This window comes from Solanum stenotomum, chromosome 8, assembly GCF_019186545.1.
Source record: "Solanum stenotomum isolate F172 chromosome 8, ASM1918654v1, whole genome shotgun sequence".
Classification (NCBI taxonomy): Eukaryota; Viridiplantae; Streptophyta; class Magnoliopsida; order Solanales; family Solanaceae; genus Solanum; species Solanum stenotomum.
This window is the reverse complement of record NC_064289.1, coordinates 13,161,989-13,234,077: the sequence shown is the minus strand read 5'-3', so window position 1 is coordinate 13,234,077 and position 72,089 is coordinate 13,161,989. Positions and strand designations below refer to the sequence as shown.

Below are 72,089 nucleotides of genomic sequence, written 5' to 3'. Positions count from 1 at the left end.
ATACAAGAAAACAAAGTTATAAAAAAAACAAGAATTACATGGACAAAGCTTTAGTGCCTTTACGACATTATTCCCCAGAAAGCTCAGAACATTAAAGTTTCGGCAAATAAATGTGTCCAGGTACCAGGGTAAGAAGATAACCAGTGCCTGATCGGTCTACGACATGCCATCATGTGAACTAATGAGATTTAAGAAGATTTTTGTCAAAAATCAAGCAACTATTATTAACTGGTATAGTAACTTGAACTTGGAGCCTTCTTAGTCAGTTAAATATACGCAAGTTATGCCAGTTTGAGCTACTAATATCTAAGCGGAAAGTAACTTCTACAAACAGAAAGTTAGCATAACCAACACTATTGATGCAACCTTTAATTCATAATATTACTTCAATTATAACATTCACTTATGAATAAACTGAAATAGCAAAGAGAAGAAGTAAAGAACAAGTTGGAAGTTTAGGAGTTTATGTTAACTTATATTATGAAAGTCAATCATACCAAAGAACAAAATTATGTAATAAACTACAATTGAAAAAGTCGATCACATGTAGTTTTTCTTTTCCTCAGCTGTGGTCATTATATTTTCTCATTGTGCTGTCTTTGCTAATTTCTTTTGTAGGTTTTCCCATGACTACCTAGCAGACAAGGACACACTTTTTTCATAGAGATATCTTTATACATTTCAAACTCTTCCATGAAAGAGGGTCTTAAATATCAGAGAACCACCAGCATCCACTAGCAAGCTACTGAAGTAGACTAAAAATAAAGAGTTTCAAGCCTGTGAATGAGCTGAAACACAAATCTGTATCTTCAAATGCAGCAGGCACAAGAGACTGTTTTTCTCATTTGATCAACCAAGGGTCAATAAACAAACATGGATACAATCATATATTCTAATTCAAAGCAGAAAGAAATTGTGTGGAGAGAAGCAATGACAAAAAAGTGTTACAAATTTGATAACAAAAATATATTTATGTTCACATCTAACATTTGATGAGATCTTATCTAAGGCTCTATTCCACAACGAACTGCCAAGACCATATGATTTTTGTGTTCCCGTCTTGTGGTGTGAGTTTGTCATGTGTTCTTAACTTGTATTATCCCAAAAAAATGACATCATATGTAGGACATAAGTCTATATTTTAAAGAGTGATATTCACCTGCATTGTGTTCCACCACAATTCTAGAGCTTTATAGAAATAAAGAGCAACTGTCACTGTACTCTTGAATCAGGGACGAGCCTGCATCAAACATTCATTGAATTTACTTACTTAAGCTTTAAGGTGTAAAAGGGAAAGATAGCACATACCATTTGCATGGAGAGTTCTACAAATGCAAAAAAGAAAGCACCTACTCATACATTGTTGCTGGAAATTAAGTCATGTATACAATTCAATTTCAAAGTTTAGTACCAATCTATTCAAAGGTAGATACAGTATATAATAGAAGATTTAAAGAACTTTAATCCATAAACAAATAAATCAAAAGATACCAGCCATCTCGGTCAATGTTTTGTAATTTAATTACCTTTTGAATGTAACTGAAAAATTGTAGGAATTCTTAAAAATCTCTCAGTTTGATCTAGCTAAAGATCTTCTACAAATCCACAAAAAAAAAAATACTTAAAATAAAAAACTACACTAAGATTTCTGAGAATAGCATGATAGATCCATCAATTGTTCTTCAATTGGAAATTCAAGTCCATTGTAAAATCAATTTCCTCCTAACTTCTAAATCCACAAGCAAAGCAACAACAACAACATACCCAGTGAAAATCCATAAGCAAAGCAAAAGTATTAATTCAAATTATTTTTTTCAAAACCAACCTGGAAAAGTAAAACTAAATAGCTTTAAGACTCAAAGAATCAACCAAAACACATCAAAATTTAATTTGCTTAATCACAACTAAGTATAAGAAATAGAAAATGGCAATTAACAAATCCAAACAATTTCATTTCTCAAAAGATACTAGAGAGAAAAAATTAAAAAATAGCTTTCAGACCTCAAAATTCAACCAAAATGTACTATAAAATTTTAAAAAGTAAAAACAACTAAGAACAAAAATAGAAATTGAAAATAAATAATCCAAATCAAATTTTCATAAGTAACCAGAAAATGAAAATCAAATACCTCAAAATCCAACAACAATGAACCATAAAAAAAATTCAAAAAATAAAATAAATACAACCAGCAACAACAACAACAACAAAAATTAAACAAATCAGGACTCCAGATATTAAGGAAAAATGGAAGAAAAACTCTAAGCTCACAGATCCATAAGCAAATCCTCAAGGATTACTCAAAATAGAGCTAAAAATTTTCAAATTTTCAAAATAAATTCCTTATTCATCTAGAAAAACTACACGGCAATGGTACATTGCAGCTAATCTACAAATATAATATCCATATCGATATGTACACATAACAAGTACATATCAAACATGTATGTATAGGTCTGAGCTGAGCTTACTATGCATTATTCACAGCTCCTGAGCTGCCTGCAACACCGTTGAACGGCGATGCCTCGATTGCAGAGCTAGGGTTTCTACCTTCTCCGATCGGTCATACAATCAATGTAGCTCGTCTGTGTGGTTCCAGAGGGGTGGGTGGGGGTGCGGGGTGAGAGAGTGAAGAGCGTAGAGTGGTGATAGATATATAACACTGTAGATGTGGAAAGGGGTAGCGTGAGTGGGGGTGGGTGGGTAGAGTGGGGTGGGTGGGGAGTGAGAGCGGGATGGTCCATAGTTCAAACTTCTGATGCTGCAAAGCTCCCAAAAAAAAGAAAAAAAGGAAAAAGAAAAAGAAAAGAGTTTTTTCAAATTTTACACTCTTTTTTCTACTGCATTTTTTCAGGGCATTTAATTGTTTAATCCTTCTTTCTACATCAATGGGTCCATTTTTTCCATTAGTACTTATTAGATATTTGGCAAAGAAATATTGTCACGAAATTCCCACTCTTTGAGTAAATGAAAGTGTTTACTTTACTAATTTGTTTTATAAAAAACTAAAACTTATTTGAAGAGTCAAAGAGTTTAATCAAGAATTTATTATTATATTTGAAAAAGAGTCCAGGAAATAATGTCATGAAATTCTCGTTGTCGTAGTATCCTAGACATCAAAAAATATATCTTACAATGTGCTTGACTAATATAGATCATAACCTGACACAAACAAAATAAATAAATAGAATGTTTACTTTATTAATATTTAAAAATTTAAAACGTAGTCTAAGAATATAAAAGTTTAACCGAAATCTAGAGAAATAAGTGATTTTAAGCGGAAATAAATTAGAACTAAAACAAATAAACAAAAAAAAAATAGAAATTTGAAATTTATTCTTCAAAGTAGAGGAAAAGCAAGTGATAAATTATTTCATGATAAAATATATTTTTATCATAAATTTGTGTTTACTAAAATTATTCCTCTTCAATTGAAGTGTTTAAAAGTACATAATTAAAGTAGGGATAAGAGTCTGAAAAATATCCCAACTTTGGTAGGATTTGCTGTTGCGATACTAAACTTTCATAAGGACCTATTACCTCCCTAGACTATTTAATACCGTATTTTTTACCCCTGAACTATTTAATAGTGTATCTTAAAGGTATATATGTGTCCACGTGGACACATTACTATTTATAATTTTACATTATTTTTTATGTCCACGTGGGCAAATATATATGTTTAAAATACGGTATTAAATAGTCTAGGGAGGTAATAGGTCCTCATGAAAGTTTAGTATCGCAACAGCAAATTCGACCAAAGTTGAGATATTTTTCAGACCCCTATCCCATTAAAGTATCATAATGATAAATATTTAAACTTGTTTAAATAGGAGTAATATTTATCATTAAATCTTTTATTATAATTTTAAGTTCAAAAATAACTTTTAAAAGAGTTGACCAAACACAAATTATAGATGAAATTAAAAATTTATTCGAATTAAACTAATTTTAAAAATTTATTACTTTGTGCGCGATTTATACAGATCGTGAGCCAACACAAAACAAAAAACAAAATGAAAATGTTTACTTTACTTATTTTTAAAAAAAAACACTAAAACTAATTCAGAGAGTTAAAAGAGTTTAATAAAGAATTATTTATTATTATTATTATTAGATTTGAATTTTTTTTAGAAATAATGTCACGAAATTCCCCCTTTCGGAGTATTAGACATTGAAGAATATGCAGGGGCGACTCAATGTCTTCAAAAACAAGGGATACACCTTAGGCCCCAAATTTGAGGACCCTATTTTTCAGTAATAATAAAATAATTATAAGTTTTTTTTTTAAAAAAAAAGTATATTGTATCTTTTTATTGATTTGTCTTACTTTTTTAGTTCATTTTGAAGTATTAAAAGATGTTTTTTTTTAAATTTAACTTTCCACATGACATGTTTAAGACTATAAGATTAAAAGACATTTTGATATATATATATCTTCTTTATTTTGTAAAAATACATGTCAAGTCAAAATTAGACAAAATATTAAAATAATTGGGGTATTATTTACCTCAAAAGTAACTTTTTTAATCAAGAGATAGAAATAATTTTGCATATCAAAAATGATCTTAAGTATACTTACAATTTTGCTTCTTAAAAAACTAGAAAACTAAATTTCAAATAATTTTAAAAAAAAAAACTTAAAAATTCAAAGTCTCCAAAAAAAAATTTTAACTTTAGGCCAGTGATTAACTTGAGCTGCCCTGAAAATATGTATTATCATGTGAGTGCCTACTGCCTTGTATAGATTATGAGCTCGCACAAATAAAAGAATAAATAAAAGTGTTTACTTTACTAATTTTAAGAAATTAAAACTTAGTCACAGATGGGCAAACAAAGAAATTCATTTATTTAACACTTCATATTATTTTACTAAATATTGAACTTTTTTGCTACGTTTTGCTTGAGAATATGTGTTCTTAATATAATCTTAAATGATTTATTCCATCTAATAATTATATCAATGCACAAAAAAAGTTCAAAGGAAAGAGTAAAACCAAGAAGAATATGACTTTTTAAAAAATAAAATAAAATCAAATGTTCTATATATAAGTATTTAGTGGCTAGGAAAATAATTATCTCATCACAGAAACAAAATTATTATTATTTTCAATTTTTTATTTATTTCTTTATTTGGGGATTAAGGTTCTTTGAATGGGGTCGGTGACTTGTAAAGATTGAAAATTGGATCCTATTAAATTGGTAGATAGGAAAATATATTACAATCAAGAAAATAGTCCTAAAATGAGCTAGTTTTCACATTTGTATTGACAAGAAATTAGTTTCAAAATTAATCAAAAGTCTTTTCGGATTTGATTTTTGACAATATATAAAAAAAAATATTTGGACGATGCTTCAAAAATGGACTTATAGTGTTTAAGTCTAAATTAGTCAAATTTAAATATAACTATTATATTATATATAGAGGGAGAAAAAGGAAACTCTAAACTTATCTCTTGTGATTATTATTTTAAGTTTCAAGTTATAAGTATTTCATATGACTATTATAATTTGATCGACTATGACATGTCACCTATCTTTGTTTGGATTATCTCTTGTACTTATAAACATTTAAATTGTTAGTAGACATTTAAACTCAATTTTTACTGTAATCTGCAAAAATTCTTATAGTTGGTAATTGCTTGCTTGTAATGTAATTTAAATTGTATCATATTAGTTGTCATTTTTAAAAAGTTAAAGATAACATTACTTATTTTATTTTTCTATTGTACCTTTAATAATAATTGTACTTAAAGACTATGCACATTTCAATTATAAGAAAAATGATACATAAATAGAGTAGTTGTTCAATGAAGAGAGATTATAACTCAAGACATAATAAAGATAAAATTAGTCAATAATTCTTTATAACTAATATATATTTTTTAAACGTATAAAACAAATACGACAGATAATTTGAGACGAAAAATAACTAACATCCATCTAAAAAAATGGCCTCTTTTGAGTAAGTTAGACAAAGTCAATTCCATATCATCAATGTCTAGTTCAAAATTTAAAGGTTTAAAAAACATAAACAAAAAGGTTAAAAGCTTGAATTTCTCCTAGTATGTTACAACTTACAAGTGTTTTTTGAATCACTTTTCTCAACAAAATTATTAATTTGTTACGTAATTATCGAAATTGAAAATCAGCACATGATTATCCAAAATACAGGGGCAAAAATAATCCTCCTAAATATATGTTAATGCATAATCATAAATTCTATAAACAATTAACTTTTAAATGTTTTACTTGCATTCATAATATTAATGTTAATATGTTATCACTTTTAAATGTATGTCCAGGTCTAATATTAGGTTTTCAAATGCGATTTGGGGCGAGTGTACCAACAATGTATTGAGGCGCAAATAAAAAGTGTAGATTTGTAGGATGTTAAATTTGATTTTCGTTGTTTTAAAGTGTATTTGTTATAGTGCATGTTTTCTATTATTGGTATAATGATATTTATATATACCATATGCTATCATGTTTTCATTTTGTATTGATTTTCTTTAAATATATAAATTATAAATAAAGAAAGCAATCCTCATAAAAAATGACAATGTCATATTTAGATAGGAAGCTCACAGTCATAAATCTGATAGTTCATATATCGAACTCAATAAATTGTAACATTTTAGATATAGTTTTAACTATTAACTCGAAAAAAAAATATATTTGAAAACTTGAATTGCATAGTAAAGTCAATTTGGAGCGTTAGGTAGACTTTTATACCAATGCGACACAAGAACCAAAGTTCGATGGATGGATACATTGGTAAGGGCAATGGGTTCGAGACATTGGCACGCTGACTTGTTAAATAGGAAGAGACCTTTTGTCCGGGGTAATTTTTTCTTTTTTCTCAATTTATGTCGTAATATTTTGAGGAAATGAGATTTTTTGCGCTCTTATAATTTGAAAAGAAAAAGTAATGTTTTCAGATTCTTACATGTAAAAATGAAAATCTCTTATAAAACAGATATAAAACTTAAGTTTGTATATGATTAGAGAGCTATTTCTCCCCGTCATTTTTATTTCGCTATTTATTACTCATTTGTGTGGATTGAATTTTTTTAATCACTTAAAAAATGAATAGAAGAAAATGACATTTTCAAATCTCTTAGGTATAAAAATGAAGATCTCTTTTTAAAAGATATAAAATTTAAAAAATAAAAATAAAATCTAAGTGGCTTAAAAGGATAATTTTCCAATTTGTGTATCTCTAATATTATATTATTTGACTGTCTCAACCTTCTAAGTTGACACATTTTTTCTGGCAGAATTCAAAATGAATTTTCATATATGGTTCGCAATGACGTGATAATTACGGGGTTGTTATTATTAATCTTTGTTTCGTATTTTTTTTTTTTCCTTTGACCATCATAATAAATCTTTAGTAAAACGTCCAAAATATTAATTATTCTCAATGAAATTTTAGTTTTAATTTGAGAAGCTTGGAGTTATTTTACAGTTCAGAATTCATCTAAAAATAACTATTTAAAAGAGTACATGTTATAATCATATTAATCGAATATCGTTTTTTATACTTAAAAAATATATGCAATAATTCAACTTATTTTTAGTAACTGATTTAAGATCAGAAAGGTTTATTATCTTATTCAAAATGTAAAGAGGGTATTATTTCTCAAATTAAAAATGTTTAGGGGTAAAGTGATATTTAAAAAAAAAAAAAAAAAAAAAAAAGAAAGAAGAAAAGAAAACAAGAGTTATTTTATATGTTACAAGTGGCAATTATAAAATAGATTTTGATGCATAGAAAGATTCATATCTATCTAAGGTCATTAAATATGGAAATCAAACCAATATTCAGTATAAAAATCTTGCATTCTGATCACTCCTAAAGTTTATTATTTTGATTGTGCGGTTTATTAAGTAATTTATTTTTATTTGACTAGTTAATCAATTCACTAAGAAAAAAGAAAAAAAAAGGAATAATAATAATAATTGTTCATCAGGCCATCAAAGTATTATTTCAAAAGCTGATGATTCAAATTCAATATTTGAAATATGGGCAAAATGTACAATTATCCGATTTCAAGACACTTATTTAATAATACTCAAAGTTTCTAAATTTTTGCCAGATTGATCACTTTTAAATCAATTTTTTGGCATGAGAGTCTAAAGTTCAGATATATACATACAAAATATTCACTTATTAAAGTCTAAAGAAGTTCAAACTATATATGATTGAACTTCATACGTACTTTTGCATTAAGTTTAGGTCATATATGACCAAACATTAGTTATTTCTCCATAAAGTTCAGGCCATATCTGATTGAATTTTAGATATTTATGTATCAAGTTTAAATAATGTATGATTGAACTTATGCATGAGGTTTTGACATTTCATATCGCTTAAATATTTTTCTTCATCTAATATGAAATATCAAAGATTTTAAGAATATACTAACAAAACGATAATAGATTGTATATATAGTCAATCTTCATCACTTATGTGTTTCCCAACTTATCAAACGCGACCAATTGACTTTTAACTCACTATATCTTGATGTTAAACTTTTTATTAATATGTGATTATTTCTATCTCATTGTAATATTTTTTGTGAGAAACATTGTAACTCAAAAGAAACCTTAAAAAAAAAAAGACCATTTAAAATTTCAAAACGAGAACTAAGGAAGAAAGGGAGAGTAATTCTTAATTGGCTATACATTAAAATAAAATAAAAAATAATTAACAAATGGTTGCGCCTTAAATGATGTCGTGTTAATAGCTTATCAAATAAATTACAACTTGAAATATTTTGAAAATATTTCTATTGAAATAGTAATAATTTTCACCTTCTAAATTTTAACTTTCACGTGATCGGACGTTTATCCCTAACTAAATAATTAACTTTAAGAATTAACAAATCAAAGTGAAAATGCTTATCACTTAATTATAGTTAAACATTAAAAGGTATATACGCAAGATATATATCTTATATCTATTATTTTTTTATATAAATATTCGATGTAGGTAAATTTTTACCATCCATGTTATATCCAATATAATTTTGGTCAACTTTCAAATACGTACTCTATTTCAATTTTAAATTCAAAATAAGTTTTTTAAACATCAACTAAATATTATCCAAATGCTTGGGTGTTTATGTTTTTTTTTTCCTAAAAAAGTGCATCTAATAAAGGATTGCAGTAGTTTATATAGCAAAAAATCATTTAAGTGAAAAAGAGGCTATTGTTCTAAAAGAAAAAGGTTTTAAATGCAAACTAATTTGCCAAAAAAAGAAGTGATAAACTTCTTTTTCTTTTATTTTTCAACTTTCACTCCTAAAACGTTTTCACTTTTCCCCCCTCTATTATTTCAATTTAAGTCAACAAGATCTGAAATTACTATAACAACATTACAACAATAGCACAATTTTCAACTTTTGAAAACACTGTATCATTATTTTCGAATGTAAAATTGTTAATGCATATATCTACTAATTAATTGTATAAAATTTATGTAGTACATGACATTTGGACATAAATTGATGTGAAATTTGAATTTTTTTTCAAGTATTTGGAAAAAAAAAATTAAAAAAGAAGAAGACGGCATTTGTAAACTAAAAATGTGTTTTGACATGAATACAATTTGAAAAAATATTATTTTTTTGCAATTGATTTAATTAATTAACATTTTATCATAAGATTTGACAGCCTGATTTCAAATCAACATTTGTTTATGAAACTCAACAATGCATATATTCATCCCCTACTAATTTTACAAATACCGAAGTTTAGTGTTAAAAAAAGCAATTTACATATTTAGTCAGTCAAACAATAATAATTATATTCGCTAGTTAAATATAAAAAAAAGTATACATCATTTTGTAGTATAATATACATATGAATATATGTTGCTGACTATTATTTAAATGAACGACTATTTATGTTATATTTTTATTTAAAATAATGCTTAGATTTTATTTTTTCTTATTAGTTACTGTGGAAGATAATTTTTTTTTTTAATTTCCTCTAAGTTAAAAAAGAAAAAGAACCGTGCAATACTTTGGGATAAAAGCCCTTTAAGTTAAGAAAAAAGAAAAGAAAAGGGTATCCCAGTATAATTTATCGAAAGTAAAAGGTAAAATAATTGTATGAATTTCTTTTAAGTCAACAAGATCTAAAAACGTCAATAACAATATTATTGTGACAAATTTCAAATTTTTGAAAATGTTAGGGGGTCCATTGGCGCGGACCGCACTTCTCGTAACGATGTTGACTAAAAAGGGTGAAAGAAAAAGAATAAAACAATAAACAAAGTCGGTGTATCAAAAAATATTAATAATTTAATTAATTGACTATCTGATCTTTCATCTTATTGAGTCGATTCCCGCTTCCTCCGTCTCCAATCTTTATTTCTAATGGAAAAAAAAAAAGTAAGTCTGTCAGGCTAGGCTGTTAATTCAATAAACAAAGTAATCCTTCGAATTCCTTTCTGCAGTGAAGGTTTGTTAGCTTATTGGAGTTTGAATTAAAACAGAATAGAATATACTACTATAAATTATAATAATAATAATACTAAATACTTTATTATATACTCCTTAATTAACCAGTGAGACCACACTATATTCTAGGCTTAAAGCAAGACTAGGGTTTTGACCATCTCACATGTTTACCCCTAGTCTTCTTATTCTAAACATATGTTTAAATTAAGAGCGTTGGGATTCTACATTTTATAAAATATAATAATAATATATTATTAGTTTAATCTTATAAGTAGAATACAGGGAGGATAAATACGCAAAGTTTATTTATTTTGTATGAGGTAAAAATTAACTAAAGATTGTTTTCGATAAATTTTTGTTTTAAAAAAAAGTTATTCAAAGTAAGATCGCAAGAAAAAAAGAGATCGTTATTTTATATATATTTACATAATTCATCGATCATACTGTATCAAATTCTAAGCTAGTGAGAGTTCAAATTATTATTTAAACCCATGTGTATGATTTTATATTTGAAAACGATCAAAAAGATATATATTGGATTGGACCAATGAGAATATAGCAAGTGGCCAATAAGTATAATTGGATAATTTGATTTATCATATGTTATATGTGGCCATGTGGAGGTTGAATTGGCTCCTTTGTTTTTTTTTTTTTTTTTTTAATTATTCATTATAAAGTCACGGGGAAGAAGGTAGGAAACATGAGCATGGGCGGTTATATATGTTAGGACAAATTAAAATAACTCATCGATGGATCGAGTTGATTGAACATATAGTCTTTTAATAAGAGGTTTTGTGTCGAAAACTCCATGCATGTTTTTTTTTATTGAATCGTTTTATATAGCTTATTTAGTACGATTAAATTGTGGTTCATATCTTGACAATTATAATTTACTTGTGGTTTAACCTCTACAAATTACACTTAAATGACAATTTAATATTTTTTTCATTATATTTTTAGTTTGTTTAATAAATTTTAGATTACGATCTAAATGATTCATGTATTATAAAAGCAATAAACACAGGGTAATTTACTAAATGGTCATCCCATAAAGGGACAATTGGCACAGATTTCTTCTTAATTGTGATTTGTGAGCTATTGATCGATCTATTTGTATAATATAATAATTTTAATGATTTTATTTTGAAAGATTTTACTGGAGTCTGACATTTCCAACCTTACCCTCTATTTTACTCTCCAAATATAGAATTCTCTAAAAAAAAAATTCAAAATACCAACTTCAACCCAATCATCTATTTTACTATCTTAAAAAAATATTTTTCTCTCTCCTTAATATTATATTACTATTTTTATTTAATTTTTATTTTCTTATTTTATAATATAAATCGTTTCTTCTTTTTGCAATATTATCACTATATACTCTATATAATCCTTATGTAATATAAAATTTTATTCTTTTTTAAATTCTTCATTTAATATAAAATTATATTTTATTCTAAATTTCTAAATAACATAAATTACAATAATATTATATATAATACATATTAACGAACAATTCAAATAAAAGTGAAATCATTGATGAAATAAAATTACATAATATATATTGTATCATCGTAAAATTTATTTTAAAATTTACATAAATACTCAACTTTCAAGACTATTACATTGCTCTCATAAATGTTCTATTAATGTATAACGGAGTTCAAAATGAGCAACTTTTTGTCCTTATTTTTTTATGCGTATCTAAAAATTGTTTAAATTAATAATTTCATCTTGTATCCAATTATTTCGTGTACTAGTTTACTTCCCCCTATTTCATTTTAAATTATTGCATCAAATATTTTCATGCTTATTAAAAAGTGTAGTTTAATAATTTGTCACTATAACATAAAAGTAGATTGTTTGAATTATCATGTAAATTTTGTGCATTTTTCATAATGAAAAATAATTATAATTTAAACTACATATTTAAAATGACAAAAAAAATTTAAAAATTTAATTAGAAAATTGTTAATTCGGGATGGAAGTAGTATACTTATCAATAATATGTTTTAGATGTTATATTACTTAGAAAATAATTACAACTATTAGAGACTTAATTAATAGTCTTAAATGATATAAATAATATTAAAATAACTTTAAATTACATATTTAAAGTGACAAATTTTAAAAATAAAAATAAAATAGAAATATTATTAATTTGGGTGGAAGTGGTAACTTGTTAATAATATATTTTTAGATGTTATATTACATTAGAAAATAATTACAAATACTAAAGACTTATTTAGTAATATAATAGAAATAATATTAAAATAATCAAAAAGTAAAATAGAGAAGTGAATAGTAGTTCTCACCTCTCTATAATTGAAGAATAGAGAGTGAAATAGTGAGCGCTTGGAGAATTCATTCTTTATTTTACTCTCCAAATATAGAGAATGCAGAGTAAAATAGAGATGGATTGAAGATGGTCTTAGGTTCGTGTTTGTATTTTTTCCCTCTTCTTTTCCTTTGCCAAATAGTTATGGAGTGTTTGACCTAAAAATTATGAGTATCTAAAAAAAAATAATTTATTTTTAAAGTGAAAAATAATATTTAGTAATTGGAGTTATGTTTGATTATAAATACAATTGAAAATGTTTTTGGAATTCTTTGAGTAATTTTAAAGTAAAAAAAAAAAAAAAAAGTAAAAACTGGTTTTTGATATTTTTTAAATTCCAGAAAATTGTAAAATTTTACAATCAAACATATTTTTTGAGTTCAACTAAATCATGATCAAACACAAATTACATATTTGCAATATTTACATAACCCCAATTCGTGCAATCACATGCTATATTAGCCACATAGTCACATTTCGTTGTAATAAGGGAATTTAACGAGGGCTGATTTTATAATTAAATAACAAAGATATTGAACTTAATAAGCTTCTTTAGTTACAATTTGCCTAATTACGCTCTATAGTTATAGTTTCGTTTGCTATGGATATTTTCATTTGTGTATTTCGCTTGCCAATATACAAACAAGGTAAGTATATACAAAATGTACATTTAATACATTTATAAATTTTTCAGAATTCTGTTTGTATATTTTGCTTACCAATATACAAAAAAGGTAATGTATTATGATTTTTTTCATAACTTATACAAATCAAATGTATCACCAATCATATACAAATAGCTTGAGTAAGCATATACAAATTCAAAATTTATACAATCATGAACCTAATTATACAAATTTATAACAAAATTTAAGAAATTATAGCCGCAAATCATAAATATCCAAAACTATAGTTAAATTAAATAATACACTATAAATATTTGTCATTTTGCATAATTTTTCCATTTAACAAAGAGTACTAAAATGTTACAGTTGAGAATCAAAACAATAACTTAAAAATATTCTTCATTTCGAATTTGGCTCTCCTTTAAAAAATAATAATGTATATAAAATTTTTATTTTAATATTCAGTACTTAATACTAAGAATAAATCATGAAAAATAATAGTTATTTTTTAAATATATTAAATTAAAATAATAACTGAAAATGACAAATTTATATTTAAAATAATGAATTAATAAAAATGAACGGACAAATAGAGTATATTTGACATTCTTTAACCACCGTTTGTCAATGAATGTCATGGAAGCTTTTAATATACATGTTGATAAGATTCAAATATAAATATAATTAAAATATCTTTTTGACATTCTTGAACCACCCTTTGTCAATTTATTGGAAGCTTTTACTATGTCAATGAGATTCAAATAATATTTTTGGGGAATTAATTGCCCTTAGGCCCCATATGACTCTGGCAGTGAAAACAACATATGATGTGAAGATGAGACCTACCCCTCGTGAAAACAAAAATAACAATACTAATGACAAATTCTACATATTTCCCAATCATGTCTGGGATCGTTTGATATGATGGATAAGAAAATATAATTTTGGGATAAGTTTTTAATACTCTTCAATTCTTTCTTAAATATTGATCACGGTTGAATTACATATTTTTAATAAAATAATCTTTTAATAAATTTAAGATGAATTTTTTTATTTTTAAGCTAAATACATTTGTTATAAATATATAAAAAATAATTTTAATAGTATATAAATAATGTCGATAGAATTTAAATGAATCTCCTTTATTCTACCTAACGCTGCCGTTGCTCATGCGTCGTCTTTTTTCAAGGTTGCCGTTTTCTTCTTTTTAAAATCTCATATATTTTTATTACTATTATATTTCTCCTTTTGTTAAACAACAAATAATACAATATATACTTTGATTAATTTCTTCTTAGATTCAATAATTCAACTTCAATTAGTTGATACATATTGAAGTGCAATATTTTTTAGTAGAAATGTCACCAAGAACCCCACTTATAGGACCCCTATTTAATTTTTGTTAAGACCTTCTAAATTATTTAATATTTTTAACCATAACTTAGAAAAGGGACAAGTGTTGCTTCTTCCTCTTTTCCTCCACTTCCTTAAACTTTAAGATAATGCAATATGTATAATGAAATTTATTTTTTCAATTCAACTTGTTAATTTTAAACTTCGTGACATTGTGAGTATTTTTTGAAGTTGAGTTTTTCATTTAAAAATATCATGACACTGTGCGAAGTTGAATTTTTCGGTTCAAAACTTTAAGACAATTGTGTTTTTAAGTTCAAATTTTTGAATTTTCAATTGTTATGATTCTAACTTCAAATCACTGAAGAATAAAATAGAATAAATAAAATAAGAAAACATCCATACTCAATAGTATTAGTGGTCAATTTAGTATAGTAGTTTCTTTTTTTAATGATTTGGTGATTAAAATGATGCATAAGTAAGCTTGACTTCCATAGTTCAATATTTAGGACTCTTTTGTCCATAAATTTGAATTGTGCAATTCAAGATTCAATTTTTTAAAATGATGGCTAAATCTTAAATAATTTGCAAATATGATTAAATCTTAAAGAAAGGCTATTAAGCAGTGCAGCCCAAATCTCCTAAAATATGGGCTTTTTTTCTTTCATTTCTGTATCTTCGGCCCAATTTAATTTTCGCACTAGTTTAAACATACAAAATTTATACATTGATATATATGTTATTTAAATATATTAAATATATATATTTATTGATTATTTTATAAACTAGATCATATAAAAATACTGGATTATAAATGTTCTTTCTTTCTTAATATTCCATACAAGTTCATTATTGTTCCCATTTCTCACCTATATATGTAGGACTGCTATAGCAAGAAGGTTCAACTTGGATTATAATAATATTTACTAAGACATTTAATTTCACTCAAATTTCCTCCTTATATCATTGATAAATTACTAATTAAGATTTTCAAATTTAATGAAAAAATAATTTTCATCGCGCGATACAATTCTTTCACCAAATGCTCTTTCCATTCAGACATATCATCGACTTAAACATACTATCAAGAAAATAATTCTTCAAGTTCACAAATAAGAGTATGAAGACTCACTTTCCTAAAAAAGAGGACTTTGTCTAACCAACAAACTATTCATTTCGAAAAGGTGTCTATCTCGACTCTTTTTTTAAACACATAAATTTACAATCAGTAGATCATTTAAAGTTATGACCTAGCGGTTAATAAAATGTGGAAATCCCCTATCAATATTTGGTCCCATTAGAGTTCTAGCTGACTTTTATATACAGTAGAGCTGCTAAGTTATGATCCACTATTAGATAGCTTCCACAATAGATGAACATGCTATGATAAATAAAGAGAAGAAAAGTATGGTCTTAAATTTGACAAAATTAAATATGCACACAAGTCTATGTCCAATATTGCATTAAATTTCCTAGTTGCAATTTAAATGTCTTGCTGCCAAATGTTTTCATCTTTTGAAATGTACCCTCTTGGTCCATTTTTGCTGATTAGACTTATTCATTACAAAATATAATATAGAATAATAATGTTACTATATTACCTATGGAATATAATAAGTTCAATGTATTAAAAATGATTATAGTTAGTAATAAGGTAAATTAAAAATTAAATAGATTGTATAAGAGTAACGTTGAACATGGCGTTTAGTTATATATAAATTGAAAAAGTGTATCAAACAATGTACTATAATAATGTACAAAGTTAATATATGCGTTATATTTTCTAATGCACTCTATCAAACGATACCTAAGTGAGAAATTATCTCTTATTTTTTTTTTACTTTTAGTATTGTGAACAAATAAAAAATGGAAGGAGAGAATAGTTATAATTGTCTTTTATTTTCTTGATTACTGACATTGGAGCCCGATTAAATCCGAATTCGTACTAGAAAGTCCTACACTGAAGTAAAGTGCTCCCTACCTAAGGCAACTTCGTACCTAGGAAGTCTCGAACCCGAGATTACTGATTAAGAATGAAAGAATATTGCAGTTATAATTGCCTTTACTACTCCCTCCACTCCATATTAAGTTAATTTTTGAGGCATTTTTTATTTTTCAAATTAACTTAATTGTTCATTTCAAGACTACTTTTAGAGTATTCTTCCAATTTTACCCTTCATTAGTTAGTATTGGATTAGTGATTAATTAATATTTAGTTTTTTTAATCATAAATTTGACAATAATTAATAAGGGTAAAAATGGAAAACTAGGTTCAATTTATGTCTTAATCTACTTTTCTTAAAGGGTGTGAAACATCTCAAAAATTAAGTTAATATGGAATGGAGGGGTATAACATTTCACAGGACACACATGCAGACCGAGAAAAAACCCAAAATAATCCCTTAAAGTTTGGGTATGAACTCAAAGTCATCCCTATAATATACATGATATACAAATAATTCTTGATCCTAGTGGAAGGAATTTGTTACCTCTTAAAATTAATCCTTAAAATTCTTGGAAGTTGCGTTCATCAAATTTTGTGATTCCATGATATTGTTAAATCAACAAAATACAATTTATGCAGAAACTTTAACAGATGAGGTTTCATAATCAATTGAGTTTAATTTATTAGTGACAAGAAAATTGCAAAGAATTAGTTTGAAATGAACTTAACATCATGTATAAAGATAATCATCATATTAGAAAACATGGAATTAATTAGCCACGGAATTTATCTAATTCATTACTAAATAGCTCCAATCTAATTAGATTTTCATATAATCTGTCGCTAATTCGTACGTAGCTAAATGAGAATATCATAGCTATAAATTTTCTCCATCGTTATTGTCTTATTGATCGGTTACATGTATACATTAGTCTTCACTTCAAATTAAATGATCCATATTACGTACATACGTACTGTGAATAAATGAAAAACATATAACCAACTCTAATTGGACTAATCAAAACATATATACAAAATAGTCTTCACTTCCCACATGTAAACGTTGAAGTTTGTGCATCTATGGAAACGTCTCATATGTATACAACACTTGTGGTTAAGTACAAGCTTGTAAAAAATTGACTAATAAAAAAATTAAAATTTAGATATTTAAAAACTGTACCAAAAATACTAGTATAAGTTATATTAATTTCATGTTAATATGATAAAAATAGAATTTTAATTGGAGTTCACATAGTTTGAATCTCGAAAAGTGGAAAACCAATATATAATCTGTGAATGAGTGGTGTTTTCTTACCCCTTCAAAAGGTAATATTAATCTAACACATCTATTCAAATAATTAATAAAATTTAATTTGGAATATAGAGTATACAAGAGTATTTACATTATGACATTGCGTACGTATTGTGGAATAACTTTTGTTTTTGTTCCTTTTTACACTATAAACTCACTTATTTTTCATATTATTATAAATATATTTATTTGTTTGGTTAAAATAGTCTAACTACTAGAGTAGTAAACACCAAATCTTCCTCTAAAATCAATAGTCCTTAACCATGCAAATCTAACTTAAACTATGTAAGCAAATGGTTTTCTTTTCAATTTGAACAATAAGTACGTACTAATTACTTTCATATACTAATAAATTAAAATGCCACATTAACTTAATATGAGGTAGTAGATACATTTGGAAATTATTATGGTTTTTTATTTAGAAAAAAATGATACAGGTAGTGAAATGATATAACAATATATCTTCAAAATGAATTAAAAAGACGTTAAAACCACCCTCCTAGTTTTTCATTTCGAATCAGAGTGAAAAAAACCTAAATTTTAGTGTATCGTGATAACATTATAGTAAGACTAAATAGTCAACTGCAATATCTTAGTATTTATTTAAATTGTATGTAAAATATTTAATTTGTCACTTAATGAAAATTATACTTCAAGAAAGACATCACGACTCTTTCTCCATGACGACTTAGTGAAATATGATAAAAACCTAAATTTTAGTGTATCGTAATAGCATTATAGTAAGACTAAATAGTCACTTGCAATATCTTATTATATATTTAAATCATATGTAAAATATTTAATTTGTCACTTAATGAAAATTATACTTCAAAAAAGACATCACGACTCTTTCTCCATGTCGACTTACTGAAATATAATTTAATGATTGTTCAGGTACGCAATCACCAAAATTTATTGATTATAATTGCAGTTGAAACCTTTTTAACTCAAGTCCTATCGAATTTAATGCACCCTTTAGTTAGGTGGTTCAATGTATAAAAGTAGAAGTTTCAATAAGTTTTCTTGTAAAAATAATACTCCATAATAAAGCAAGTGGGGCAATGAAATAATAATATAGTTTATATACATATATAAATAAAAATATTTGCACGACTATCTCATTTTTGTTGAGAATTAAATCTTTATTAAAACTAAAAATATTTCTTCTTTTCCACACTCATTTTCTATGTACATTTTTATTTTTTAGGGTTTAAGGGTTTCTTAGGAAAAAAATGTGTTTACAGCCCTTAAAATATTGACAAATTCTAAGTTAATCTTGTGATATCTAATTAAAATATATTTTAGTTGTCAGTTAATTAAAATATGTAATTACTTTATCTCGTATCCTGTGAATCTTTACAAACTAAAAGAATTAAATTGTTAAATCATATAATTATCCATATGTTTTTTTTGTTTCCCGCCTAGTATTCAAAGTCTACACTGGAGCCCCGACCAAATATGTATCGTGTATTGCAAGGCCCATTTGGGGGTGACGCTTTCAACAAGATTTTCTCCATACTCAAGTTCGAACTCAAGATTTTTGATTAAGAGTGAAGCTGTCCCCCATATTATCAATGAATTATGTTAATTGTTAAATCTCTATGCTCAATCCATTCTTGAAGGTATAACATATTCCCATTCAACTAATTTTAAAAGAATAGAAGGGAAAATAAAAGAGAAAAGAGTGAGCAAAATGAATTACTCCACCAAGTACCACATCATAGAGTTTTTTTTAGTTTCTCATCGAGTGTTTAGTATATCCAATGGAGTTCGATTAATTTAAATTCACACTATATAAGGCTTTATTTGGAGAAAGCATTCCGTTACTTCAAAATGGAATTTATATATGCGAAACTCCAATTCAAAACATCTAAATAGGGAAAAGGGTATGATATACCCCTCAATTCTTCTATTTAGAGCTGGTATACCTCTCGTTATGAAAGTGACTCATATATACCCTTATCGTTATACAGATGGCTCACATATACCCTTATCGTTATGAAAAGGGTACATGTGAGCCATTTGTATAACGATAAGAGTATATATGAACTATTTTCATAACGAGAGATATATCAGCTCGAAATAACAAAGTTAAAGGGTATATCAGACGTTTTTCCTATTAAAAAATAATAATTTTTCAATGGTAAGCATCATAGAGTTTTAATGCCAAATGTGACAATGAGAAAATATATACTTCAGAATTTAATGAGGGATGGTCCAATGGTTAGACAAAATAACGTAAAAACAGGTTGTCTTCAGTTGTCACATTTATGATCTTTCAAAAAATTATTTAATATGACAGACAATCTATAACTCTGACAAGTCTAACAAATAAATATATTAATTGAACAAACAAAAAAACCACACAGTACACTTGAAAACAAATTTACGATAAACGATAATAAATAAACTTCCAAGTACATATAGAGAGTTATATACAATAAAAAATTATGATTAATGGATAAGTATTTCTCGATTCTATTATTAAAGTTTTTGTGTTCGAGTCCTAAGTTATGAAGTTATTGATTTTTCTGGGTGAATCTGGACATCAGGTGAAAAATTAAAGAAAAAAAATATATATCAAGAGTTTTAAATTTTAAAATTCAAGAAAGACGTTCCTGTTAAAATTTGAGATTAATATAAGCATGTTGACATCTAATCCTGACCTTGATTCAATTTAAGAGGGAACAAATAAATCAAAATCTTCCTTCAATTTAAGCCACAAATATTCTTTCCCACTTATCTTGAATAAATTTTATATAATGCATGTTTTGCTCTATATGATTAGAGTCTCTTGGATTTTGTAATTTTCAGTATCATAATATTTTTTTCCTCAATTTTTAGTATATGTAATTGGACTCATAAGTAGATAACATATTGAGAACTTCATTTCTTCAATTAAAAAAAATAGCATAGTGTCCCATAGTGTTAAGAGCTAATATATTTTATCCCTTTTCTTTTTCAAATTACAAAAATCCCTTAAATTTAAGGATTTCAGATATATCACTCAACTTTCGATACATCGTGTCCCGATACATTACCTTTGATGATACAAGACACATCTATCCCAATACATTACCTTTGTTGATACAATACATCTGTCTCGATATATCGCATCCCGATATATCACATAAGAGTGATGTATTTGAGATTAGAAGAGAGTAGAGATTTTTATAATTTTTTCAAATGGTAAGAAATTTTTGGTAAAATAAATTGTATATTTAGATAATTTTTTCATGAAGATTTTAGTTAGTATCTTTGAATAGTGGAAGAATTTCAAGTAACAAAAGAAAATGTTCTAGAAAAAATGAAAAGTGCTCATATTAGTTATTGCGTTTATGACAATCAAAATTCAACTTCTACGAAACTAAAAGAGAGTAGTGGATGACAACTTAAATACTTAGAATGGTCAAACATTGAGATTTCTCACCACTATAATTAGATTAAAATTAAGACTATAACTTAAATAATACCTTTTATGTGGTATAAGTTATATCAATTTTAGCTAATGCCTTAACCAAACATAGAATGCAATTAATTCGAAACTAAAAGAGATTAACTCAGTAGTTGATAACTTAAATACTTAGGATGGTTTAAAATTGGGATTTCTCACTACTATAATTAGATTAAAATCAGGATTTTAACTCAAATAACGCCTTTTATATGGTATAAGTTATATCGATTTTAGCTAATACCTTAACCAAATATAGAATAAAATTAATTCAAAATATAAATTGGGATAATCCACCTAATTCCGTGACCCTAACAACCCCTAAATGCACACGCATTATCAAGTAACAGTTATAAAAATAACTCTAGTTTTTGTCCTTTCTTTCAAAATCACATTAAAAATAAGATATGATGTATGAACTATAAGTAAAGCATCTGAAGTGATATATTAAACTTATCATTTTATTAATTATAGGGGTGTGTCAAGTTAAATATGAACAAGTAAAAATGGATGAAGAGAGTATTTATTAAGATTTCAATGGATTTTTACACAGAAATTTATGTTCTACAATGAAAAATATTAGATTCAGATGAACTTAGTGCCGCAGCATCCGCCTCAGAGGCAATATCTATTGTTTAAAGTTGAACGTCACGTGTTTTTCCATTGTCTAGAAAGAATTTACTTCTCCTTCCAATTTATTTTTTTAAAATAATAAACATAAAAAATTCTCAATAGGAATACGAGCTAGACAACACTAGATATTCTATGATCATCATAAAGTTTATAATACACTCTATGATAATATTACAAGTGAGGATTCTTAAGTAATAAAAAATCATAAAAGCCAAGGAGAAAGTTGAGTTATCAACCTCAAACTGTCGTTTACAAATGTATGAACTAAAAAAAGATAGATTGGGCCTTCTAAAGGAACTTGAAGTATGTTTCTTGTCTTCTTCTTCAAATTTGTCCAATAACACTTGATAGTTCAAAATTAACATATCACTTTAGCTTAAAAAAATAAAGCATTCCCAAATAATTATCACTCCAAAAATTCAAGACTAAAGTAGACATTTATTTCCAACTATATATATATATATACACCCTTAATATAAAAAAAGAGAAAATAATCATTCTACTTTAATTAAAGGGAATAACTTGGTAAAATTAAAGTACCTTGTATTTATGATTTTTTTTTAATGGACGTTCAAAAAACCCTAAAACATAGATAAAATGAGATAGAGGATGTATGTTCAAGGGCGGAGCTAGTAACCAACAACTGGATCGGTTGAATTAATCTAATAGATTTTGCTCAAACGGCTTATTTATGTTAATAAATTTATTGAATATTTAGAACTCGGTTACTATCACTTAAAATCACCGTCATAAAATTCAAAACTCATAAAATTGAAATTCTAGCTTTGCCTCAGTTTATGTTATTTTTGGTTGTGAGTGGGGGAAAATGTTGAAGGTACCTTACCTTTTTCCTAACTGTTTTAACTACTTTTGTGTATTCCAACAAAAGTCTTTATACTAATGAAAAAATTGAAAATAGTATTTTGTAACCAAAGTCTTAACTTACACTTTATCTGCCTCTGAAAATGTCACTTTCTCATGCATGTTTTTAGATAGAGATTTGTAAAGATTGGTTGGGAGTAGAGAGGAAAAAACTACTAACACTTAACACATCAAATTAATGCAAAAGGTTTCAAGCCTACAAAAGTTGTTGGAATATTGACACATCTAACATTAACCACCTCATATATCATTTTCCCCTATACTTTCTTGTTGTAATCATATATCATAGATTTCTCCTCAAAAAAATTAAAAAATTTCTAGTTGTGGCTTAGTTAACTATGTCAACAAGAGGTGAAAATGGAGCTAGAAAAAATGAAGAGGATCTTGTGTTGGCAGCTTTGCAAAGTTCTCCTACTTATATACGAGCACGGACATCGATCTTTCGAGGCATTGGTGGAGAGGTTGCTTTAGTTGATGTTGGAAAAATGAAAGGTGAAGAACAGAAGCAAGTTTTGGATGTGTTGATTAATGCTATTAATGAAGATACAGAGATGTTCTTCAAAAGAGTTAAGGAAAGATTTGAGAAGTAAGTGTTTTTTTTTAATTTCATTTTCAAACATAGGTTTATAAGTTGTATTAGTGTATTTTGTGCTTAGTAAGTGTTACTAATTTCTTTGGTGTTTTTCATTTGCATAAATATTAATGTTTGTGTTTTGATGGAATGGACATTGAAGTTGTAATTTCCTCCTATCCCTCATTTATCAAGAAATAAAATAATAATTATGGTAAAGAAAGAAAGAAAGGAAAAAGGATAACTTATATAGTGTAGAAGAGTTCATGCCATTCGGAAACAACCTTTCTACCTCCACGAGATAGTGGTAAGGTCTGCGTACACTCAACCCTCCCCAGACCCAACTTAGTGGTATTTCACTAGGTATGTTGTTGTTGTTGAAGAGTTCATGCCATTAGTGTATTTTAACTTATTGTTGCAGGGTTAACTACCTTATTTTCCGGTTTACTTAGCCCTTTAATATGGACATTTATCGATAGTTATCTTTAAGGTGATCTGATAGTGTAAAACTCCTTTACATTGTCAGTGTATAGAAGTTAAACTCGAAAGAAAAGGACCATTTCAGTCTTCATGTTGCTTATGTTGATGGTTAACATTATAAATATATCCTGTATGAAAGGCAAGAACTTAGCTTTTTGAAAAATTGATTCTTGATGGTAACCAGGCCTCATTTAGGAGTGAGTTTCAGATAGTATAAACTTGAAAACATCTCAACGTGCTCACATCGAGCTATAAACGACATAATGGTGTTTAAATATGAGTTCCATTAGGACAACAAGAAGCTGAAAGAGCTATGTGAAGTGTTAAGAGTCTTAAACCTCTTTCATCCATATGATCTTCAACATTATTCATTGTATTGGTTCATATTAAACATATCAAACTAATCTTACTTTCAGGGTGGATTTGGAATTCCCAAAAGTTAAGGTTTGCTTTCAGCATCTTAAAGTTGATGCAATGGTCCATGTAGGAAGCAGAGCATTGCCTACTATTCCCAACTTTATATTCAACATGACTGAGGTAAGCCTGCACCTCTCATGTGTTTGCTAAATTATGATTTCATAGTGACTAGAGTCTGACAATGTTTCTGTTGTTAAAAAATTAAAATGAAACAGACTTCCTTGAGACAGTTGAGGATTTTCCCAAGTCGGAGAAAGAAATTATCTATCCTAAACAACATAAGTGGTTTTCTACGGCCATCAAGGTACGATTTGAGCTCCAATGAAGTGTGTCTCGTGTCCATGAGTTATATTTGGAATCTCCTGAGGTGGTCTTGTCTTTCAGGTTGACACTGCTTTTGGGTCCGCCTAGCTCTGGAAAAACAACATTGCTTTTGGCACTTGCTGGCCGCCTTGATAAGAATTTGATGGTACAAACCTTTACTTGTTCCATCACAATGCTTATCAGTATACACTGGAAATGAAATGATTTTTAACAACTTTTTGCACTATAAACCTGTAATTACTTTATAACCGAACTAATTATGTAATTATATTTACACTGTCAGTGCATATAACTTAACAACATAAAAGCTTCAAATGCACTACTAATGAATTGGTTTTAAGTGGTAGTATGAGAATGACATGCATCATTCTATAACGACTGATTTTCCGTACTGGAAGCTGAAAACAAGTGTACATGCTATTCGTCCTTTGATATCAATACTAGAATATCCATGAGATAATACTTCAAATATTTTTAATCAATTCATCATAAACATATTTGTTTGGTGCAAATATTGCTGAAAACTTGATTTTTTTGGTTCAAGATGACATTGTAGCTACCTTTTGTTTCGAAAAGATTGTATTTGTCCCTCATTAATGCAGTTAACTTACTATGAAGATGTCAGGAAGAGTTACCTACAATGGACATGATCTGACGGAGTTTGTTCCTCAAAGGACGGCTGCCTATGTCAGCCAGAGGGATTCACACATTGCAGAAATGACAGTAAGGGAGACACTTGAGTTCTCTGGACGTTGCCAGGGTGTCGGATTTAAGCATGGTATTTTCTAGACCTGCTACAATCAGCCATGCACTTTATGGTACTTTTTCTAGTTGAATTTGATATAGAACCATCAAAATCTGGGCAGATTTGCTTATGGAACTTCTAAGAAGAGAGAAAAATGCTGGAATAATTCCTGATCAAGATATTGATATTTTTATTAAGGTATGGCTTCTGCGTGAAGTTTGTTTTCTAGGTTATATGTGTAGAGAAACCACTTCATCAATCTCATGTTGATGTAATTGTTTTCTATCAGGCAGTAGCATTGGGAGAACAGACAAGTATAGTTGTAGATTACATTCTAAAGGTATGTTAGCAGTGAGGCTTTATTAAATTCATTGTTTTTTCTACATTCATACCACATGCTGCATGTGGACCTATAATTTTCTTTATGTTAGTTTTACATGTCGAAATGCTACTAATTACTATGAACCTTATATTTCTTTACTGAATGCATGACTTTTCACCGGACATGCTCAACGTGATAGATACATATAAGTTGATTATAAGGAAGAGTTATGGTCCAATTTCTTGAAATCATTGTTGTTTTATCTTCTGTACTATGCTTCAATAATCAATAGCATCATGTTCTGGGTATAAGATATTAGCTTTATAGACTTCATTGTGCTTTGCGGACTATTGCTTGGGCATTTTTTTTATATCCTTCTGAAATATCTGCAAAGATTTTAGGATTGGATATTTGTGCGAATACATTAGTAGGAGATGAAATGATCAAAGGGATTTCAGGGGGACAGAAGAAGCGCCTCACTACTGGTACTTGCCTTCATTCTGCTAGCTGACATCTGCTTGTTTAAAATTATCGAAAAAAGTAAAAAAGTCATTGCTTGGATTATTGAAGTTGTGAGACATGTATGCAGGTGAGTTACTAATGGGTGCACCAAGGGTACTCTTAATGGATGAAATCTCAACCGGGCTAGATAGTTCAACTACCTTTCAAATCATCAAGTACTTAAAGTACACGACTCGCGCATTTGATGGGACTACCCTGGTTTCTTTATTGCAACCTGACCCTGAAACTTACTCTCTCTTTGATGATATAATTCTATTAAGTGAGGGCCAAATCATTTATCAAGGTCCCCGCGAAACTGCTCTTGAGTTCTTTGAATTTATGGGTTTCAAGTGCCCCTCCAGGAAAAATGTTGCTGATTTTCTTCAAGAGGTAATTGTCTGAGTTCAAGCATTTGACTGATGCTATATTGATAGTGCTCTTATTTGGTTTGTCATCTTGTTATCTCTGCACAGTTAACATCTGAAAAAGATCAAGGGCAGTATTGGTTTCTCAATAGTCAGTACAGCTATGTATCAGTAACAAAGTTTGCTGAGGGGTTTCAATCCTTTCATGTTGGTAATGCATTGGCGCAAGAACTGGCTATTCCATTCGACAAACGTGACGGTCATCCAGCAGCTCTGTCCTCTAGTACTTATGGTGTGAAAAAGTCTGAGCTTCTCAAGATCAGTTTTGACTGGCAGTTGCTATTATTAAAGCGAAACTCAGCTGTGCTCGTTTTCAAAGTCACACAGGTCATATTTCTTAACAGTTTCTTTGCAAAAGAAAATCACCTTGCTTCTTTAGATCCCTTGTAGAATTATACTGTTAGTTGTTGAGGTGGACATATTGTTTTCCATTTTGCAGCTCTTTCTGATTGTCTTGATAATGATGAGTGTGTTCTTCCGTTCAACAATGCATCATGATACACTTGAAGATGGAGCTGTTTACCTCGGTGCTCTCTACTTTGCAATTCTTATGGTTCTTTTCAATGGTTTCTTGGAGGTGCCTATGCTGATAGCCAAGCTTCCCGTTCTTTACAAGCAGAGAGATTTACATTTCTACCCATGTTGGATATATACTCTTCCGTCTTGGCTTTTGAGTATTCCCATATCACTTTTAGAGTCCATTATTTGGGTTGCAGCTACATACTATGTGGTTGGCTTTGATCCTCAAATAACCAGGTATCTTTTTAACTTTTTTGACAAGTGGTTCTATTCGTTTCATCTTGTTTTATATTCTGTATTAGCTTTTCACCATATTTGATAGAGGTAAGATAACTCATTTTGTTTAATAACTACAGGTGCTTCCGTCAGTTTCTGTTGTATTTCTCATTGCATCAGATGTCAATAGGACTTTTCCGTGTGATGGCATCACTAGGCAGAAATATGATAGTTGCTAATACCTTTGGATCTTTTGCAATGTTGGTAGTCATGGCTCTCGGAGGATTTGTTATTTCAAGAGGTCATTTACACTCTCAATTTGGCTCGTCAATGAATTAGTTACTTCACGCTGAGAGAAAATGGCTTTTATTCAATTAGTTTGTAGTTGAACTTTTCATTTTGTTACAGATAGCATCCCAAGTTGGTGGATTTGGGGTTACTGGTTTTCCCCTTTGATGTATGCCCAGAATTCAGCTTCAGTAAATGAGTTCCGTGGCCATTCTTGGGATAAGGTAATTTGGTATTCTGGTATCTGTTTGTGTCTGTTTCATATCAAATTACAGTCCAAGACTTGCTAATAATCTACACTTTAATACATCCAAACATAAGGGATCACCAACTTAGCAATGAAAAACTCAGGTGGAGTTAGTCAAACTCAGTGTCTATTCATGAAAATGAGATATATCTATTAGCATGTATTCTTCCTTTTTTTTACGAATTTCTATCTTCCGAGGAAAAACAACTGTTCTCTTCACATGGTGTCGAAGGCCTTCTATCTTGTATAATTCTTTTAAACACTAAGAAATGACTACTATAAAGTGTTGATGCTTCAGATAAAAATATGTTTGGACTACTATTTACTAATGTTGCTCATTTGTTAATCAGTACTACTGTTGGATATAAATTTATCTTTTCACTTTAAACTGGCAGAGATTTAGGGACAACATATCTCTGGGTCAGATGTTATTGAAGGTTCGCAGCTTGTTTCCAGAGAACTACTGGTATTGGATCGGTGTTGGTGCATTGATTGGGTATATAATAGTGTTCAACGCCCTCTTCACGTTGTTTCTGACTTACCTCAACCGTAAGTTTCTTCTTCTAAAATCCTATATACTATCATCTTAAATAGCCAATATTCTGGTTCTACAAGTCTTTATTGTGACGCGTTTAGAGAGGAAGTTTAGCTGTCGCAAAGAATTGTGCAAAAGAAAGATGTTTGGATGCTCTAGTATTACTAGTTAACATGACTTGCTCTTAATGCCAATTGTTCTAGTTTCTTTTCATACCTATTGTTTTAATACAAGGAAACAAGATGCAAGTTCTTTGGGAATTTATCATGTTCTTACAACTTTCTGCAGCATTAGGGAGCCAGCAAGCAGTTGTTTCAAAGAAAAACACCCAGAACAAGGACAAGGAACCAGAGAGTGAAGATAACATTGTTCCATTTAGAGAGTTTTTGAACCATTCACACTCATTCACTGGTTTGTTAAAGCATTTTCACTTTTGAGGGTTAGCTTTTAGTTGCAATGAGTAGATATTCACGATTCCCGGTCTGTTGGCAGGAAGAGAGATCAAGAAACGAAGAGGCATGGTTCTTCCATTCGAGCCTCTTTCCATGTGTTTTAAGGAGATTAGTTACTACGTTGAAGTTCCCATGGTAAACCAACAGCAGTTCAATTACAGTAACCAATGAAATGTAATATGTTCTACAGCAAATTCCTTATTAGTGTACGAAATTATTTGTTCAGGAGCTTAAGCTACAGGGGCTAGGAGATAAACTACAGTTACTAGTCAATGTTACTGGTGCATTTAGGCCGGGCGTGCTTACTGCATTAGTTGGTGTCAGTGGTGCTGGTAAAACTACTCTAATGGATGTTTTAGCTGGAAGGAAAACTGGTGGACATATAACAGGCAATATCTATATTTCTGGACACCCGAAGAAGCAAGAAACTTTTGCAAGAGTATCCGGATATTGTGAACAGAATGATGTTCATTCCCCCTGCTTAACTATCCATGAGTCACTACTGTTTTCTGCTTGGCTCCGGTTATCTTCTCAGGTTGACGTGAAAACACAAAAGGTAATCGTTATAGTTCTTTGAACTTATGACAATGCCATAATCTGTACATACAGAACCTGAGGAAGGACCATTCTTTTGCAGGCTTTTGTTGAAGAGGTTATGGAGTTAGTGGAACTAACTTCATTACGTCGAGCTTTGGTTGGCCTACCTGGAGTAGATGGATTGTCAACAGAGCAAAGGAAAAGGTTGACGATTGCGGTTGAGCTTGTAGCCAATCCTTCAATAGTTTTTATGGATGAACCTACTTCAGGACTAGATGCCCGGTCTGCAGCCATTGTAATGAGAACAGTGAGAAACATTGTCGACACTGGAAGAACAATCGTCTGCACCATCCATCAGCCTAGTATAGATATCTTCGAATCATTTGACGAGGTTTTCATCTTAAATCTTGCTCAATACATATCAAATCTTGAATTAAACACTGCACTTACAGTTTTAGTAGTTACATATAGCTATCACCTTAGTTTTCATCACAAGTAAGACATGATTTTACTTTGTATGTATGCAGCTTTTGCTCATGAAAAGAGGTGGACAGCTCATTTATGCTGGTTCACTAGGGAACAGATCATGCAATCTTATTCAGTATTTTGAGGTAATCCTTTAACTGATCAATTCAGAGCTTTCTATGCCTTAAAAACTGCATGATAAATAATCCACTTGTAATTTTCTAGGCAATTCATGGAGTACACAGAATTAGGTCTGGACAGAACCCTGCTGCTTGGGTTCTTGAAGTTACTTCTTCAGCAGAAGAAAATCGCCTCGGTGTAGATTTTGCTGACATATATCGAAAATCAACTTTATTCCAGTATTTCTCTCCCTCTCCCTCTGTGTGTGTGATGAAGAAATTATCTGATTCGTGCTTTCAATAATTAACAATGTTTCTGTCATTTCAGGCAAAATGAGGAAATGGTTGAAAGTTTAAGCAAACCACAAGAAGGTTCAGCTGAGCTATATTTCTCAAGCAAGTACTCTCAGTCCTTTTTCGGACAGTTTCTTGCATGTCTATGGAAGCAAAACCTGTCCTACTGGCGCAATCCACAATATACTGCTGTGCGCTTCTTCTACACGGTCATAATCTCATTGATGTTTGGAAGTATATGCTGGAAGTTTGGTTCTAAGAGGTTTCTTTCTTGAAACTTTGCCTTTACCATTCAAAACAATATAAATCCATTCACTCATTTTGATCTTTTGGCACAAGACTTGAAGTTATTCAAATGATTCCTCATAATCAGAAAACTAAATGCTGTCATACTAAAACTTTCTCCTCAATACAAGTTAGTAATTATTTTCACTTAATCTGCTAACATTTTCACCACAGGAGTACTCAGCAGGACATATTAAATGCTATGGGATCCATGTATGCAGCTGTTCTTTTCATTGGAATCACGAACGCTTCCTCTGTCCAACCTGTGGTATTTATTGAGAGGTTCGTCTCATATCGTGAAAGAGCAGCCGGGATGTACTCAGCTCTACCCTTTGCATTTGCACAGGCATGACATCTTTATATTCTTCGTGTGCTTTTCTATATGACTCGGTGTAAGACTTGGTCCGCGAATGATGCATTTGCTTGGTCTAAATTGGATAACCTTACTGTCTTTGCAGGTCACAATTGAGTTTCCATATGTTTTCATTCAAACACTAATATATAGTACCATATTCTACTTCATGGCATCTTTCGAGTGGAGCGTCTCAAAGTTCGTTTGGTACATATACTTCATGTACTTCACACTCCTATACTTCACTCTCTTCGGTATGATGACTACTTCAGTCTCTCCAAACCATAACATTGCTGCAATTCTTGCTGCACCATTCTACATGATGTGGAATTTGTTCAGCGGATTCATGATTTCTCGAATGGTAATGCTCTATCATGCTCTTTAATCTCTACCATCCTGACACAAATGTTTGTTAGTAGTCTTTTTTCTTGAACTCCGTGTCAAGTCAAACCAGACATACAAATTGAAACGGAGGGAGTAAGTCACTAAATCTTGGAATTTGCCTATTCACTAACTTTATTGTTCTGATTTCAGAGAATTCCTATTTATTGGAGATGGTACTATTGGGCTAATCCAGTAGCATGGAGTTTATATGGACTTTTAACATCACAATACGGAGAAGTAAATGAACATCTTATGCTTGCTGATGGTGTTCATACAGTATCAATAAAAAGGTTCATTAAAGAACAGTTTGGATATAGGCAGGAATTCTTAGGCACTGCTGGTGTTGCAGTTATTGGTTTCTGTATAATCTTTGCAGTAACCTTTGCTTTTGCAATCAAATTCTTCAACTTCCAAAGAAGATAAAGATTATAAGAGGCAAGTGCTGTTGACACTAAGGTAATATACATTGCAAATTCTTGATTCATCAATAGAGTTTGTGCTCCTAAGAATATTGTCCACCCAATACTTTAAACTAAAAAATAGCCAGCAGAGGTATATGTATAATCAGCGTATAATCTATGTATATCAACTAAAAAGTAAATCTTTGAATCCGACTGGCTATTTGTGTAAAAATCCCTTGTCGTTTACCTTCATCAGGTGATGTTTCATTCTCCTGCACATACTTTAATGAACACAAAGTTTAAAAAAGAAGAAAGACTTTTGATACTTGTGATATAAACAAAGGATTCTCACAATAATGATAGACAAATTTATTGTTTACTTTTTCTAGCTAGTATACATTGATTATACGTGGATTAATTGACATTTGTAATTAGAGATAAATTATCTTATTATTTAAATTCTGAATTTGCTATTACTTGAAGAACACCAATTTTGCTATTATTAATTTAAAAAAAAAGAGCTAACACACATTTAATTTCTTTTGCAGGGTTCTGCTTTAGTTTTGACTCATGATCAGGCTATATAAAGAGAATAAGGATGCAACTATATATATATACACTACAATACATATATTTCTCATGAATTTCTGTGACATTCATTATATATATATATGGATCAAATTCTGTATCACATATATGAATGTATATATAATAATAATCACATTTTTTATCAAAAAAATATACAAGAAGAAAAGAATCCATCTTGTTTTTTCACCTCTTCTGCTTCTCACTGCAAATGAATTTGTTACAAATGTTGAAGAAACATTCAATTCCGGTTTAGCATTTCATAATAAACTCGCGTATGAAAATATTAGCATTAACTAAGGTGGTATATGCTCCTAATATCTGAGCCAATTTAGTGTTTATGAGATTCATCAGACACATGTCTGAACCATAGATATTGAAAAACTCATTATGACAAAAATACATGGATGAACATACGATATGTTTTGGATTATTTCATGTAACATCCTGATTTGTACAAGAAACACACAAAAGAATAACTATAAGCATATATAATAATACAGTGTCAATGTTCTATAGTCAATCTATCTAAAAAATCGAGTTTTTGTCTTCAGAATCTGCATCAGTGTTCTATAATCAAATGACGAATGTGTGGCTGTGTTCTGAATGCTCTCTTTTGGTTAGGCCTGTGTAAACTGGACATGTAACCATGTTGCCTCTTCCGCTTCTTTGGAGGCAGGACACTGTCAGCTGATTTCAGAAAAGAGTGATTCAATAGCAGTCCTGCACTCCAACGCGATTTTGGATTCTTGATCAGACAATATCTCAAGAAATCTTTTACCTCTGTAGACAGTTTGTCATTCTCCAAATTTGGTTCCTCGTACTTAATTCGTTGCAATACATCATCAAACTTTGGATCTGAATTGGATGATTCCCATAGTGGTGTCCCAGTGATCAACTCGTAAACAGTACATCCAAGTGCCCAAATATCAGCTTCTGGGCCGTACTCCTGTTTAAGTAGGGATTCAGGTGCCATGTACCTTTTAGTTCCTCTCATCCCCTGTTTCTGCGTCCAGCTCTGTTCCAAAGTTAACGAAAGCCCGAAATCAGCGATCTTTGCCACCTCCTCTGTATCATCATCATCATCAGTAGAAGTAAGAAGAATGTTGTGTGGCTTTATATCACAATGAATGATCCCTTTTCGATGAATGAACCTTAGCCCTAAAAGAACATTCTTGGTGTGTTTTTGTACTTGAAACTCAGGCAACCCTAGTTGATCATTATTGAGAAGACGATCAGCAAGACTCCCGGCAGAGGCATATTCTAAGAGCAAGTTGTAAAGAAGTATATCATCTTCTTGGGTGACTTTAACTCCGAAAGATCGAATAACATGAGGAGAATCTTGACACATTCTTAGAAATTCAGTTTCATCTTCAAGAGAGTGAGAATGGCTCAACATACAAGACTTCACAGCAATAAGTGATGGAATGAGAGGAGAATGAGTAGTAGAAGCCAATGAAACAAAACCAAATCCTCCCTGCCCTAATGTTCTACCCCTCTTCCACATAATCTCTGCTTCTTGATTTTTCGCCATTACAGAACAATTTCAGACTGTTTTTTTTTTTTTTTTTTTTGGTATAGTTTGAGCGTGTTTTTGTGAGTGTAGAGTTATATAGGACATTAGTTTCCTAATTTTTTCCGTTTTCCGTGTCATAGTGGTAGTTATATTCAATATTTCCTTATTTATTTACTTTTAATATATGGAAATTTACAGCTCTATAAAATTCAAATAGTTACCATAAAATAAGAAGCAGTTAAATAAGTTGTGATTTATTAAAAGGGTTGATAACTTGATTGATAAGTCATTCACTTGAATAACGAATCATTCACTTATATAACACAATTTTATTTTACAATTTCAAAATTCTTTAAGACAATTTTTATTTTACAATCCTTATTACTAATATAAAATTATGTTCTTGTACGATATTGTTTCCGTCTTATTTTATTTGATCAATATCCTCTCTTAACCACTTTATTTGCTATTTTTTTTTTAATTTATTAGTCTCTCGTCACGTACATTACATGTACTTATCAGCTCAGGTGGTCAAGATAATTGGTCATCGCTTCATGTTGGATTGTATATACTTTTGTAAAAGAATATCTAATATTTATAAATAATTAAGTAAAAAATTATATATATAAGAATAGGGTAAATTAAATATTTTTGTGAAAGGGTTTGGTCATTGAATTATGACATGTTTGCCAACGTTAAGATAACTCGATATAGTCTGAACCTAAGTGTATCTCACCAAAAACTTTCGTATAAACTATATTCATGGTGTATATTCCTTTGTGGAGGACGCATATTAGGGTAGATAGTTTCTTCTCCTCCAGTTTTTGTCACTATTTGTGGTTGCTTGTACTTTTGACTATCATATTATTTTGTTGTAGTTATTGTCTTGCTACTATATGATATTTTTGTATATCTATTACCTTTCTCCTAGACTACTTTGGACGATTTTTCTTAAGCCAAGAGTTTATCGAAAACAATCTATTTACTTTTAAGATAGATATTGTAGGTCTGCCTGCGTACACATATATATAGAACCTTTGTTGAACCAATTTGAGTACTGTTGGAATTCAATTAAGTGAAAACATCTTTGTTAGAAATATGTGAAGGAACAAGTTGTAAAGAAGTATGTCATCTTCTTGGGTGATTTTAACTCCGAGTTGAGGACAAATTGTTAGAAATTTGGTTTCATGATTAAGATATTTATAGCCGGTCAAGATACAACATTTAAGAGCAATAAGAGGAGAATCATTAGTAGAAGCCAATGAAACTAAACCAAATCGTGTTCCTAAGTTTTTTTGTTTTCCCTTTCATAGTGCTAGTAGAAGAAACTGTATTAAAGTTTTCCTTGTTTTACTTTTAATAGATGGAAATTATATAATTGTCTAATTTTTTTTCTCTATATAAATATATTCTATACTACTCCCTCAGTTCATCTTTTGTTGTCATGTTGCACTTTTCGAAAATTAATTTGATTAATTTTCAAAGTTAAATTAGATTACATTAGTCAAAGTTTTTATCGTTTGACTCTAAAAAAGAAAACCATGACAACTAAAAGTAGTATATCTTCTATGTTTATATCTATCTATCTATTTTCTATACTACAATAAAATCATGAACTCTCTAACTTGAATGCTAAATAACTATAATACCTCCAACTTAAAACACTTAATTTAGTACTCATATCTTTTATTTTATGTCATATGCATTACTATTATATTATATTAAAAACAAACAGTTTTTCACATTGAAGGATTGTGATTTTACCTAAGAGTTGTGACTTTTTCGATGAATTGTGACCTTTTTAAAGGGTCGTGACTTTTCTGATAAAACAGAACAAACACATGTTCATACTACCATTTGTTGACTATAAATAGATGGATTTTCTCACATTTTTAACCTACGAATTTTCTAAATTTTCTATTATTCTTTTTTTAATATACCCATTTTAGTATATCTTCTATATTTTATACTATATTTATGTTATATTATATTATCTCCTAGAAAATATCTCCTAGAAAAGACAAATATGAAAAAATTTCAAACATTCATCTTGAACTATAAAGAACTCAATTATTTGAAGTTTTGAACAATGAATAAAGCCCCAAAAACCCACTTAATATAGAATAAATATTAATTAAATTTGTGAGACAATATATACCTATTAAGAAAAAGAAATTTAAGACATAAATTGAACGTCACTTTCCACTTTTGCCCTTTTAGTTATTCTTATACTATATTTGAAAATAGAATTAATTCAAAGTAAAATCATGAATATGAGTAATTAACTCTCTTGAACTTATCACTAAGAAAATGTAAATAAAGGACAAAAATATAGAAATTTCCAACAATTTTCTTAAACATTGAACAATTAATTTATTTTGAACATTGAAAAAAAGTTTCAGAAATTCAATTATTTTGAACAATTCACTTAAATATCTAATATGGCTTTCCTCCAAACTCCTCTTTGTCAGGGTATTGTAAGATTACAACCAAATTCTCCCTCAGCTGGAGTTAACAAGTCTTTGAAATGAACTTTGGCTCAAGTATAATACTACACAATAACCTTTTGGAATATCTCTACATACTTTGTAAATTCTCAAACAAGTACTGAAAAAGCAAAAATAAAGAAAGTTTTGTATAATTGAGAGCCACAAGATATGGTTAGCCAGATAGGCATAACAAGTACCACAACAAACTACTCAAAAGAAAGAGAGAAAATTGACAAATCATTTGAAAAGTTCTGTTTTTCTACTACAAGCATGGTCATTGCAGGACAGTTCGATATACAAAGTATCCTGAGCAGCAGAATGGCTATAAATCAATATAAAGTAAAGAACACTCTTATCAAGAGCTATTATTACTGTTAGGTGATTATTAGTACTCAGAAATTCAAGCTCATGCTTTGATTGTTAATTCCTCCTATATATCAGGAAACTTTCCCTGTCATATAAAAATGCATAAAGTGATGTTTCAGATTTATTTGTTTCTATAATCGTCAATAACAAGTGCAGCACACAAATTTGGGAACATCCAAATTATATAGTAGCAGATACACTCACATTAATGAAATCATAACAACAAAACTGAATTATATTACAGAATCATGTATATTGTATTGCTAGTTTCCATTAATTGCCTGGACCATAGATACTGAAAAAGACATTATGACAAATATCCAATGATGAACATAAGAAACATGTTTTGGAATATTTATTCTGATATGTACAAGACAAGTACACAAAAGGATAACTATTAGATACATAAACATAATTGATGAATCAGCAACACAATTTGAATAGCATTGAACATTAAACAATGAAATAGAAAAGAAGCAGTTAAATAAGTTGTTTATTATATATGTTATTTCTTTATTAAACTTTATTATTTCATTATTTGATTGCCCAATTAATAAAAAATCACGAACTTCTATACATGACACCTTAGGCGAATCCCACATTAAAATAGGAGAGTACGTTTGTTTTTGGATTTAATGTGGCTTAGTCCAAAAGATAAATTCGTACAAGCCTAGACTCAAAGTGAACAATATATGCCAACCATGGACTTAGTCGTGACAAAATATGGTATCAGAACTTGTACTCCCGTGATGGCTGGACAAACCTCTGCAAGAACGTTGTGCCTAAGGGGACGATACATAGCCTCATTTTGCCAACTTTTTTCCCTTTCATCTTCTCCATTTTCTAGCAACCATACCCCCTCTCGTTACTTGGACATGTAAAATATGCACTTATTTCACACACAACCTAATGGAGCATCATTAGAAGACTCAGAATACTTGTACAAAGGATTATAACACATGAATTTTTCTTTCTTTTTTGTTGAAAATAAAGGAAAAGAAATCTATTGAATTTCAAGGTTTTAATAAGGTCCTGTTGGAATAAGAAAGAAGCCAAATATAAATAAACTACAATTCAAGATGTATGAATGAATCCTCTGTGTAGCCATTTCACTCCAAGAATAGGCAAAACAGAATTCAGATGAGTGAAACCATCCTTGCTATCAGCATTGGAACTGTATTTAGTGAACAGATGGAGCATCCATGTCTTGAGAGTTCAAGGCCTAAGCAAGCCTATAAAAACATCAGCTGCATTTCTTTTGGAATGACCGACTAAACTTCCATTGATTCAACAACTAAACAAAGAGCGGTACAAGATTGGAAGTTTGGCTTCAATAGGTAGTTCACCTGGTTTCTAGGGGTGAAAGTAGTGAAAAATAAAGGAATAGAAGATAAGTAAGATGGATTTGTGACAATGTCAGCCCTATTTGGAGTCAGAATCACATATCTCGTTTTTCATCAGTGACGTTTTCTGCTACTTGCACTGCAGTTTTTGCTTCCTTAGTTGTGTTAACCCCTCGAAGGACACCTACAAATAACAATAACATATTTGAATAACATGAAAACTTGGAGGAAATGTGCTGTCTGAACTCAGAGAATATGAACATCAACTGGCATGATTAAATATTTTCATGCACAACGGATTAAATAGCCAAAAAGTTTTGAATTATGTAAGATTTTGGGTCCACAAATTTCACTTGTCAAACATAGGCAACCCTCGTGCAACTTGTGTCAATTCTATGAGGCAAAACGTAACATTTCTCAATTAAATGGCAACACTGTGTTGCGCACTTATATATATGATATTCTGTTGTCTTAGAATTTTAACATTCCATAGAGCCTTGCTGCAGTCAGCATAAAAACATCTATTAACAGAGTAAAATCTATTACCTTGAGGGATGGAAATGTGATCACCAGAACCAAAACCATGGGTGAAACCTGCTTTGCCAGAGGACCTGCCATGTAACTCTCTTATTAGAGCTAGGTTATTGCCCTTGGTTGTCTCATTCTCTGCTTTAGGCGAATAATTTTCTCCAGTTGATGGCCTTGCTGCAGGTTTTGGAGCATATGTTGTTGACCAAGATCCTCCATTTGATCCAGCTAAGGACATTATAACATCTGCCTGATACATAGCAGGAAACTCGATCATGTTATGCTAAAGAATTTTAGAACTTGATTGATTCTACAATCTCAAAGAGTCTAATCAAATAACAAAGAAAATGCGATTTATTGTAAATATTTAAATGGGAAATTTAGGAAAATCCCTCTCCCCTTTTGCCACTTTTCAGCAGTAGGAGATAAAAGAATTTTTTTTAAAAATATAATTGAATGTTAAGACAACAATGATGCTGCTTGCACCTCACTGCATATATTTGTAGCTTAATGCACTCCATCCCGAAGTATGTAGATTTGGCCAACTAAACGAGGATCTCTTCATGTTGAAATTATTGGCATTGCCATCATTTGCTTATACCACTAATGACATTGACATGTTATTCTATAAATAGATGGCCCTCGTTCTTCATTTGGATCACACCAACTGAGCGAGAAATCTCAGAGAGTTATATCTGAGAGAGAGCAATTGCACAAACTGTGTATAAGAAAATAGTTTGTGGGGAAGTTAGAGAGTGACTGAGTGAGTGATATCATAGTGAGTTGGAAAACCAAAAGAGGGTTATTTCTTGAGTTTCGTAGTGATCTTTGCAATATTTTTTTTAGGCCTTCATAGTGTAAATTCCTTGCAGTTGCTCCTCTTGGCCCATGATTTTTCTCTAATTCAGAAAGGTTTCCACGTTAAATTTTTGGTATCATTTGTCCCTTTCGCTGCTGATATTATCACTGCTTAATTTAGCCCGTATTGCATTTGGATTGGATTGGATTGGCTTATTACTTCTGCTAGTACGTTGTACCGGTTGGACAAATATTTTGTTCGACAAGGAAAGGATTTAGTTCATGTTTTTATTCCGCTGGGTGACTTACACCTTTCCAAAATCCAACACTAAGTACCTCGGTTCCCTTGTTCAAAGGACTTCCACCAAGAACTTCCTTCAGACCTAAAAATAAACGACAATTATGTGACAACAACTTTCAACTTGGAGAGCAACAGTCAAATGATTTTGAAAACAATGATTTGACCAAAAGATTTTTTGCTTTTTGTGGGACCCCCCTAGCCTTCATTTTAGGTTTCAAGAAATGAATATATAAAATGAATAAATATTTAAGGACAATACTCTTCACTTAAAGAACAAGGATACTCGGTCCCCAACAGTTCAAAAACAGATTGAAAGATAATCTGGTGTACTAGGGATATTGCAAGTACATTAATGCATTACTAATTTAGTTTTAACCATAATCAACACGAAGACTAACAGGTGAAAAAAAGAATTTACTCATGAATTACAATAGAATTAGGATCCTTTAGGGAAGAGAAACCAGAGAATTTGTACAGATGATCTGGAATAAGTTAAGAAAACATTTAAGTTTTAAGATAAATCTTTTCCTCGAGAGGTCCAGATAAACTTTATTGAGGAGATACGGCTCTTGGGCCTAACTCAATTTCAAAAGCTATCGCACAACGGGAGGATTGCCCAAGACCATATAAGGAAACCACAACTCATTCCCTCAACCGGTGTGGGACTTAACCCCCACCCATAACTCAACTGGAGTGTGGATTACGGGAGTCAAACATTGAGAAACACAAAAGCATGGATTGATGGGTCTGGCTTTGATACCCTGTGAAGATATGCCCTTGGACCTAACTCAACCCATAAGCTAGATAACTAGGGATTGTCCAAGACTATATAAGGAGTCAACCAATGTGGGACTAAACATTTATAACACCAAGGAGGTGAACAAAAAGCTCATATATATGTCAGAACTTACTAATGCTAACCCAAACATAAGGTCAAAAGTCAAAACAATATAACATGATTCACGGTCTATAATAATCTGGGTAGCTCAGCATTTCTTCACATATAAACTCATAGCTATTGCTAGAGGACTTTCCTGATGTATCCCATGCCATTTCTCAATGTCAACTGAGAAATTATATTTCATACTAGAGGCTCTTGTATGCAGTTAATTTGTTATTTTTAAGACTGGTGATGGAAAGATCCTCCACCTTCTACCAAGAGATTGGAGTTCGAACAATAGAGTGAGAAAAAGAGCCATTCTTAACTGTTGGTCAGGGGGTTTTGGGCAGGGTTTTACTTATCAAAAGAATATGATATGTTTTATGCTACTTTCCTCTCTGTAAAATATGATATCCACATGTCAAAGCTGACAAAACCTAACCAAGCAAAGATGTGGTCTGGCTGTTTCACAAGATCACCTAATTGGAATCCTTCCTAAACTAACGAATATCTCAAGTTATATGAAAAGAGGCATTATTTGTTCTAATCACAAGAGCATGACAAAAAAATTAATCTCCAATATTTGTCCCTCTATCGACCTTCCTGGAGTCTCTGTATACTTCTCCAAACAACATAATACTAAAGGGAACCATTGCATCAAAAGACAATGAATCATTTCAAACATTAATCACTCTATGCTGTTGCATTGATATTTAGTTGTTTTCATGAACCATATTATGAGCACAGCTGGCCCAGATATCTTGGCTTAATGGTGAAGGCATAGTTTATAGAAATCCATATATTTTATGAGAATAAGACATCGTAGAATTAGTCAGTTGCAGGAACATCGCAATGATATATTATGAGCACAGCTGGCCCAGATATCTTGGCTTAATGGTGAAGGAATAGTTTATAGAAATCCACATATTTTATGAGAATAAGACATCGTAGAATTAATCAGTTGCAGGAACATCGCAATGATATATTTTGAGCACAGCTGGCCCAGATATCTTGGCTTAATGGTGAAGGAATAGTTTATAGAAATCCACATATTTTATGAGAAGAAGGCATCGTAGAATTAGTCAGTTGCAGGAACATCGGAATGATAGTATTTTTTGTGTCATGTGTCTCATCTGAAACGAGTATCTAGAACAGTTATTCCCGACAACATATAACTTCATCGCATGCTTTACTTGATAGTTTATACAATGCCGCATGTTATTTTCGTCTACGGTTGTGCCTAGCATTCAGATTTGGTATATACCAGTACTATTTCCATCACTATCTTCTTTACAGCAAACTAAAACTTCTTCAGTAAGATAATTCCCTCTTCTATTAGAAAATTGATTAACCAAAATTCTCCAAATCAAAACTAAACAAATAAAAAATTATATCGCCAAGGATACCATCAGCTATTACCATAGTCAAGTATGAGGGATTATAATGTCACACGTTAAACATGTTATTTACTATTGAAGCATGTTACTTTTATTTCGCACAATATACCTGGTATAGTAGACTGACAAATTTAGACAAGTGAGCAATTAGACAATAACTTATTAGTCTGCTTACACACTAAATTATTCACCAATCTGCTCAAAAAGAAAGAAAAAGAAAATACAACACAAAGACATACAGAAACAGTAGAAACACAGAAGAGAAGTGTGATTTGGTAAAGCAGAAGACGAACCTTGTTGGGATGGACATTATCGAAAACATGGGCTTGACCCCCGTAAAATATAGTCATTTGAGAGCCAGCAGGTGACGATCCTTGCCGACTATCATGCAACAACATCAAGAAGTCTCAATGATATAATTAGAGAAGGTCAGACAGACATCAAAAGAGGCAGTTTGTGCAGTATCTACTAAAATTACCACGGGTTAGAAGATTCTAGGTCAGAGAAGTGAAGTGTAGACTTCTGCTTAGCACCACTTAATGGCACCCCAGAAAGGCTTCTATCAGAGATTCCACCACTTGCATTAATGGAACTCAATATTCCGGATCCTTTGATTCCGGTCCTTGATCCTTCATCAGCAGCTTGAGATATATTAGAAGGTCCTGCATTAGCATCTCCAAACCTGTTGGATGACGATTGATATCCAAAAGGTAAAACATGACTAGCACGTGGAGGATACTGCAAGGTGGGACCAACATTGACGGGAATAACTCGATCCCACTTGGAAGCATTGACATCAGTTCTACCAGTGGCGGATGGTTGTGATATTAAAGAGGCATGAAGTGGCCTCATTGGATGCATAACAAAGGACATTTCTTGGTCCTGTGGTCGTCCACGCCGCTCACCCCCTGCATTTCGTAGTAGCTGAACTTGAAGAAAACTACCAGTATCAGAGTAAATAGCAGGCACTATAGGAAGATATACAACCAACAGAAGAACAACTAGGAACAGTTTTTCCTTTTTTTCTGCTTTCCTGAACTTTGGTTAATATATGAGGTAAAAGAGGAAATACAGACCTTCTGCATATGTGAGCTCTCCAATGAGTCTGATCGCAGCATTGCAAATTTATCTCTCGTTGACCCCATCAAAGAGTCAGAATTGCTTCTTTTTGTTCCCAACAATCGATTACTTGTCTCAGGCCCTGAAAGTTCACCCCTTAGGCCATAGAACGGCACTCCTTCAAAATGATTTCCTACAACTCTTTCTACAATGATAAGGAAATTATCAAATACTGTTAAAATTTGCATACAGAATAACCATAAGAAAAGCAACGTGCGACATCAAAAGTAGAACTATTCAATCACTTGTTACTTCAAAAACTTTTCTTTTAAGCTAACTTCTTTTCTAGTAACAACAAACATGCATGGAACTCCCATATATGAATGCTAGAAAATTTCACCCTTTATCAAAGGCAAATGATAACAACACTAAAAGAAGTTCAAAAGTTGAGTAAAGTTTTCATAAACTAATACTAAAATAGAACATGATTCACATGTATTGGAAAAAAAACAATATATGCCTATTGATTTTAAAGGAAAGCTTCCCCAAAAGCTACCAAATCAGTCAATTATCTCAAGCAAACTTCCTCCACAACAAGCATTCTCTTTGCTTTACCACTTATAAGATAAGCTTAATTAGGTACAAAAACACATCACAAGAAACATCAAGCTTATATACTCATAAATAATAGTAAAGCAGCAGCATGATAAAACAAAATATATGCTCATGAAAGTACTAACTGAATAAAGAAATTTATAGCTAACAACCTCCATTTCCCCTCAAATTGCATAAGAAAAAGGAGTACAAAACATGAAACTGGAAAAAAGGTGAGAATAAGGGTTGGTTTTAACTTACCAGAACCCAGATCAGAAGTGGTGGAAATGGGGCCACGGCCACCCCCAGAAGAAGCACCAAGTGAGACAGAAGCAGACGGAGATGCCTCTGACGGCAACACCACTCTGCCAGACATCCCCGGAGATGAATCTTGAGGATACCCTTTACCCAAAAAATCATGAAAAGTAGTGGCTGCTGGTTTCACTTCATCTGCTGCAGTTGCAGTATCACTAACACTTTTGTTACTTTGGATGTGAGCCATACATGAACACACAGTACCATCACCAACAAACCCATTTCATCCCTATACAATTATCTCCTTCAAACTCCATAACTAACTACCCCTCAAGTCTAGTTAGGTGGATGGGGGTGAGAAAGAACCAAAAAAGCAATAATCTTTGCACAAGAAAGAGGGGGAAAAGGTCACAACGCACAGCTATTGTACTTCAGTGTGAGCTTATCTGCATCAACTTTTGCAGACAAGTTTACCCACATGATTTAAATTCAAAATATGCATAAACTAGCCTTGATATTATACAAGAAAAGGGTAAAAAGAAGATAAAGGTAGTACCTTTAAGAAAAAAAATTGGTTCAAAACCAGACAAGTATTGAGGCGAAGAGAAGAAGAGAGAGAAAGGGGCATTAAAATGCAAAAGTGCCTGGCTTTTTCTTACACAATACATAAATGGGCTCTGTGTTCTTGGTTCTATTGCCCACTAACATCTACTACTATACTACTATGGCCTTCAAAAAAAAATACAGACATAAGCATTGGGAAGGGAGAAAGCAGGAGAATAATAGTGGGGTTCTTTCTTTTTTCTGCAATTTATTTATGGGAAGAGATGAAAATATTTTTAATTGCAATATTTGTCCTATGCTTGTTTTAATTACACTTCCACTCAATCATTAGTGTCGATTCTTTCTTCTTTAATCAGAGGTTTCGGGTGAGCTAAACTTAAATATAAAATAGAAAACACTTTTTTCTTGAATGAGAGGTCTCAGGTGAGTTAAACTTAAATATAAAATAGAAAACACTTTCTTCTTTAATGAAAGGTCTTGGGTGAGTTAAACTTAAATATAAAATAGATAACACTTTTTCAAATGAAACTGAAATTCAAAAAAAAAATATGAACTTTAATACAGCTATTGAATATTGGAAATAAAAAAATCAATCCAAAATAATCCATAACTCCAAATTGGCTCAATTGAAGGAGAAAAGGGGGAAAAAGGTCCACGCTGGCTGCTACTTCTAGAGAAAAGCCACCCCGTGAAATTTTATGCGTTTGATATAAGATATAAGGGAAAATAATTTTTGGAATAAAATGAATATTAATTAATTTTAGAAATATTTATCTCATTATTTTATAATATAACAAGGAATAGATATCTCCCATACCAAACAACCCTTATATATTCTAATTTCCTCCCTAATTGTCAGGGAAATCATAATAGTTAGTACTTCCTCTGGTTCCAATTTATGTGACACATTTCAGATATCGAGATTCAAACATGGCTATCTTTGACCATAATAATTTTCTATATCTTTTTAAATATTTTGTATTATCAATTATTGAGACTTATAGTACTTTTTGTGTAGTTTACAAATATATAAATTTCATTTTAAAAAATTTGAAAATTTCATGAGCAAATTCTCGGTCAAACTTAAATTGTTTGACTCTCGAAAAGCGAAATGTGTCACATAAATTGGGACAGAGGGAGTAATAAACTAAAATAAAAATCTATGTTATTTAATTATATGATTCATTACTGAATAAATGTATGTAAAACATTTTCAAGCGTCGACAATAGATTTTTACTAGAACGATAGTGTTGGAATGAAATAAATAATCACTAAATTATTATTGAATGATTCATTCTTTGCTTCATTTTAGATTAAACACAAATTAAGTTACAATAATTCACTTGCCCTATATTAAAACTCCATTCAATCTAGTATTGGTTTAATCATAAGTGATACAAATATTTAGCTTATTTCAAATTAAAATTACCTCAAAAGATACTAAAAAAAACAAAGTAAACCTTGAGTTCATCATTATTAGAACATTACAATAAAAATAACTTTTCACAGCAATAAATAAACATATTAATAAAGAGTGCTAAAGTTTTTATTAGCATTAGTTAAGTGTCATTAGATCCAATAACGCTAAAGGCTTTAGGGACATATACAAAAAAGAGTTAATTGCCGATAAAAATACATATTTAGCAACAATTGAGCTATTGCCCTTAATTAATTGCCGCTAAAAATTATTTTTTAAAATAGTAGAAGCAAGTCAACATGTACATAAAAATCAACATCATCGATTATGATCATAAAATAGTTGAAATTTCTCCCTTCTTAGTCAGAATATTTGCATTTGAGCCTATGAAAAATGAAAATGAAAATATCTTGTTTGAATTGTCACTATCAAAAAATGAACCTCACATTGATTATAGTTATAATCTATACAACTAAATATTTATGTAATAACTATCATCCTTTATAACGATAATAATTCATTATAATTTTCAAACTCTTTTGGAATTATTTTTCATTCGTTGAATTTTGTTATCGCAAATATATCACCTAAGATATCGAGCGTGAAAAATAAATAAATTAAAACGAAAGAAATAATATCTTTTAAGTTGTGAAATAGGTAGACACGTGAGTGGTGGGATTCTTTTGAGTGGGAGAAGAATTTTGATTCTTTCACTGGCAGTATTATTTTTTACATGTATTGACTCTGTCCACTCTTTTCCTATTTGCTGCTTTTCTCCCTCATCACTCATATGTCCTTTTCCCACCTTTAATATTTTATTTCACCACCTAAACGTAAGTTTGATATTTATATAATTATCATTTTTTATAACGATAGTAATTCACTATACTACAATCTTTAACGATATGTCCCTTTCAAATTTTATCTACTTTTAATTTACTTTTCAGAAGAGAAAGCATGTAATTAGAGGTCATTAACTTTAGATCATGTTAAAACGTTCAAGTTTAACGATTGTTACAAGCTTTTCGTTTTGTTTGAGTTAATTTCAGCATTAAAATGTTGAAATAATAAAGTTATTTTGTAGTGTTAACAGTTTTGATGTCGGATGAATGAATTTATGAGAATTGGTTTTATTGTCCTATGATATTCTTCTAGTTATTGAAAATGTATTTTGATTCGTTCAGGCAAGATGTAAGATATCAATCTTATTTGGTAACAAAAAAGGTTTGATGAGCATAGTTTTACTTTAACGGTTTATTTTCAACTATAACACATATATTCAAATACATAATTATTTATTAATAAATTAAGCTATAATACTTACTAGTACCTTTTAACATTCCATGAATAAATGAAGAGGCTTGACTTTAGCTAGAGGGACAATTTAGTACCTAAAGTAATACTTAAACTCAGCTAAGTCATATAGGCTCAAAATCAATGAGAATAAATAAAAAAATTTAAGCAATACAAAAAACGAAAATCGCCCTTTCACATCAAGGGATAAAAGCTATGAGTATGAATAAAGCAATACAAATAGTAAGAAGTTAAATAATCAATTTAATTTATTTGAAATTAAGATATTATTATTATATCTATATCTTGTAAGAAGTTTCAATTTGCCAATAAGTAACTTTTAGTGTTTTTTTTTTTTTTTTGAAACGAGTAACATTTTTTAGTTACATAGATAGTTTAGTAAATATCGTGATACTTGGACAAAATACTATAGAAGATATTTTTTAGTTAACTTTGTGAAAGAATTAAATGAACAAAGTAAAGCACTAGTACTAGTGGATGAAACCTGAACAAATTAAAATACTTGGTTAAAAAGTATATCCAAGATTATTATATTATATTACTATAATGTATAACAAAGAAGAAGATGAAAATGAAATCATTATATATGATGACTAACTACTCCATTAACAGTAATTATAATTGAAATCTTGACAAATACCAATACCACATCCCAGTGGCTCATGTCATTTATCAATTAAGTACATTATATTATATAATCTCTCCAATGGGATTTTGCATTATCAACATATAACAAAGTCCTTTTTTTCAAAAGCATGCGTAAAAAGTTATACAATTAAATATATATGTGTATATACGCTTTTTTTTGTTTGTTTGTTTCTATTCGATGTTCGATATTCGTATTGGAGCTTGATTATTTTGAATTCGTGCCACATAGGCCCATTCAGAGAAAAACACTTCCTATCAAGATTTTTTTCGTACTCAGAGCTCAGACATCTAATTAAGAGAGGAGCGGCTTCATCCACTGCCCTACATCCTTTTACGAACATTTTATTGATAAACATCAATAATGGAAATATGATCTTAAGCGATAGAATTTGTCCGTGCTAATTCATTTTATGTTTTTTCTAGTGGCGTATTTAGACACTAATTAAAAAAGGTCGAAAATATAATATAGTTGACGTCTTGACGTATACAAATAATAGAGTAACCAAGATCTTGAAGTTATTGAAAGTAATGACAAACTTTGATGCGACAATTAATTGATATAAATCATTCTTAGCATTAAAGTCATTTTATGATTTGTTTATTCAATTGCCAGATACTTCAGAATCTTATTTGAATAAGATTTCACACTATTTTAAAAAATAAAATAATCTGTGAATAAAAGAAAAAGAAAAAAAAAACATATATGAATAATGTCATAAATAATAATGAGAGTCTTACGTTTAGAAGATTACAAATTTAAATTAGATATACTTATAAGATAAGATTGCGTATAAAAGACAAATTAGTTCTCATGAATTATACAAATTCGATTAACTTAAAAGCTTGTTTGATTTAACCAAACCATATGGCATGTTGTATTTAATTAGAATAATGATTAGAGAAATTAAGCTAGGATGATTAATATGATTGTGACATTGATGATCCAAAATTCCTAGTGGGGCCTACATCAGCCACACAAACAAGCAAAAGTTGGATGACATTTTCCAAATTTCCATATGAAATAATTATTTTTAAAAAGAAAATTATAATCTATGATTGCGATATTATAACTATTTTTGTCATTGACTACTGAAAGAAATTAAAGCTGGTTTTCCTTACCCTAAACAATTATCCATATTTAATTACCAAGAAAATCCAATGTCTAATTCTCTATATATATCTTAATTAACTATATAGATGTCATTAATAAGGAGAAAAACAAGAGCATTTTAACACATATTAGTCGAACATATTATGCTAATTCAGAAGAAAACAATTCAGAATGAAGGGTGTTTGGTAAAAAAAATATATTTTGTCTAGGAAAACAAGTTCTTTAAAAATGAAGAAAATAACTTTCTTAACAAAAATAGGAAAAATAAGTTTCATAAATAATATACCAAATTCAATATTTCCTCTCACCCACCCAACGCCCCAAACCCTAGACTATCCACCCCCGACTCCCCATCCCATCCCACCTTCTAAATTATATATAAATATTTAGAGCCGTCAATATGGGCTAGGCCCGTAGGGCTGGCCTGGCCTAATCCGTGATTTGATAGTGCTGAGCTATGATTTTTGGAGCCCATTTAAGAAAAGGGCTTTTTAGCCCGGCCTGAATAAGTCTGTCAATTTGTGGGATTTGAGAAATATGGATAGGGCCGACCTGTGTGCTAAATAAAAATTAATTAAAAAATAAAAATAAAATAGAGTATTAAAAATAACAAGTGTCTAAACTCAAAATATGTTAAAAGTTTGTAGTATTACAATTTAAATATAAATTATGTTTATAAAACATGTACTACATAAAATAAAAATTTCCTAAAATTTATAGGGAATCACTACATAGGTCGTAACCAATGGAATGATGTCATAGTTTTTGTGTTTTATTATGATCATTGGAAAACAATTAGGTTAATACTTATATTTATCTATTTATGTTTTACTTGAAATCAAACTTAATAAATATTATAAAGATAATTTTATTTGTGGATTTGATTAACAAGTAGTAACACTAACACCATGTAATATTGTCTTGTCGATATTTATGATAATATTTTTAAATTATAATTTAATTTAAAAAATTATAAAAAATATACTTTTAAAAAAAGAGGGTTGTCCCGGCAAAGCCCGTAGCCCACGTACTTGTGGGCTGGGCCGGCCATTTTCCGGCCCACACCAAAAATGGGCTAGCCCCGGCCTGACCCGTAAAATTTCAAAGCTTGTATGGGTTAGCCCAGATGGGGTGGGCCAGCCCATATTGACAACTCTATAAATATTCTAGAGATGATAACATTTGAAAATAAATAAGAAACTCATTTATTTTTCAAGATAACATTTTCCTTTGTAACAAACATACCCAAAAAGAATAAGAAAGCAATCAAAAACGAAAACTAGGTGGCCATAGATTTTAGATGAGATTTTGAAACTTTGATCTTCAAATATTTTCTAGTGTTTTGGATTTTTGGGACTCCCACTCATGGAACTTCAATTTCTTTTTCCCTCAAACTTTATGTTCAAACACAATTTCAATAAGTCAAATTTTCAAATTTTAACTTCAAAATCTATGACCGAACAGGAGCAAATATTTAATTCAAACATATACTATAAACCAGATGAATTTCAATTGAGAGAGCAGAAGAAAATTAGTAGCCTTCATTTTATAAGATATAAATAAAGAATAAGAAATTGGGAATATCCCACATTTGTCTATTAATAGACAAAAACCAAGAGGCCCATTTGGCCTAAACAACAACATGGAATCAAAATAGTGTACATATTAAATTGAGTAAATTTAGGTTTAGCAAACATACAATTCATATTTGTATGCTATAGCTATAGTTTGTATGATTGCGCTTCATAGCAAACTTTATGTTTGTTATGGCTATTAATCTGTATATTTCAGTATACATATACATAAAAAAATATGTATTTGGGTCTCTTTGTATATTTCGCTATACAAATGGGTCTTGCATTTGTATATTTCGGTATACAAATGGAACCTGCATTTGTTTATTTCGCTATACAAATGGGTCCTGCATTTGTATATTTCGGTATACAAATGGGATGACAAAAAACATGGAATGTTTGCTGCGAATTACAAATAAAAGAAACTATGGCTATAACATTTAATTTGAATTAATAGTTTGTTATTTCATACAATTTTCCCTATTAAGTTTTGGATAGTATAAGAGCTAACCAAAACTTCATGTGAGGGGAAAAAAAAAAGGAATGGCTAGTGAACATATACACCTTTATTTCTTTGATTTGAATTTAATAAAGTGACGAAATTTATCAAGCCTCTATTAATAAAATCGAGAAGTAATTTCTCAAGCGTCAAGAATTGAATGATAGACGCAGTTCTTCCTAGTACTTTGCATATTTTTTGTGTAATTGAAGACTATCATGCTTGTTTATGAAAAAATGGTGTACTCTGATCTTTTGTATCCCAAAATATCATGTCTAGCTTTAGTCTAAGATCTTTTGTACATTTGATGAATCTTTTCATATAATATAATTAGAAAATTTTAAACACAAAAAACGTAGGAAAACCAAGTTGCATTCAGTTTGAATTATATGTATATAAACAAACATCTTGTAAAACATACAACTTTTTACATGTATATATACAAACGAATCTTATATATATATAAGATTCATATGTATATATTTTGGATCGGATTGGGCAACACTTTTACGAAGCCAAAAACCGAAGGCAAACCCCTAAGGGCATATATATATATAAGAATACCCTAGTGTTGCATTAGTGGCATTACACTTTGATCATTCCAACTGACATAGCCATTTATGGAGAGGGGAAAAAACATAGCATCAACTCAACAGCAAATTTTCTTCTTTTAGGTTTTAACAAGGTAAAGTTAAGTACCAGTAGTCGAGATGAGCAGGGGATGGGGTTAGTACATGGATCTTTCAGGCATAAATGGGAAAAAAAAATAACAGAACACAAAGCCTAATGCTAGATAAGACAGACACAAGTATCTCTTCAGACACCAATAAAATTATTTTACAGTGGACATAAAACATGGATTCCAAAAGGAAACCATGGATGGAACATATTACTTCCAGAGCTTAACAAACTTGTCATGACTAGCTGAAGCAACCATACCCGCGACTCCCGATACAGCCAAGGACGCAATTAATCCGTCATGGCCTGTGAGAGTCATTGTCTTGTTCTCATTCATGTTCCATAGCTCCAAAGACTGCAAAATGCAATTCACATGCATTAGAATTTGTGAATCTATACATCTACTGGACTGAGAAATAGCCTCAGTTGAACCATGGGGGAGCAGGATTCAAATACCAACATAAACGAGAGTTGAGAGTATTTTCTTCTCAATCTGTCCGGAGACACAGTTATCTGGTACCTATACTAGTGGATGGTACAGGTATCAGGTGGAGTAGTCGAGGTGCGCACAAGGCCCGGATGTCATCGTTATAAGAGCAAATCGCCTCACTCATTATCCTTGGGAAAAGGGCACAGGAAGGGGGAGGGGGGGACGCAATACATGACACAGCATCTGGGAACTTGGGACTGTGGAGTCAACTGAGTATTAGAAAGTTTATGTTAAGACTACGAACAAACTGATTTGAAGAGATGCCGACCCAAAAATAAAGGTAATTGAAGGCATAAGATTAAAAAGTTAAGAACAGAGAAATGAAAAAAGAAGGAAGATGTTGACATAGTGAAGGTGAAAAGGGGAATTTGTCGTTTTAAGAGAGACTTAAATCATGTAACATTTCATGGTTAATTTTTTAATATGCAATGTTCCACCGAGACTAGTCTATAGCATTTTTTTTCTTTTTAACAGGAGAAAGATGTACATCACAAAAATAAGCTGCCAAGTGCATATAATCTGCTGGATGAGTCCAAAAAACAATGCACACGACTTGCCTGGTAACAGCCGATAACTAGCAATGACGAATATGCAGGGTGGAAAACACACGAGTGGAATTTGTTGCCATTTGAACTAAGCTCATGTAGACAGTCACCTTCACTACCCGATCTCAATGTCCAAACCCTGACAGAGTCTTCACTAACAGATGCTAGGAGCTCGCCTGAGGGATCCCAGCAGACAGAATGGATTGGTTTCGTGTGGCCCTTCAGAAACAATAGCAATATGTTAGGCACACCACTGGAAACACAACCAGAGCTAGAAAGAAACATATGACGGTAACAACTATCAGTGCATGTAAACAGCCTTGGAAGAAAATCAATAAGAAAAGTATATTTATACAAAATTCTCTCTCCTTCTACTGTGTCTACCTCCTCCATCTCAGCTCTTTCTATGTCAGGTCATACTTTATTAGGTTAAGTAGCAGGTACCTATTCTCATTAACTGTGCGAAAATCCAAAATTCTGCAACTGATAAAAGCTAGATATAAAGCAATGGTAACTAGTGAAACAGAAGTCTCACTGCAATTAAAGGAACCTTACAACTGACAATGAAGCCATCTGCACGAATGCATTTCTCAGCCTACATGGAAATTTATTAGATGTAATCCTATCTTCGTTAAGAGTAATATTGGGAATATGTTACCATTGATATTGTGAAGGTGGGACAAGGAATTAATAAATGATTAAATATCTCATGTTTCTTCTAAATATCTTAGTTATTTTCCTAGTTGCAGAGATGGATTAGCATATTTCAACTTCCAAAAGAGGTTGGTGAAAATATAACAAAGTTAATAACTCAAGTAGTACCGGTGTGTCATTAAGGAACACCAACCTTTAACGAATGCCGACAAGCTTGTGTCTCCACGTCAAGTATTGATACAACGTTCTCGGCAGCAGCAGCGAGATATCTACCAATGCGAGGCTGGAATCTCACCTGAGCCGTCCCACCCTACTCGAGACGTGAAATAACATTCAGAAGAGATGGAGGATCATATAATTGTGCATCAGTGTCCCCAATCCCCCGTGCTAATGCACATTAATAGTAGAAGAAGAATTTTACCTTGAACACCCTTGTGCAGCTACCATTGTTAATACTCCAGTATCTTATTTCACCATCACCATCACAAGAACAGATGAGATCTTCTTTATTAGGATGGAAGTCAAGTGACATTACACCAGCAGAATGCCCAGTGAAAGTCCGAAGTGAGTAGCCCGGCTACAAATAATTACAGGGTACATTAGGAAAACTTCAAGAAGAACAATCAAGATGGTCTTTCTGCTACTTCTCTTATTTGGTCATTTATGTAACTGCACCATGATCCTCCTAGAGATGTTCATCAATGCAATTTTACCACAACCTCTTCCGTAATCATTTAAATGAATTTGAATTGACAAAATGACAGTCACCGAGGTTCTCCACCCATTCTAAACAAGCCAATTCTGATTTGTGTCAACATCCGGCAGGGATACGGCCCATCTCAAAGTAATGAAAATATCAAACATCTGCTCTTGATCCATAATATAAGTAAATCTAGTGGATTCCGTTAAATTCAATTACATATTACTCTTTCTTTTTTAACAAATATAAACTTTCGCCAGACCTCAGACAGCAAATCAGATGAAAAAATATTGACAAACAATAGCTCATAGGACAAGCTAAATATTCTAGAAAGCCGAATATATTTTTAATGTTCTGTTTAATTTACCAATACCTTTGATATGTTATATAGGAGAGATCTCAAACTGTCTCAGACTAGAAGCACAAAAGACATAGATCCCAAAACAGATATTTAGCACACTCAACGAAACAACTTGGATGGAAAATCTCAATCCAAAGCATAAAAATGCTAATAAGGAGAAAAAATTTATAAAACACTAGACTGCGGCTTACATTGTCAGCATCCCAAACCCTGACAGTTTTGTCAAAAGAAGATGTTGCAAGTCTCGCCATGCTTGGACTGAAACGAACATCAGTAATGAGTGATGAGTGCTCCTCAAGTGTTGTTTTTTGTTTTAAGGTATCAGTATACCATAAAACAGCCTGAAAGAGAAGACAGACAAAAAGCAGTACAAGTTATTCTTTAAGAACCATGAATATGGCATCAAGTATAATAAGTCAATAACAATAAGACATTGTCATGGCAAGATTTTGGATACTTCTAGACTAACCTTTTTGTCATGGCCACCACTAGCTAGCAATTTTCCATCAGAGGAGAAATGACAACAAACAACTTTACTGCTACTAGCCCGAACAGCATTCACTTCATTAAATGAGAAGCCTGCAACTAAAGGTTATTCCTGTCAAAATATGCCCCAATGCATAATTCTAGATAAACTAGGCAGGCAACAAATTTCCAAGGTAACAAATTATACATATAGACTTCAGTGTACAGCATTCATGTTTTTTGCTAATAAAAAAATCATAAATTGACTTAAAAATACGAATGTTAACAACCAACACCAGATCTGCAAAACAACAATTTCATAAACCGTTAGGAACTGTTAAGTCCCAGATCAGTTGAGAGAATGGGGTTGTGGTCTCAACTCTAGGGAAATCCTCCCATCGGGTGCTTGATCAGGCACAAGATCCATTTCTTTAACATGGTATCAGAGAAAGCTACCCTGTAGTTGTGTTTCACAATGTGGGTCCCCCTGTTATGTTATCCAAGCTCCAGTTGATCAGTCCTGGGCGTGCAGGGAGTGTTAAGTCCCATATTGGTTGAGGGAATGGATTATGGTCTCTTTATATGGTCTAGCGTAATCCTCTCCTACTTTTGGAGTTGAGTTAGGCTCAACATCCCTTCTATTTTTTTAACATGGACAATAGACACGCACCATAAAAATACATAGATATTAGAAAGTAAATGCACCACAAAATGGAACATTCTTTTGTTGGTGATCTCCGTAAAATCTTTTTTTATTGTTGTTCTCTGTAAAACCACCACTCTCTTTCGTTTATGTTATATTCTTTTTATATGGGGGCAGAGATTAGGCTGAACAAGAGGCACCCTACAGAAATCAAAGTATCAAAAATTAAGTTAAGGTTTGAGGTAGATATTGAAAGGCTTACAGAGACGAAAGGATTACGGCAGTTACTCACTAGTTATCATAGATTCCTTGTATCAAATATCAATTAGTACCATAACAATTAAAAGTTAAAACACAAAAGGAGGAGGTGTCAAATACAACTCCTGCTCAGTACAAGACCACACTAAATTCAGGTCAAAATATTAAGCCAGGGAACCCCAAGTAGGCCTCACTAACCTTTACTAACATCCATACCACGACCAACTGCATCTCGAGGGTCCACCTCGTCTTGAGATAAAAACGATTCAACATTATCTTCAAGAGAACCATCAACCTCAAAACGATCCATATCAGCCTGCACAAGATCTTTGTCATCCCACTGCCAAAATTACATACAATGAGGACTGGACAACCCATTATGATTTCATCCACTGGCACAAGATAAAGCACTTCTATTACCAATTGATTTGATGGCGACGTAAGAGTGCCATTATTATCTGCTCCAAACATCATCAATGGCTTAGAAGAACTTCCACTATGTTGTAAGACAGGCATTGAAATCACATCTCCAGGTGTGTGAGTAGATGGCGTTGAAGGAGCAGAACTTGGGGAAGGTCCAGCAGTGTTTGCAGTTCCTGAGCTATTGGCGGGCCCCGAGGATGAAACAGGGTGTTTTCTTTTCCTCCCAGTCTGGTTTTTTGAAGCCTTGAAAGACAAGAAATACCTTATTAGGAATCTTAATAACTTCAAGCCTGTGAAGTAGAAGCTGAGCATAACAATCTCCAATATTAATTTCCATGGATCCTTTCTAAGTCATAAAAGATCAAGAGCTTCTATCAATAAGCACAATACATAGTATTGCCAATTCATATTCTATGGTGTTTGGGATGAGACAAACTAGGCGAAATAGCATGCAAGGATCATCTTGCAAAAAATTCACACACACACACACGGTCAGCACAACTAGGACGAATTAATATTAACATGACAAATCCTCTGGTCTCATAGAACTTTGTTTATGCATTAGATAAGTGCCCACTTAGGGGGGAGAGGGGGGGGGGGTATGAAGGAAAATGTTTTATAGGAAAATAAGAGTGTTTCTGACTTATTTTTTTTGTCTTCTCTTTGGTATTTCTTCTCTAATGTTACCCCCACCCGCGCCACCTACCTGAGTTTTTTCTTCTCAGTGGATACTTTCCATGAGCCCTATTCTCTTCTTATTCTTTTTTTGGGGGGAAATAGAGGAGAGGCGGAAGTGCTGATATTCCAAAAAGATAAGCACTCAGAGCCTAGTTCATTAACTTGATTCCTTAGTGCAGGTAACAACAAATGACCAAGAAGATTCTCATCAAAATACATTTTTTTCTTGGTCGAACAGACTTCCTTTCAGAAATCATATTGCACTTCTTTCATCAGTTAATATTTTCTGATTGTGCTACAGCATCAAGAAGAACCTGGTTTTCTAACAGTAAAAGTTTATGCCAACAAAACAAAACAAACACAGGTTTATGCAGCTGAACAAAAGTTTCTATGGTATAAACCAGAAAAGTAGAGACCTGATCATTTCCACGAAAAGAATTTGGCATGCTTCCATCTCCTGTGCCACTGCCCATAATTTTATCTTGTTGTAGACTGTGATTTGAACTCTGTGGTTGCTGACCAGAAAGTGAGTGCTGAGGAAGCTGCTGCTGTTGCGACTGCTGTGGATTACCATTATGCTGTTGTTGTTGTTGCTGCTGCTGCTGCTGCTGGAATTGGGCCATCCTCAACTATACATGAAAAAAAATTCTAGTGATTAGATATGCTGATAATGTATATGGCATGCTGCAATACATGGTTAACACATGCAAGACTTATAGCTGACATTTTACCGTTAGATAGAAAAAGATGTGGTACCTTGAGCAAAATATCTTGATCTCCACGGGGCAAAACAGGGCAAGGACCCTGTGAAGGTGAACTCATATTTGGGACAACATCACCAACAGAATTTGAAAGGCCATCCTTGCCCATACTAGAGTTCCGATTACTAAGGAGCATCCGTAGCCTTCTGCTTTCGACGTCACTAGCAGATGGTGAAGTCAAATTCTGCTGTGCTAGGATAAGTTGTTGCTGGTGTTGCGGTGATAGCATTTGCAGTTGATGAAAGGGCTGAGAACCCTGCATAAAAGACTTTGGCTGCTGGAGAAGCCCTGACGACCTCAGCTGATCATAGCCCTGACATGCATGACACAGAAAAATTTGTGATCGTAAAATACCAATAAAGCACCAAATATATGTCTCAGTCCAGAGCTATATGCTCATTCCATTTCAATTATGTGTCTTACTTTCTTTTTAGTCTATTTCAAAAAGAAAGCCACTTTACTAAATTTAATGCTAGTTCTAAATTCCACCAATCCCATTTCAGGAAATGACATGGCATGTTTAGAATCACAAGATTCAAAGGGTATTTTTGTTTATATAATACACATTTTAGTTTAAGACCACAAGATAAAAAAGTCTACTTTACGTTCTTAAACTTTGTATCCAAACAAACTAAGCCACATAAAATGGAAGGAGGGAGTAATTAATCCCTAATATATAACACCAATCTTTTGTACACCCGCAAACAAGAAAAAAAATGCCTAGAAGATGGAAGATTACAATTTTTTATATGTAAAGTATAACGGTCCAATCATTTGATTTACCAACCACCAAAAAAGTACAAACTTGAACGCACTACTAATAATCTTCAATAGAGGATGAATAATGAAGCCTTACAACAACAAAAACTCAAAGTAATCCCACAAGTGGGGTAAGCCTTACATTACTCCTACATATACATATAATAATGTTTCTATGAAAATCACTATGTTGTAGTCATCAAATTCTGATACATTACTTGTGATCTGCTCTAGGGGCACCAAAAATTCACTGCAAGCTCAAGAACTCTCAGTAATTCCAAAGCAAGGATGTCTTTACAGAACGCTAAATTTCAAAAACCCAAAGCATAGGCCTTTTCTGCTAGCTAGGAGCAAACTTCAAGAAAACTCACTCAGCTGATGAGAAAAAAGGTCTTACATATGCAATTCTGATTTTAAAAGTCCATAACATTGGGAACCCTGAAGGACTCAAAAATTGATTCCAATAGAGCAGAACCAAAGGAGACAAATTTCACATTCATGTCTTACTGAATATCAAAACTGTGCACCTATCTCCAGAAGTGCTAAATAACTGTTTACCAACAACATGCAAATTGTTTGAACTCAACAATGCCTCTAGACAAGTTGCAACAAATGCAATCCTGGAAACAATTGACACTTGACACGTGAAAAGGTTTCAGATGAAGTTTGCAGAAATACAATACAACCTTTAAAACCTGAGTTGCTCGGACTCTTCAAAAATGTTGCCACACCCGTGTTGGATCCTCCAAAAATGCACTACTTTTGAATGATTCAACACGCACCCGATGACATTTTTTAAGAACCCGAGCAACATAGTAATTAAAACTACAATAAGGTATTGGGACAACCAGGTTTCAGAACCAACTCCTTCCCCATCAAAAAAACAAGTGGGCAGCTTCACTGAACCCTTTCCTGATACCACCATGCTATGACTACGGTGAGAAATATAAGAAAAGAATATTATTGAATTGTTGTTGTGTCTACATTATTACATTGAGACCCTATTTATAGACCCTAGAATACAATCCTTTACCAAGTAGGATACTATTTAGTATTCCTATTTCTATTTCTATTCCTATTCCTATTCTAATAGGATTGTATAAACCTATTCCTATTCTTATAGGATTGTATAAACCTATTCCTATTCTAATAGGATTGTATAAACCTATTTATATTCTAACAACTACCATCCTTCAGGTAACCCCCAATATATTTTTCTAGAAATAAATTAACATTTATTATCTTGATCGAGCCGTACATTGCCCATGTAAAAGTCATCAGCAAAATCACATTTTTTTTTTGGGGGGGGGGGGGATTAGAAGCCAAATTATAATAAAAATGTATTTACAAGAGAATGCACTGTCAAAAACAATGAAGCAAGGAGAACCTATAAGACAAAATGTTAGAAACTTACAGTGAGGGGCCATCCTTTCAAAGTCAAATTGTTGCCAGCTTGATTTGATCCTAATACAACATAGTTAAGTCAGTTCATCTGTGGATCCAAAAAGTCTATGACAACAGGTCCCCTACTTCAATTTCCTTTAAAAGTTAATACCATATAATTATTTGATAATCAAAATAGAAAAATAAGTTATATATCAAGGAGCAGGCTTTCAAAAAGAAGCAAAAGCACATAGGGGATCAACAAAGATAAGGTACCAGGAATTCCAATCAAGGATCCTTCGGGACCTGCAGCTCGGGAATTAAGCATCGGATTGATTTCAGTCTTTATGTCCTGCTCAAATGAGGTAATAAACCATGTAGCTAAAGATTAAAATTACTGTAAATGAAACTCCTCAAACAAAGAAACTAGAGAAAGAAGAATACTGACTGGTGTAGATCCTGGAAGTTGCTGACTACGTGCCTGAACCTGTGGGGACATGCTACCAGTAGTACCATGCAGCATTTGCCTGAAAGTGGGAAACCAGAAACACCTTAGTCCAATTTAGACAAATTTAGACAGATTAATTATGTTAAATTTGCTTTCAGTCAACCGAAATAAACTAAATTTCTTGGTTTACATTATGGCAATAAACCTATGCTCCAAAATAAACAATTAGAAAGAGTAATAAGAGTATAAACCAGGTTACTTTATCACCTTGAGCTCCTCAAATTGCAAGAAGCATTCCCAATGAAAATGTTGCATAGATCAACATTAAGTTCATAAATAATGAAGTAGTGAAAATCGGATCTTTTTCCTTGCTCTCCTTAGTTTGATCTCTAAAATAATGCCAACCATATTTCTAGTATGGTCTCATTTTAGTATGAACAGGTAAATAAATTTAACTAAATTCAGAATAATACCCTGAGGGCTGCCCAGCTGATGCTGCTGCTGCAGATTTCAGCACAGATGCATGATTTGGATCTAAAAGCTGATTGACGTTCTCACTAAACCTTTGCTGAAACAATAAATAAATTTAAGTTAATAGCTGAAAGGCAATAGTTCTTCCAAACCTCCGTGAAAGACTGCTACCTTCATAGCTGCATCGTCTAATCTTTCCTCGTACATCTTTGTAGCCAATGCATTTGCAGTTCCAGTATTCTGTCTCAGGAGAGAGTCGCTTCCACCAATCCCATTAGTTGTGCCGTTCAAGAGGTGGTTACCATCTCTACGCTGTTGTTGCTGCTGTGCTTGCTGCTGCTGCTGCTGCTGTTGCTGTTGGTGTTGCTGCTGTTGCTGCTGCTGTTGCTGCCTCTGCAACAAAATCTGCTGCATCTGCAGTTGGTGCTGCTGCTGTTGTTGTTGCTGTTGCTGTTGTTGCTGTTGCTGCTGCAGATGTTGAGGTTGTTGAGATTGCTGCTGTTGTTGCTGCTGCTCCCTTGCCTTCATTATTTGTGTCTGCAATTTCGAGATTAACTTTGTATGTAAAGCAAATGAAAAGCTGCACAAAACCTTGGGATAGAATCATAGATGAATTTTCAACAGCCCAGCCAATAATGAGATAGTCATCAAATAAACACTTTTTTTATTCAGTGGGTCGTCAAATAAACATACAACTGGTAGAAAGAATGACAGCTCATTCTAGATGCTAAAATTCACTGCCCAAACAATGTTCGCTCTTGGTACAGATAAAACCTTATAGATTCCAACAGTTCAAGACCTACACAAACTCAAAAAGATTTTCTGGACTGTTTATTAGATTGTCTGTTATAGTCGTAGGTTGACAGTGCATATGCAGCCATGATCACAGCCAAATAAATCAATCATCCCCGTCCACTCAACAGATTTTTTTTCTATTAAGGTAATAAACCACACAACAGATCATTTAACATGCTAAATACTCAAACATCAAGATAATAGCAGGAAAACAGGCATTTTAAAAGTGTGTGCCTCTAGAATTCATTATAACTTGTACAAGATACTATTCATTAAATTTTGTACTCCCATACAGTAAGAATAAGAAATTTTCTGGCAAATCTGCATTCTGATCTCTAAGACAAAGGCATGCTCTGACAAGACCCATTATATGAATGGGTTCATGAGGTTGGTAAGAGGACCTAGGATACATGGGATGTCCCAAATTGGGGTTTCTCCAGTGCAACCCCATGACAGCAAAAGGGAAAGGAATCCATACAATGGGAGAGAAAGTATGGCTCCCCTATCATCAGTTCCTAAAACACACTAACCATTTCAACAACAGAAATGACATTACTATTAAGGAGTTAAAGTAATAAAGTTTCCACGAATCCATGAAATATTTACTATTACAGTTAATGTCGATAAAGTTCAACAAACCTTTGCATAATTATATCACAATTTAAGGCACAAAAAGAAAAGCAGCTGAGTATCCTTTTCCACTAATCAGGTAACAGTTATGAAATTATTTTATCCAGAGAAATTGTTAAGTGAAAAAGTAAAAGATCTTCTGCCTCAGCTGCAACTGATGGTTCTACAAAATATTGACATGAGTGCAACCAACAACATTCTAATCGAACAAACAACTGAATACAAGCTAAAAAGAAAGCAAGTTTGGGCATCACTCGTCTTCACAAGTAGTAAGCTTCCTGCCTATGGTATCAATACAACTTCCTAACAGCTCTCATGTAAGTAGTAACAAAAGAATGAAAACAGCAAGAGACATTCTTGACAAGAAGTCTCAATAGTTTTTACATAAATTCAACTAGGGACTACAAAACTAATCATATCAGAATAACTTAACTTAGGGTCCAGTTGAATGATAAAGTTCACAAGACACAAATTTTGTCATAAACTAACCTCGATATAAGAGGCAGCAACTTCCGAGTGCTTCTCATTGGTCCTTGCGATGAATATGTCCCAAAATACAGACCACCATTCAAATAGAAAACCACCAGGAGCATCAATAGCTGAAAGAAAGACAATCAACAGGTCAAAATAATGAAAACCAACTGGTGAAGTCCAACCTCCTCGGCAAATGCTCAAATTTATAATCTCACCAACAGGGTCAGATGACACTTTCCCTTCAGCTTGAAAGGCCTGAGCAGAAGCCTTTAGATCCCTTTTCACTAAATAATCATGAATATAGACATCTAACCTGTTATTCAAAGTACCAAAACTATGTCAGTAACCACAATAAAAGTCACAGTTGAGATACAGATATTCTGATATAGATAGGTCCAAAACAGAAATATGGAAACCTGGTTGCATTTCATAGACAGGTAGGATTGAATTTGATTTTAGAAACATGAGTTAGGAAAAATATATGAAGGCGAGGAAACACTTGGACCTTGAAACAACTTCTTACTCTTCCTATAAAACAAGATTGTGTATCCTTAACTTTTTTCAGTAATGTAAAAGATTTGGAGAGAACCAATTTGACTGTTCATACTGCTTGACTGCTCATACTGCTGGTTAATAAAGAGACCTACTTTTTCTTCACTTGAATCATGTTTCCAAGAATCAAGATTTGAGTAATAATCAAAAGAAAAAAGATTTCTTTTTGACTAATGAAATGTGTTCAGTTCTTTTACATTAATAGTATTGTCAATCATACAAAAGCCCTAACCACCCAAAACACTAACTGCTTCCTTCAGCCAAACCCTAGCAGCACAAGAGTTTCAAAAAAAGACTCAAACTTTCTTCAAACAATAGATAACAAACATATAATTAAACATCCCCCGAACACAAATCTGGCGAATACCCATGGAACTATCCAAAAAGTTGAAACTTTACACAAACCCCAAAACCAAAAACTGAAGCCAAACAGAAAAGGGAAAATAAGAATGCACATACAACATGTAATAATAACAATAAAACTAACATTTTATCAGCTTCCCAGTTGGTCTGAGACATGTTGAGTAATCCAGTAATTCAAACAAACTCTTCTTAATAATGCCAGATCCTTAGAAACCTACTTCTTCTTCCTTGCCCTCTGAAGTATATTCCATCAAATGAAAATAAAAACAAGAAACAAGAAAAAATATTATTTTTGGTTACTAATCAATTCAAGAAAGAACATAATAAAGGATACAGATAGAAAAAGCATATGGGTGTCTGTATATACCCTTTACATTAGTGTTTTTGCATATAAAATTGGAATCTTGAAGATGGATGGACTCAGTATGACTGATGAAAAAGAAAGAAAAATTAAAGAAAAAGAATGACTTTTTTTTTAATTTTCTTCAGCTTTTTTTTTACTATTTTTTCTCTCATGAAACTGAAATTCTCTTCTTTTTCTGATGATGGGGTTTAGAAAAGAAGGGTTGGATTTGCTGGAGCTGATGTTGCAGATATTGTAATTTCTGTAAGATGAATTTTGCATAAAAGCCCTTTCTTTTCGTCAAATTTTCAATACACGTCCTCCTAGAAAAAGGCTGATCTGTTTCTTGGTTCTAAAATAGCCTTGGATTATCGAGTAATTAACCATAATGACATCTAAATAGTACTATATAGTTTCGCTACTGCTTATAAGTTTTAAGAAATTATTTAATTAGCATGGACAAAAACGTCATTTCAAATTATTTAGAATTTCGACAGATGTACTATCGTTGCAGTATATTTGCATGGGAAGTCCCTTGATTTTAGTGAATTTGCGTTTTTGTTTTCATGTTCTAGATCTTCAATTCTTCATTAATTTAATATTGAACCTTAAGGAATAAGAATTGATCAATTCGGGTAGGTTGCCAAACTCTGAAATGACAATTTTGTCCTTTGATGTCAAAAAGAGTCAAAGTGGTTTTTAATTAAACTAATAGGAAGTTTTGTCATTTAACCCAAGTCTAAAACAAGTCATTTTGAGTAAAACTAGTGAAAAGTATAATAGCTTCTAAAAGTAGTATTCGAATAACGAATAATTTTATCGATTATATTAATAATAAATATAATGTGGTGTCAAAAGAACGTAATTCATAATTCAAAATAAGTTTTGAATAACTACGAATCGGTTATGATTTTTTTTAACCCTTTCTAAAAAGAAAATAAATATAAAATTGTGTGTTTTTTCTATATATACCTATATTAAATATTCAGATTTGCTAAATTAATGGTTTGAAAAGTAGTGATAAGTATAATGGCTTTTATAAGTAGAGTTGAGTAATTTAATTAATTTTAGTAATATTTCTTTCGTTCAACAATAGTTGTACACTATATTATTTAGAGATGTCCAATAAGACTTGTCCACTTTATAAAATCAATAAATAATTTTACACTTATTTCCTAATTTATCCTTTATTATTAATTATAGTCATTTCTCTATTACATTTCCAAGACATTATAATTGTTATATTTGAATGTGCTATAATAAATTTCCCTTCTATTTATATTTTCTTAGGAAGTGTGTAAAGTTAATAGCGGACAAATTTTGTTGAACAAAAAAAATAATAAACATAATACGATGATCAAGAGTATATAATTCAGAATTTAAATTCAAGATTGAAAATACACTAACTAGTTGTAATTTTTTCACACCTTCAAAAAAATAAATGTAAGATCATATATTTTTTTATTAACGAAGAAATATTCAAATTTGCTAAAGTAATGTTTGTTTTTCCTTCACGCATTTAGTTGTTGTAATATCATAAGTTCATAACAACCTGTTTTGTTAGTATTATTTTATTATAATAAGCATGTGATGTATTAGACCACTAGTCAAACAATTACGACTATGATTTTCATGTGTTATAGGTGACATTTATGATTAGTTATATTTGGTACGAAGATGATCAATAATAAGTTTGAGATAAAAGTTGTAATTATTATATTTTTGTTTAGTTAGGAATACTATTTAATTTTGATTTTTGAGATTAATTGTCTCGTTATCTATACGATAATAATAAAATAATATATTTGATGTCATATTATAATTCATGAAATAATTTGTTGATCCTATTTCTAATAAACAACCCCTTTATTATATAGATTTTTAAACGACTTTGAGATTAAGAAAATTATTCATTTTATTTTAGAAAACATAAACAAAGTATTTGAGAAATACGAGCAAGTATAATCATTAATTGAGGCAGTTTTACTTGATGTCCAAGAAAATTAAATGATAAGTTAATAATTTAAAAGACTTTAAACAACTCATTATTTATCATCACAAGCTTAATTATAATTGATAGCAGTAATATCCTCAAATAATTGATTTGTGATCCCACTATATACAAAGCTAATAATTCAACAACATTCATTCTGTGGTAGCTAATTGATTTCTCAACAATACATATATTTATGAAAACCCTTTTTGTCTTTAATCATTTTATTTTCAAAGAGAAAAAAGATATTCGGAAAAAACATAGAAATAGTCATGTTATGACAAAATTATAATTATTTGTTTTACTTAGACAAAAGTATAACTTGTCATTGCTTACTTTTATAGCTATTCTTACTATATATTCAATATTCAATATAACATAACTTTGTGAAAAGAGGATGGAAATTTCTAACTAGGACTAGAAAATATTAAAAAATAAATAGTACTTTATTTAATCGAAATATATAATAAAACATATGTGCTTCTATTTTGTTGAAGAATGTTATCATGTCCATTTCTATTCACGAAATAAATTCCTTCATGTAATTTGTAAAATGCAAAACTTTTCCTTTGATGACAAAAACATTGACTTGTAATCAATTACTATCCTAATTTGCATTTTCCTACCTCTTTCTCAAGTCAAACAAGGAAAGAAGAAGAGAGAAATAATATTAGAAAATTATTTTATTTATTTGATTTAGAAATGTTTTTACAAATATATAAAATCAAAACACGCTTGCATTGAGATTAAAAAAATTATCTTGAAATTTATATAGTAATTTCAATTTGTTTATGATTGATATGTAATTATTATATCTTAAAATTCACTCCTCCCCCCTTCCTTCTTTCCTCTACCCCATAAGAGAAGAAGAAGAAAAGAAGAGAAATTTAAAAGAGTTTAATTTTTAAAATGGCGAAATGGTATGGTGAATCCTTGTACTTGTATCAGTTTGTATTTTAAATCCTTCTACTTATCCCTTTGTCATCTGGACCCTTAAACTCAATTAAAAAGAGACTTTTAAGCCCCTCCAATCATGTGTGTAGCTCACTCTCCTTTATATAATTGACATGTCATATCCACGTCAGATATATTAATGTCATTTTTTAAAAAATTATTAACCAAATTTATTTAATAAAATGTAAAATAATAACATTTTAATTTATTTTTGACATTTTTTAAAGTGAAGTTCCATACATCCAATTCTCCCTATTTTCACGACCGATGAAAGCCGTCGTCGCCATTTTTGCCTGTGAAATCACATATAGTTTCTCCCTCACCCATCTTCATCGCCGCCACACACCATTACTATTTTTTTTCCTCCTCCAACCTCCACAAAAACAACAACCTAAGCTACTGCACCACCAGATCTAGCCAAAAAACCTCTTCACCGCCATGACCGCACCCTCACCCACCTCGTTCTCCTCTCCACTAGCCAGTGTCGCCTCTCTCTCACACTCTACTGCGAAACAGTGGTGGCGTGCACCACCAGCGCCGCTTGTCTCTCTCACGCCACTGCGATTCAGTGGTCTTCGGCGAGCGCTGGTCTGCTTTCTCCCTCCGCGGTGAATCAGTCGCCAAGATCTGCTAAATAGGTGTTAGTAAATTGTGGAGAAGAAAAAAAAAAGTTTGGTCAGGCGTGAAAATGGCCAAAAAGGAAGGGGCAATGGGAAAAGAAGAAATGACTTTTTAATTAATTATTTTTTTAAAAAAAATATTTCTTTTATAATTTTAATATTTTTTAAACTTAAAAAAGTTATTCACTCGCCTTAAGGTGCGTGAGTCACACACNATAAACTATTTTTTTGACTGATTAAATAGAAACACAAAAAAACTCTATTTGCCAAATATTCACGAAATAAATTCCTTCATGTAATTTGTAAAATGCAAAACTTTTCCTTTGATGACAAAAACATTGACTTGTAATCAATTACTATCCTAATTTGCATTTTCCTTCCTCTTTCTCAAGTCAAACAAGGAAAGAAGAAGAGAGAAATAATATTAGAAAATTATTTTATTTATTTGATTTAGAAATGTTTTTACAAATATATAAAATCAAAACACGCTTGCATTGAGATTAAAAAAATTATCTTGAAATTTATATAGTAATTTCAATTTGTTTATGATTGATATGTAATTATTATATCTTAAAATTCACTCCTTCCCCCTTCCTTCTTTCCTCTACCCCATAAGAGAAGAAGAAGAAGAAAATAAGAGAAATTTAAAAGAGTTTGGTTTTTAAAATGGCGAAATGGTATGGTGAACTCTTGTACTTGTATCAGTTTGTATTATAAACCCTTCTACTTACCCCTTTGTCATCTGGACCCTTAAATTCAATTAAAAAGAGACTTTTAAGCCCCTCCAACCATGTGTGTAGCTCACTCTCCTTTATATAATTGACATGTCATATTCACGTCAGATATATTAATATCATATCATAATTATTTTTTTAAATTATTAACCAAATTTATTTAATAAAATGTAAAATAATAACATTTTAATTTATTTTTGACATTTTTTAAAGTGAAATTCTATACATCCAATTCTCCCTATTTTCACGACCAAAATGGACCGGAGAAAGCCGTCGTCGCCATTTTTGCCGGTGAAATCACATATAGTTTCTCCCTCACCCATCTTCATCTCCGCCGTACACCATCACTATTTTTTTTCCTCCTCCAACCTCTACAAAAACAACAACCTAAGCCAATGCACCACCAGATCTGGCCGAAAAACCTCTTCACCGCCATGACCGCACCCTTACCCACCTTATTCTCCTCTCCACTAGCCAGTCTTGCCTCTCTCTCATACTCTACTGCGAAACAGTGATGGCGTGCACCACCAGCGTCACTTGTCTCTCTCACGCCACTGTGATTCAGTGGTCTCCGACGAGCACTGGTCTGTTTTCTCCCTCCGCGGTGAATCAATTGCCAAGATCTGCTAAATAGGTGTTAGTAAATTGTGGAGAAGAAAAAAAAAAGTTTGGTCAAGCGTAAAAATGGCCAAAAAGGAAGGGGTAGTGGGGAAAGAAGAAATGACTTTATAATTATTTTTTTAAAAAAAAATATTTCTTTTATAATTTTAATATTTTTTAAACTTAAAAAGTTATTCACTCACCTTAAGGTGCATGAGTCACACACTTTCGCCAACTCAACCATCTTAAATACACATAAGTTTGGTCAATGGTCAAAGAGATTTGTTAAATTGTGTTTTATTGAGTTTAAGGGTCCAGATAACAAAGGGATAAGTAGAAGGATTCAGAATACAAACTGATACAAGTATAAGGGTTCACTAGACCATTTCACCTTTTAAAAATGAATAGAAAAAAAACGCAACTAAAATCAATACAAATCATGTATCTACACAAATAAAGTTATCTGACAAGAAATATAAATTTAATGGTTTTGTTCTCAAATTTGATGGTCTATAATATTTGCTCTCCAATACTTAAGTGAAAAATAAATAGATGGAAATATTCCCGACACTAAAATAATAAATATTTTTTTTGCAGCCATAAGTTTATAATTTTATATCATTAATGTATACCACAAATTATGCCTTTAAGTCATGACTATACTGCAGTTAGCAGCGTATACAGTTTTGTACAAAAAAAAAGAAAAGAAAGACATAAATTATATAATATTTTTTAAAATTTGTCGATGTGTTCAAAATCTGAAGTTGATCTTTAGGGGCATATATTTTTAATTATTTTTAGAGTTTTTTTTATGAATGAACAGAATGTTGTACGAATTGCTCTTAAAATGACTTGATTTTTATTATTGTTTTCTCTTTTATCAACTTAAATAATTTATGCCTAAGTTTTAAAAATTGAAGTTGTGTGTGTATAAGTTGAGGATACTTATGCCCAACAGAAAGGTGAAAATACCTTTGTCCACAAAAATTTAATAAATGAGCAGCAATAACGAAAATTCGAAACTTAAAAAAAAGAAGAGAAAAATTAAATATCAATCTATTTGAAGTACAATTAGTGCAAAAACTCTACTTCAACCCTAGAGAAAAATTAAATATCAATCTATGTGAAGTACAATTAGTGCAAAAACTCTACTTCAACCCTATCACCCCACATATGTTTGACCGTTCAATATTGCCTCGTAAAGAAATTATTTAACATAAATTTATGTTGTCCATTAGGTATAAGTTTGAACGTTTACTTATAAGGTAAAACTGGTTAATTGAATAGGTCTGTTGTCTTAAAATATATCGAAACTTCTAGCTTAAACACAAAAGTTAGAACGTATGCCAAATGTACAATGTATCTAAGTTCTAACTCTTTATTGCAAAGCAAAACTTCTAGTCAATTAAGTAGGTTCATTGTCTAAAAATGTTTTGAACGTTTGTTTTATGAGCAAAAGTTAAAAATTATGTCTGATAGGCAATATATCTAAGGTCTAACTTTTGCCTATAAAATGAAACTTTTGATCAACTTGGTATATTCATTATCTAAAATATCCTGAACGCCTACAAAAGTTAGATTTTTTCTTAAACACAAACTATATTTTTATTTTTAAAAAAGGTTAAATGGAGCCGAAAGTTCAAAAAACATATCTTATGAAGGTAGTTTTTGTTACACTTTTTTTTTATATAAACACAAATTATCAATATCAATCCATCTTACGTCCATTTATTAATTTGACCCATATGTTCAACCAAATAGCATCAAATGAACTGGGATGAAAGAAATATTTATCATAGTTTATCTATGGGCAAACAACATAAATTCTACTAATTTAAGCATAATTACGTACCTTATTGTGAGTTTTTAATTACCATTCGTGTAAGATATCGATCTCCATATACATGTGATCAAAATTAGGTGTAATTTATTTAAGATATATTGTTTCTCAATAGATTCACATATATCTAGGACACACTAACTCTCTCATTCGTTTCTCATCTCACACACCTCTCTCCTTATGTATCCCTGTTTTACAAAATGTATCTGGAATATATTAATTTGGCATCTCGGATACATGTAACATGTGTGATTCATATGTATATGGATACATTAGCCTTCACGCCTGCCTTTCTCCTCTCTCGCTCGTCTCTATGTGTATGTATTTTAGAGTCTATTTCGTAGTAAAAACATGTATCTAGGCGTATCTGATATGAAATTATTAATTAGTGAGATAATATATAATTATTTCAAACTATAGAGAGAATTAGTAAATATGATAGAACTGCTTGTATAATTAGGTAATTTTTTATTTATTTATTAATTTTGACTCTCAAGTAAGTCTGCAATGACCTCTGTCAGGCCCAATACATTTTTGTAAGATGAAAAGAAGAGACAAGACATTTAAGGCCCAATGGTGGAACCAGGTCGTAAGAAGATGAACAGGGCCCATTATATTTTACAAGGCCCATTATATTCATATTCTCTTTTATTCCTTTTGATTTCCACAATTAATTATCTCCCTTCTTATTCTAATTAATATTAAACACCTACCTGCCTTCTGTATTCTGAAATCTCTTATGACTTATACTATCTTTATTTTTATTAAAAATAATTAAGTTAAACTGAAACATGACTTTATGAGAGTAAGTATCGAACTATATACATGCATGTCTATTGTGATAAACAGTTAAAAATCGTCAGTATTACATGTAACCTGGTCTTCAAGACTCGTAAAGAAATAAAATATTAACTTTTAGTTTGTTCAAAGATTTATACGAAATCAAATTGTTTACCTACATTTGATATTTATATTGAACTAACTCTGTGACCTCAAAATTGGCTAATGCAAATATAATCACTACAAAATGGTAGATCGATTGGGAGTTTAGATAACATAGCGTCCACGAAAATGGTAGATCGATTGGGAGTTTAGATAACATAGCGTTCACGAAGATGGTAGATCGATAGATAGTTTAGAACGCTCCTTACAATAAATATTGAGATAACTACGGCTCTAAACCCTTACAAAATATTCACAAAATGTAAAGATTGTGTATATTTATACTAAATATATATATATAATACTATACATATCCATTATCCTAACAATATAAATACTAAATATATTTTAATCATGTTGATAAACTAGTTGACCAAATACATATCCGTAACTTTCCCTTTAAT

General features: G+C 31.2%; 5 protein-coding genes across 11 annotated transcripts in view; 1 reads left to right on the top strand and 4 right to left on the bottom strand.

Moving 5' to 3' along the window:
* LOC125874722 (cyclin-A2-2-like) overlaps positions 1–2,612 on the bottom strand; it is an 8,749-nt gene extending 6,137 nt beyond the window's left edge. Inside the window, exons 1-2 of one of the 2 annotated variants that reach the window (XM_049555729.1) lie at positions 2,470–2,612; positions 1,160–1,240 (exon numbers count right to left, since the gene is read on the bottom strand). The gene's annotated coding sequence lies outside the window, so the exon portion shown is untranslated. The remainder of the gene's footprint in view (positions 1–1,159; positions 1,241–2,469) is intronic. The other variant, XM_049555730.1, reaches the window with a different exon arrangement.
* A 20,662-nt stretch (positions 2,613–23,274) lies between these two features.
* Positions 23,275–32,563, top strand: LOC125873089 (ABC transporter G family member 32-like). Of its 2 annotated transcripts, XM_049553953.1 has the most exons (25): positions 23,275–23,596; positions 24,478–24,598; positions 24,694–24,782; positions 24,863–24,947; positions 25,421–25,580; positions 25,669–25,745; positions 25,837–25,887; positions 26,264–26,354; positions 26,459–26,760; positions 26,844–27,122; positions 27,235–27,551; positions 27,671–27,831; positions 27,939–28,042; positions 28,461–28,614; positions 28,889–29,011; positions 29,093–29,187; positions 29,279–29,608; positions 29,690–29,980; positions 30,117–30,200; positions 30,280–30,413; positions 30,502–30,729; positions 30,927–31,098; positions 31,211–31,465; positions 31,639–31,944; positions 32,438–32,563. In XM_049553953.1, the coding sequence occupies exons 1-24, from the start codon at positions 23,349–23,351 to the stop codon at positions 31,909–31,911; spliced, it is 4,224 nt and encodes a 1,407-aa protein (XP_049409910.1). In that variant the 5' UTR covers positions 23,275–23,348; the 3' UTR covers positions 31,912–31,944; positions 32,438–32,563. The 2 variants fall into 2 exon arrangements, with proteins under 2 accessions (XP_049409910.1, XP_049409911.1); XM_049553954.1 differs by lacking the exons at positions 23,275–23,596; positions 24,478–24,598; positions 24,694–24,782 and having other exon boundaries at positions 24,864–24,947; positions 25,428–25,580.
* Positions 32,564–33,033: 470 nt separating this feature from the next.
* LOC125873099 (mitogen-activated protein kinase kinase kinase 20-like) lies at positions 33,034–34,018 on the bottom strand. The gene has a single exon (XM_049553973.1). It carries the CDS (start codon positions 34,006–34,008, stop codon positions 33,037–33,039), a length of 972 nt encoding a protein of 323 aa, XP_049409930.1. The 5' UTR covers positions 34,009–34,018; the 3' UTR covers positions 33,034–33,036.
* A 3,888-nt stretch (positions 34,019–37,906) lies between these two features.
* LOC125873094 (protein TIFY 8) lies at positions 37,907–44,782 on the bottom strand. Its single transcript, XM_049553966.1, has 6 exons — positions 44,007–44,782; positions 43,169–43,356; positions 42,571–43,016; positions 42,386–42,473; positions 38,735–38,966; positions 37,907–38,372 (listed from the first exon to the last, which is right to left on the bottom strand). The coding sequence occupies exons 1-6, from the start codon at positions 44,245–44,247 to the stop codon at positions 38,284–38,286; spliced, it is 1,284 nt and encodes a 427-aa protein (XP_049409923.1). The 5' UTR covers positions 44,248–44,782; the 3' UTR covers positions 37,907–38,283.
* Positions 44,783–51,773: 6,991 nt separating this feature from the next.
* Positions 51,774–64,242, bottom strand: LOC125873090 (transcriptional corepressor LEUNIG). 5 transcript variants are annotated; one of them, XM_049553955.1, is made up of 19 exons: positions 64,027–64,242; positions 63,784–63,894; positions 62,960–63,057; positions 62,760–62,869; positions 61,017–61,382; positions 60,848–60,942; positions 60,375–60,453; positions 60,203–60,278; positions 59,958–60,007; positions 57,780–58,097; positions 57,440–57,652; positions 56,343–56,588; positions 56,121–56,262; positions 55,026–55,141; positions 54,748–54,897; positions 53,917–54,072; positions 53,689–53,805; positions 52,854–53,060; positions 51,774–52,161 (listed from the first exon to the last, which is right to left on the bottom strand). In XM_049553955.1, the coding sequence occupies exons 2-19, from the start codon at positions 63,813–63,815 to the stop codon at positions 52,018–52,020; spliced, it is 2,715 nt and encodes a 904-aa protein (XP_049409912.1). In that variant the 5' UTR covers positions 63,816–63,894; positions 64,027–64,242; the 3' UTR covers positions 51,774–52,017. The 5 variants fall into 5 exon arrangements, with proteins under 5 accessions (XP_049409912.1, XP_049409913.1, XP_049409915.1 ...); XM_049553956.1 differs by having other exon boundaries at positions 55,026–55,135; XM_049553958.1 differs by having other exon boundaries at positions 56,121–56,238.
* Positions 64,243–72,089: the final 7,847 nt, after the last annotated feature.

Coding starts and splice junctions, on each gene's coding strand:
- LOC125873089 (XM_049553953.1), top strand. CDS start 23,349: ATGTCAACAAGAGGTGAAAATGGAGCTAGAAAAAATGAAGAGGATCTT. Junction 26,355..26,458: donor GAAGAAGCGCCTCACTACTG/GTACTTGCCTTC, acceptor ACATGTATGCAG/GTGAGTTACTAATGGGTGCA. Junction 29,188..29,278: donor ACTACGTTGAAGTTCCCATG/GTAAACCAACAG, acceptor TTATTTGTTCAG/GAGCTTAAGCTACAGGGGCT.
- LOC125873099 (XM_049553973.1), bottom strand. CDS start 34,008: ATGGCGAAAAATCAAGAAGCAGAGATTATGTGGAAGAGGGGTAGAACA.
- LOC125873094 (XM_049553966.1), bottom strand. CDS start 44,247: ATGGCTCACATCCAAAGTAACAAAAGTGTTAGTGATACTGCAACTGCA. Junction 43,017..43,168: donor AGAGCTCACATATGCAGAAG/GTCTGTATTTCC, acceptor CTTCAAGTTCAG/CTACTACGAAATGCAGGGGG. Junction 42,474..42,570: donor CTAGAATCTTCTAACCCGTG/GTAATTTTAGTA, acceptor GTTGCATGATAG/TCGGCAAGGATCGTCACCTG.
- LOC125873090 (XM_049553955.1), bottom strand. CDS start 63,815: ATGTCTCAGACCAACTGGGAAGCTGATAAAAT. Junction 61,383..62,759: donor TTGCTGCCTCTTATATCGAG/GTTAGTTTATGA, acceptor TCGAAATTGCAG/ACACAAATAATGAAGGCAAG. Junction 60,008..60,202: donor ATCCTTGATTGGAATTCCTG/GTACCTTATCTT, acceptor ATGTTGTATTAG/GATCAAATCAAGCTGGCAAC.